Below are 72,089 nucleotides of genomic sequence, written 5' to 3'. Positions count from 1 at the left end.
GCTAGATTAAGCTACAACAACTTCAAAAACATAGAAATCACTAAAAACGAGATCAAAATCACTTACATGCAAGCAATGGTAGTTGCTGAAACTCCAAACCCTAACTATGGCTATTTTTGCTCTTGATTTTTGGTGGAAGAAACTTTGAAGAAGATGATACAATGGTTTTTACTTATTTTACTTTAACTTATTAATTAAACTACTTTAGTAACCTTACATTTTAACTTAAAAATCACTTACTTTGTGTCCATAAATGTCCACTAACTGTTTGAATGGTCTAATTATCATCTAAGCCCACTCACTTTTGAATTTCATAGCCATTTGGCCCTTTTACAAATAGAACTCCACTTTTACACCTTTGACGATTTAGTTCTTTTCAGTTAATTAATCATGTAAGCGTCAAAATTTCTTAACAAAATTTTCATACAACTTTACTACCATCCCATAGACATTAAAATAAAAAAATAATGTACTCGTCAGATTTGTGATTCCAAAACCACTTTTCTAATTTCACTAAAAACTGGTTGTTACACTAATGAACTTTGCAAATGTGCAAGAGGCCATTGGAAGGCATGCTAAACTGATACTGGTCACTAAGTCGCAACATGGAGGGTTTGATGTCACAACATAGGGAGCATAATGAAAAAAATCCCAAGATTGCCTTCGACGTCGCAACATAGTTGAAGAGTGTCACGACATACCCCTGAAGACATTTTGAAGAGGAGTATATTGACTCTTATGTTGTGACACATGTCCTATTGTGTCACAACATCGACTCTGGACAGGAATTAACACGAGCCAGGGGGCATTTTGGTCCGTACAATCAAACTTAAAGCTTAGGAACGTCAGCTAACCTAGGGTTAAGGACGACGACCACTTGAAATCTATTAATAGGCTCATTTGTCACACATGATGGACACCAATTACTTAGCTTATAAATTCTCTATTAAATTTAGTTTAGCTTTTCTCTTTTCTTAGGTTTTAGATGTACTTTTAGTTTGTTCTTTGTTTTAGCTCGAGAGATTTGATTTGTGGAGACAATCGAACTTTGTGGATTCATGTTCATTCTTAATACAAATCGGGCTTTTTCTTAAACTTTATACTTTTGATTCATTTATAATGTTTGATCTTTATAACAATGAGAAACTAATCCTTCTATGGGGGATTAGCGAGTGGATGTATGATTTATTAACTATTTTATAAGGTTACTTAATGGATTAGTTGTTTGGGAAAGGAAAAATCTGAACCCTAGGCTTGAGAACCCTAGGAATGTTAGAGTCTGCCCAAAGATCAATCATGAGATGGTTGTAATAACATACTTGATTTATCATGTTTATTAATATAAGGCGTTACCATTATTATTTAGTTTCTTTTCTATACGTATGAATAAACTGTTTTATAATAATGTCCTGAGAGTACTATGATTATTCTTAAAAGGTCATTAGTCAAGTATTATTGTTGGGTAGGACAACAATAATGCATTAAGACTAACAATAATGCATTAAGACTAACATGTAGTTGATTGATGATAAAGAGTTGTCATTGATATGGAATGTCAAAATCGATGCATGAAAATGAGTGTTAGAGAACAACATATTGGGCTGACCCATTATGAGTATATTTCTTGGATTATTACGTAATTGTCACAACATTACTCATAGTGATTAATATGTATATGATCCTCAGACTTTAGATCATCATAATCCCAACATCATGAGTTGTTTATTTTGATACAGTCAAACGTACATCGTAACTGGTTATTCTATAAAGGTTGATTTTGGATATACAACGATCTATGTAGAGGGATATGGTTGATTGATATATGAGAAGTCCCTCCTACACAATGGAGGTATTATCATAGGCCACTTGATTGAGTGAGACTAGAAATGCATGGCAATGCTCAAATAAGCTGATATGAGATGTTATACTTATTTGTATGTCACAGTCTACTTAAGATATCAAGGAACATGGAATGGACTATGCAAGTGTGACTATTCCATGACTTGTGTCCAATCCAGAGATAAAGGACTTAAGGATTATTTCATGAAAGGTTAATCATAAAAAAGGTTATATTGAATCATGATTCTTGTGACTTAGGTAGCAATGATGCATTGCTAGGTGACACTCATTGTTTGTAACATTGGAATCATTCTAGTATTACTGCTAACGTCACAAGAACCTATAGGGTCACACCCTATAGTTGAAATGCACGGTTTAAAACATATTTATATTTATTTAATTTCTAGAAACCCTAAAAATAGATATAAAAATCTTGTTTTTTCTTTGCTTGGGGTCTAGCAGCTGTCAAAGCAAAGTTTTTTTTTTCCAAAACAATTTTGGGGATTCCTTCCGTTCATTGTCAACTGGGTGGATTACGTAGAGGCCGGAGTCACAATAGATTGCAGCTTGATTCGATAGTAGATCAGATTACTCATTGCTGAGGCATTGCTGTCTACTCAAAATAAAGATTCGGTAATTTCGAAACCTTTATTTCACCCCGATTCATTCCTCACACATGGATCCATGGTTAGGATCGCCGAATGTTTAATTTTCCGCTGCGCCGTAGGGGTGCCGACGGTCCAATAAGGATGTCATCAAGGTGGGAATTAACCCAAAATTGGTATGGCCTTTTCATGAATGCCTTAACTCCAAGCCAGTCTGGATTGTGAGGTCGAAAGGTAAGTAGTCCTTCTTAACTTATTATTTTAGTGGAAGATTTGAAGATCCTACTGGTACAATGACTAGTTGATTGACGAGGAACCTGAAGCAATAGTTGATGAAGATTACCAATGTGAGCTAATCATCCATAACCATAGTTGATTAATTCTAGTTTTTCAATCTCTTGATATCTATTTCTTTACTATATTATATTTTATTATTATAAAAAATTTAAAAGATCCTTTTATTTATATTTTTGTACTATAACTTACTTCAAGTATTAATTAGATCTTTTGGTGTTTAGATTCAAATTGATCTAGCACTAGCCTCCCTTGGGTACGATTCTTGGAGTACTTACCTACTCCGTTGTAACTTTAGTACGATTTGACATGTATACTAGTGGATACCGCCTCAGATATATATATCTTTTACTGCAGTATTCACACTCCAGATGTTAGCACGTCCGAAGGCGGTCACCTAAACCCGACCTGATTCACCAGGTTTGGATCTCGAGTGTTATGACACAATACTTAAAAAAGTTATCGAAATAATTAACGTAAAATTATTACTGAAAACATTTTTCTTATTATTTAATCGACATACTTAATATCTAAGAACAAGGGAAAGTATTACAAAATAAATCATTACATCAAACTTTTTACAAGATATACAATATAAAAGTTTATTATAGACATATTATTAGGGTGTAACCACCCTAGCTATGCTGCTTTTTCACTGTATGCATAATAACCCACTTCGCTGATGCTTTGGCACACTCCTTGCATCGTCCCTCTTGGCGCAATCTCTTCCCATACACCTGAAACCAACAACAAGCATTATAAGTTCAAGAGGACTTAGTGAGCTTTATCCCAAAAATACCTTGGCAGATACTTTATCTTATTTGAAGAACATTTGTACACCAGCTACCCTTCTGAACCAATTACTTTTATTTTGGGCGGCTACTATTATAGTTTTGTCATACACTTACACACCAACTTTCACACTCTTAATTTACCAATGTACTATTCAAAAGAATATATCTTCAGAGCCCACTTTAGACAGACCAACTTTTCACACATACATTCATTCCAGAATAGTTGCTCAGAGATGCTTATCGCTGGTGGATAAATACACATTTGGTAGATACTCATTCATATTTGAATTCCATCAAATAACTAGTCGAATCATACTTTGGTTTGATGTCATAAAAACTCACACTGGTAATGTACTATACGTATCATTCAGATGAACTCCACATCACTCTCTTTCGGAACCCCAAATACTCAGAAAATACGATGATTTGGTTTCCATAAGATTTGAAAAGAAGACATGATACTGTTCAAATATGGTGTATACCAAATACTCAGAAAAACTCAAATTTTAGCACTATACAACACTAACGAATTCAAATAAACAATTTATTATGTTTATCAATTACAAGTACGCCCAAATTCAACATTAACAGATTATCATGATGGATACCCTCCTTAACATTCAGATACACACTTCTCTTCAAAAACTTTCTTAAAAACTTATCCAATTACTTTACAGATCTAATTCCATCAAAATAACCTCAGACATATCATAACCTTATCTTAGCAATACTTATTATAGAACAATTAAGATTTACCTAGACTTTCCATAAGGGTAGATAAGTACATTTTACCAAACTGATTTATCAGAGTACGCCACAAGGGCCAAACAAAATAGACTACAAGGGCATCCTACAAAATCAGGTGTTTACTGTCATAGTAGACTTTCACAAAAGGTGTTATGGTTTTGTTCCTCATGGACTTACACATAAGTTCATGTATCGTGATCTGTGCATTCAATTTATATATCACCGGAGGCTACACCATGAAAATTCATGCAAACATATCTTGCCATGGGTTTTAACCACAGTCTTATACACATTCATGTATTGTGATCTGCCAATCCAATCTTCCACTTACTAGATGCTACAGCATGAGTGTTTCCAAATCCTATCAAGATGCCATGGGTATCAACCTCGTGGTCTTACACTTGCTTTCATATCGTGATCTGCCAATTTCATTAGCAATATAACTGCCCTACCAGAGGCTTCACAAAGGGACATTTCTTATCATTTAGTTATTCAAATTTATTTGCATTCCAGAATAACTCATACTTTTCATATCTTAAAATTTACCTGCATACTTATCAATCAACATTTCTCTCGGCAGAACTGATAACATATCATCATAGCACTTATCTCATCTTTACTATACTCGTACACTTACCAATTATTATAGATATAACCCTATTCTATATATATATTATTTTCATCTACTTGAAAAGTTTACTTAAGAGAGAGAAAGTCAGGGTAGAGATTCACCTGACCCTCACCAACTATAGTTTTAAGCTCCAGACTTAGATATCTTTCTCGAACCAACAACAACAACTACATACAGAACATAAAAACTCATTAAAAACCCATTTTCATACAATTTACTATCATCTTAAAGTTTGAGAACCCCAATGCAAAGCCTTATACCTACCACATACAAACTCACTATTACCAAAACATCTAACATGCAAAATTGTAATACTTACCCAGAGATGTAATGATCACTAATTAAACGAAAAATCCTTAACTTATAGCTTAATGAGGAAAATATACCATTAGATTTAAGAAAAAGAATTAGAAAGTACTCTCCAAGGAAGAAGAACTTCTCTCAAAACCTTTCTCACCCATATAAATATGACCCATCCTACTTAGTGAACTTAACAAGTGTAGCACATTTTAGAATTTGCCTTCTCAATGGTCTACAGTTTTCGAGAGAGATATAAATGAGAATCCCGCATTATAAATATCAGACTAATCTAACCAATTGGTTTTTAACCAAGTTACTTTACAACCTAACTAGCACGATACTTTAGAAATATAAGGCGTACTAACCTTTGGAAATAATTCAAACCATACTTACCCCTTTTCACTTAAGACTATATTTTCCTTTAAATAACAAAATATCTTGAAAGAAAATCTTCACTTACTTACGTGACAGAATTGTTATTTTGAAAATTGTATTTAATTCTTAAAGAATAAAAGTCTTTATTTTTGGGTAGAATAACAATACCTTAAAGTTGTGTTAACCCTATCGATACCATCTATTTATAGAGACTGAAGATAGAATACTTGTTGAATTGTAGAAGTTTAATTCAACTAGAGAAACGAGCTACTAGTTTAACTAGATGCAAATGTGGCAACAACCCTAGTCAATATTACTAAGGTTTGTTGTCCACCCCTTTAACATGATTGACTTTTGAGAAGCTACCATATTGGGTCCAATTACAAGTACTTCCTGAGCTTGTAACCCAATACTTTCTAATTCGATCAAACCTGATATTTGTTTTTCTATTTCCCAAAATAAATGTAACTGCCCATTTTTAGTAAAATCAGAACAGTGGTTTTGAGACCACAAATCTGATGTGAGAATAATTATTTCATTATTTTTTTAATGTCTACATAATGTTAGTATTACCGTATAAAAATTTTGTTAAGAAATTTAATCTTTGCATGCTTAATTTGATAAAAATGACTAAACTGAAAAAGGTGCAAAATTTAAGTTCTATAAGCTAAAGGAATTTAATAGTTATGAAATTAAGTGGTTGGAGGGTTTATATTGTAAATAAACCATTAATATCATGAGTGGACTATTATGGATATTTTATATGTGTTTTAAATGGTTAATTATAAGGTTAAACTTTTAATTTAATAAAAAACTTAAAATAAAATATAGTAAAAGATGGCATCATCTTTTAATTTGGTTTCTTCCACCGAAATATTGAAGAAAAACACCATTTTGGTGCTTTGAAGGTTAGACAGGGTTACCTTGTGCATGTAAGTGTGTTTTCATCCCGTTTTTAATGATTCTATGTTTTTAGAGTCATTGTAGCTTAATCTAGCTAGCCCAAGGACTAATTTGCAAAATTTTTAAAAGATTAGGGTTCTTCCATTAATATATACATGTTATTTGTGGTGTTTGATGGAAGAAAATGCACATTTTTTGTTAGATAAACAACTTTTGTAAAGTGATTTTTGATGAATTTGTCAACTAGGGATTTAATTGAAAAATATGAAATATTCTTGGTGAAAATTGTGAAATAATGAAATGTATGAGTTGCTGTGGATGCATATGAAATTCAGCTAGCTTGGGTAAGGATGAAATTGCATGAATTTTAATTTACGAGCTTAAGGACTAAATTAAAATGAAATCAAAACATTAGGGGCAAAAGTGTAATTTTGCAAAAATGTGAATTTGGATTCAATTGAATAGAATAATTATTAAATAGGTTTAATTTATCCCTTTCAACATTTTATCGTCGAGGTAAGTTCGTACGTTTAAATAACGTTTTAAATTATTGTTTTAAATGCTATCATGTTACATTATCATATCATGTCTCGATGAAAAATCCAGTGACATATCTATGCCCATCGAATATGAAAAGGGATGGTGACAACCATCAAATATTGAAAGGGATGGTGATGACCATCGAATATGAAAAGGGATAGTTTCGACCATCGAATATGAAAAGGGATGGTTTCGACCATCAAATATGAAAAGGGATGGTTTTGACCATCGAATACGAAAAGGGATGGTGACAACCATCGAATATGAAAAGGGATGGTGACAAACACCGAATATGAAAAGGGATGGTGATGACCATCGAATATGAAAAGGGATAATTTAGACCATCGAACATGAAAAGGGATGGTTTCGACCATCGAATATGAAAAAAGATGGTGACGACCATCAAATATGGAAAGGGATGGTGACGACCATCGAATATGAGAAGGGATGGTGATAACCATCGAATATGAAAAGGGATAGTGACCACCATCGAATATGAAAAGGGATGGTTTTGACCATCGTTTAGTACACTTTGTGTAAGCTTCGATAAGGGTTCGATGAAATTTGCTTTGAGATTATGAAAAGGTGTGAAGTATGTATATTCATAATTATGGAAAGTATGAGTTCATGTAAATTATGTTTATGAAATCTATCTTATCATGTGATGATATTGTTAAGTTATGTGATTAAGCACTAATTTGTGTTGTTGGTGATGCTGAGGCTTATGCCAAGCTTGTGTTGGATTGATTCATATTTATTTTTAAGCTTATGCATTAAAATGGTACGCATTTTTTATGATTTACGAACTTACTAAGCATTATATTCTTACTTTGTGTTCCTTTTCTGTGTTTTATAGTTAATCAGAAGCTCGTTCAAGTTGGAAGATCATCGGATACCTATCACAGTATCCATCGGCTATATCGGTAGATTTTGATGTTTTTAAGTCATGGTTATATTGTCATGTATAGGTGTTTTGTACTTTACCAAATAGCCAATATGTTTAGTTTGTTAATAAGGTACTTTGGTTGATGACATTTTGGCATTTTGGTGCTTGTTGGCTAATGCTGAAATGGTTAGTGATGGTATGTTTTGAATGGCTCTTTTGGTATGCTTGAATGTGATCTTGGTATGTGGCCATTATGGTAGGATTTGGTATGGAATTAGGTTGCAAATGTTGAGTTGATAAATGGATAAGTTATGCTTATGTTTAAGTATATTTAATGTTATGTGAATTGAGGTGCCTTTTGGCATATTGGTTATATGAATAGGTACCATATTGTTGTAGTTTGATTATGCATGTTTTAGGTGCATCCTGAATGCTTGAAATGGGTGCAAATGGCTTGTATGTTTGTGCATGATTTGGGTGAAGGAAATGGCTTGAAAATGGCCTATTTCTTGTCAACACGGCATAAGACACGGGCGTGTGTCTCAACCGTGTCTGAAACACAGCCATGCGACATGGCCATGTGTCCCCTGTTGGTTTCAAAGGGTTGCAAGTCAGGAAGTTACAGGGCCTAGCACACGGCCTGACATACGGGCGTGTGGCTTGGCCATGTGACCCAAGTCAGAGAGTTAGACGGGCATAGACACAGGCTGGGACACGGCCATGTGTCCTTACTTTGAATTTCCATACGGCCTGAGACACGGGCATTTGTCTCAGCCATGTGAGTCACACAGCCTGGCCACACGACCATGTGACCTTCTGCAGTGTGAAATTTCAACTTCTTCCATAATATTCTATATGATTCTGATTTAGTCCCGAATCGTTTCTATTGTGTTTCTAAGGCCTCAAAGGATCGAAGGACGTTATGAATGTGATTGATTGTTAATTTCCATGATTTATGAAATGTTTTGAATTGAATGTTTTAAGTTATGAATTTTTGGTAATGCTCTAAAACCCTATCCCAGCGATGAATACGAGTTAGGAGTGTTACAATAAACTTCAATATTTTTCCAACTAAATAATCTTTTCAACCTAATCCTAATTTCGTTAAAATCATAAAAACTTTGCTGTTAAAGAATCTATGAGAAAATATATTTAATATCTCTTCATTCAATGGCTCACTATGACCAAATGATTTATTTCCATTTTTGAACTTCATTGAAATCGAAAAATTTAAATTCATTTTTAGGTCATTTTCGTTTTCATTTTCATTTTAGAGAAAACCACATTCATTTCCAACTTATTTCATTTGTCCATTTTCATTTTGGAGAAAACCATATTATTTTCCAAATGTTTCCCATTTCTCCATTTTTACCATTTCTTTCCAATTTTGTTCATTTGATTCAGAGTCATTTCATTTTTTGTTTCAATGAGCTAGCGAAGGGACTAATCGGACATATGCGATTAGGGCTCAAATGATTTATAATTAAGTTCCAGCTTTTTACCTATTAACTATAAACTCATTCAGTCAAAGTCATTCCACTATAGTATCGTGACTGAGCTCTCCCAAGCGACATACCATTACGAAAGCAACTCGATCAATGGTGGTCCAATGACCTTTTCATAAGTGTGTTCCCTCATAGGGTATCCTTAATCTCTTTGGGATAAATTCATTCTACCAATATGATCCAATTTTATCTCATGGTAAGTGTTATATGTTTCTTCATGAAAAGTCAATTACTATCAAATAGTAATCAAGTCATTCATCTCAAAGACAAATGACTCGTGGCCATGTTAACTTTTCATCAACTATGTAATGCTAATATGAGGATATCATTTACCCATATCTTGGGCTATGAATTCTGCTATTCTGAATGGCGATCCATACTGCAAAATTCATATAACCAATGAACCAACTTTCGATTCCTTATTTATTTGAACTCAAGCTTTTGCTTACGTCAAAGTATATGTGTCACGCCCCATATTTTTATTTTTAATTTCTATAGTTCATGAACAAGTAACCAATCTAGCCTAGTGGTTGAAAGCCTAACTAATTCCCCCTAGGTCTTATGTTCAATTCCCCACATCCTCAAATATTTATTTAAAATTTTGGCTTATAAAACCTTGGTCAACACCTCTTATGTCGTCACCTATAGTTTATATATAGGAAAAGATTTCTTTCCTCCTTTAGTGAGTCAACCTTTCATCCTTAGCCCCATTTTCACTCCACATGTTCCCATTGATCCTCCTTTCATGCCTTTGTCCCCCAAAACATCCATTTCCTCCCATTTTCCTAGCTTGAACCGTCCCCCCAACCACTCTCATTTTCTTTCATTTTGTTTTCTCCCTTTCCCCTCTTGGTCGTTCCTCCTCCTTGCTCATCTTTTTCTCATTTTTTTCTTTCATTTTTAGCCTCTAAACCACCTCTTTTGCTCCACATTTCTTCCACCTTCCACCACCAATAGTTGACCGCACCACCTCACCACCATCGTAGTGGATCGAACCTCTACCACCGTTGCCACCATTGTGCCGACACACCACCGCTGCCGTTATTCACCATTCTTTTCTATTTTCCATTTTCACTTCAACTCTTTAGTCATAATAAAAGTTCTACTCCTTTTCTCCCCTTTTCCTCTTAAATCATTACTAAATCCCAAACTAATTCTTTTATTTTTACTGATGATTTTCACAGTTTCTACTCCTTCGAATCAAGACCCCGATGAACCATTGATCCTTTAAATCTGGTCCTATTAAAGTAATCATAAGATGATTTGGGTAGACCATCGCTTCTTTCGCATTTTTTATTAAGGGTTGAATATAGTAGTGGTATTAGATATTATTTTTCTTTGATATTAACATCTTGTGTATTATTCGTGTGTTGAAGGACAAATTACTATCAGCTTGGCCCACCTTTAACTTTTGGAAGTGAATCACTTCTCCGATTTTATTCATATAACCATAAGTGTGGGATTGAAAATTTAGATTAAACCTCTTCTTATTAAAAGTGATAACTAAAATAAAGTTTTAATGATGGATTATTATTTCGTGCTTAGATCTGTGATTGATCTAGTACCCCTTGCCAAGGATAGATGACTTGTTTGAGGTGCCACGGTATTTTCCAAGATCGACTTAAGGTCCGAATACTATCAGTTGAAGGTGAAGGAATCTGATGTACCTAAGATTACATTCAAGACTTGGTATGATCACTAAGAGTTTCTAGTGATGCCCTTTGGTCTTACGACTGCTCTGACTACTTTTATGGACCTAACGGATCAATTTTCCAACTTTAGCTTGATCAACTTGTTGTGGTCTTTATCGATGACATCTTGATTTACTCTAAGTCTAAATTTGCACACGATGAACACTTGAGAGTTGTTTTGCAGATCCTCTGCAAGAAAAAGCTTTATGCTAAGCTGAGTAAATGTGAGTTCTGACTCCGTAAAGTAATGTTTTAGGGTCATGTGGTATTAGTTAAGGGTATCCGTGTTAATCCAAGGAAGATTGAGGTTATTCTAGACTTGAAGCAGCCTAAGAATGTTAGTGAAATCTAAACTTTTCTTGGACTAGCTAGATATTATAAGAGGTTTGTAGAAGGATTTTTTTTTATTGCAGCTCTTATGACTAAGTAGTTGAGGAAGAGTGCACCTTTGAAGTGGACTAATGAGCAACAAGCTAGTTTTGAGAAGCATAAATTTATGTTGACTTAAGCACCTATTCTAATTCAGCCCTAGTCTACGAAAAATTATGTGGTTTGTAGTGATATGTCTCATATCAACTTGGTTGTGTGTTGATTCAAGATGCTAAGGTCATGACCTATGAATTGAGATAACTTAAGCCACACGAGTGTAACTACCCAACTCACGACTTGAGCTGCCAGTTGTGGTTTTCACCCTTAAGAGTTGGAGACACTATCTGTATAGTGAGAAGTGTATCATTTACACGGATCACAAAAGTCTTAAGTATCTTCTCACCCAAAACGAGTTAAACTTAAGGCAAAAAAGATTGATAGAGCTGCTCAAGGACTATGATTGTACCATTGAATTACACCTGGGAAAAGCAAATTTCATGGCTGATGCATTGAGTAGGAGGTTGATGATTGATTTGGGAGTGATGTTCGGTCAGTTGAGTTTGTCTGGAGGTAGAGGCTTACTTGTTGAGCTACGAGTAAGGCCTACCTTAGTGGATGATATGAAGTTGAAACAATGATCTACCGTAATTCAGTGTAGCAGATTAAACTAGTTTTCACACTCTAGGAGCTTGAACATAAGCATATTAGTTGTGTTTTAATTATATTTCAACAAGTTTAGTTAAGTGTAATAAAATGTATAATTTGAGTCTTTTATTAAGGGTTGAATGATGCCTAATGGTGACCTAATATACTTTATAAGTGTACAGGAGACCATTAAAAGGTGTATTAACTCAATACTTGTCCAGCATAAACAAGATATATACATATGGTATAGTTTCATACCACCAATATGCCCTTAGGCACCTCAAATGACAACATGTAAGTATGTTCAATCATGCACTCTATTTGTCTAAAATACCCAACTAAATTATAGGCATATTAGCATTAATCCATGACATCTGGTTATCTTACCAAAGCATACCAAATGGTACCAAATAACCATTCAATTACTAGCCTTAACATACATATATGTCTTCTATAGTAAAATACCAATTCACAACAAGTTATAAGACATATATAATATGCACATTCAACTACCATTTCTCCTTTCATCAATCAAACACATTAAGCAAATTATCAACCATATTAAGACTAATATTTACATGCCCAAAACTAAGCTCATAACATCATCAAGTGCCAAATCACAAGCCAAGCCACATGGCCATATTCACAACCAAACATATAGGTCAACATTGGCCAAAATACCTGTACATGACATTGTAACCGAAATTAAACATCCAAAAGTACCAAAAGAGCCAATGGATAGTGTGATATAGCTCCGACAAGCTTCCAACCCGAACAAGCTTTGACTCACTGTAAAACACGAAAAATAACACAGTGTAAGCATTTAAGCTTATTAAGTTCGTATAACACAGAATATAACTTACCATTTAGTCACATATTAGGTAAGTAAACAAAGCATATCCCAACACAGTTTGGCCAAATGCCTAACTACATATTCACCAACCATGTTAGCCATGTAAACACATATATATATATAAGTCAATAACCATGGATGAACACAACAATTTATCAAGTTCAATATACATGTATCATCCATTTCATATATCTATATATCATGTAACATCATTTCTATGTATTTCATGTGTATACCTGTAATAGTTCTTATTGACCTCATATCGTTCTGTAATAGAACATTGCCCATTGAACCGTTTAGAATGCCGTTGGATAGCCGAGATAGCTCACACATAATGTGCTAGCTCATATAAATGTAATCTATCAATTCATGTACATGTATGCTCATACGAGTTGTGAATTGGTATGCTCATTTGAGCTGAAGATCAGTATGCTCTCACGAGCTATAAATCGATAACCCTAATGACATGTCATTTGTATCCTACGAATTCCTCGGGAATCGTCGTACGTCTTGGATCTGCACTCGGTAATTATATATGAAAGATCATAACATTTATATAATTCAATTAAAAACATATAAACACAATTTAATTACACGAACTTACCTCGATGAGTATACGTAGACACGAAGACGATTAATCTGAGACTTTCTCTTTTCCCCGATCTTACTCCGTACGAGGTCTAAATAGATCTATATGAATAAATTTAACTCAATTCAATTTAATCCAAAACATTTTTTTGGAAAAATTATCATTTTGCCCTTATACTTTTAATTTCTTTATGATTTAGTTCGTAGCTCATAAAATGGAAATTCATAAAATTCCACCACAACCCATTATGACCAAATATCTATTAGGTCCTTAGCATGCCCTATAATTCATTTATTTCACAATTTCACCATGTAAAATTTATATTTTTCAATTTAATCCCTATTTGATAATTTCATCAAAAATCTCTTTACAAAAGTTGTTTATCTATCAACAACTAATCATTTTCTTCTAGTAACCAACAAAAGAAACCAATATTCATTCATGGAAAAACTCAAATCCTTTAACAGTTTTACAAATTAGTCCCCGGGCTAGCTAGATTAAGCTACAATGATCTCGGAAATGTAGAAATCATTAAAAATGGGACCAAAATACAAACCAATGCAAGGGAAATAAGATTGCCGAAACTTCAAGTTCCCATGGAAACTCTTCTCTCTTAATTTCTGCTGGAGAAGATGACTAAAATAATATGTTTTTTATTTTATTTTATTTTATTTATCATTTATTTACCTTTTCACTAATTTAACTTTTAAAAATAATCAAATTTACACAAATTTCAAACCATGCTCATCCACTAACAACTCTAATGGTCTAATTACCATGTAAGAACTTCAACTTTAAAGTTCTATAGCTATTTAATATCTTTAGCTACTATAACTCAACTTTTGTACTTTACGGGATTTAGTTTTTTTTTATCAAATTGAGCATGTAAACGGTAAAATTTCTTAATGAAATTTTTATATAGTATTTCTATCATGCTACAGGAAATAAAATAATAATAAAATAAAATTTCTAACTTCAAATTTGTGGTTCTTAAACCACTGTTCTGATTTCACTAAAAACAGGTCGTTACATCTCTAATCGGCAGTAATCTAGGTAATTCCTCTAGAAACACCTCAGGATACTCGCAAACCATTAGTATTGATTCAAGCTTCGATTCAAACACTTTAGTATCCAACACATATGCAAGGTAAGCATTGCAACATTTTCTCACATATTTCTACACTAACATAGCTGATATAACAATGGGCAACGAACTCAGACTATTTGATTCAATACGAAGTGTCTCCCCGTTCTAACATTTCAATACTAAGCTTTCGTTTATAGCTTACAACAGCCTTGCGTAGAGTTAGCTAATCCATGTCCAAAATCACATCAAATTCATCAAACAATAATAGCATTAAATCAGTTGAAAAATTATAACCCTGAGTCATCAAAGGGTAATTCTTGCACACTTTATCAACTAGCACATATTGACTTAGGGGGTTCGATACTTTAACCAGAAATTCAGTGGATTCAACAGGTAAATTCTTACTAGATACTAAATTCGTGCACACATATGAGTGAGTAGATCTCGGATCAATCAAAGCAGTAATATCAGTATCAAAAATAGAGAAAGTATTGGTAATAACATTTGGCACAAAAGCATCCTTTTATGCGCGAATAGCATAAGCCCTAGCTGGTGCTCGTGCCTAGAATCTCACAGCAAAATATTTTGTAACACCATGGCTACCACTCACATTTTTGAGATTACGAGGTGGTTTACCTCTCGTAACAGTATTACTTGGCCTCATGGTCTGAGCTTTCTCTGGGTAATCTCTAAGATAGTGGTCAAGGAACCACACCTGAAGCACACACCATTCCTTAATCGAAACTCACCATAATGCGGTCTTTTACAATGCTTGCACTGGGGCCAAACATTTCTGACACTACCCACACTTGCTATGGATGTAGCCTGAGGTTTTGGACTGGAGCATCGGGTACCTCTGTCTCTACTAGAATATCCCGCAGAAGTTGTAGAACGGTAGTGATGTTCTTTATATCTCTTTGATGCTGACTGATATGATTTCCCAGTCGATCTTTTTCTCGAGTCTCTAGCTTCAAATTCAGCATGTCTTTTCTCTTTACTTAGTTCCTCAGCCTTATGTGCTCGGTCAGCCAATACAACTAATTCTTTCAACTCAAGAATTCCAACTAGAAGCTTTATGTCTTTGCTCAGCCCTTCTTCAAACCTCTTACACATAGTAGTCTTGGTCAGAATACATTCCTCGTCATATTTGCTCACTCTAACAAATCCCTGCTCTTAATCTGATACAGGCGTACGACCCTATTTGAGCTCGAGAAATTCTTTACGTTTCTAATCTAGAAACCTAATACTAATATATTTCTTTCAAAACTCAGTTTGGAAAAATTCTCAAGTGATCTACTCTTTCAGCACAATAGAAATCAAGGTGTTCCACCACTAGTAAACTGAATCTTTTAATAATGATACCGCAAACTTAACACATTCAGTTGGTGAAGAAGAAAGTTCGTCGAAAAACCTGATCGTATTATCTACCCAAAATTCTGCTCTTTCGGGATCATCTTCAGTAGTAGTTCAGAATTCTTTAGCCCCGTATTTACGAATTTTATCAACAGGTGGCTTACTAACTCATATTGATTCCATACCTTGAGGAATAACAGGAACAGGTTGGGGAGCAGAAAGGGGTGGAGGTTGTTGAGCAGTCGGGTTCGTTCGTACAAACTCGGTGAACCATTCACTCATCATCTGTACGATGGCTTCTTTAGCCTCTCCTCCCTGGCCCTCAGATATGGGCCTTGTGCCGCTCGATGCTACTCTATGAATAGAGGCTTGAGCATTACATTCTACTTCATTCGAGTCAGCTCGGTCGGATGTCATTGCTATATGAAAACAGGTTTTAAAACGGTCAGGAGATATCACACAATCATAGATTATATAATGGCATGTATAGCTAGACTCGTACACACTACGTTTAGTCCAAGAGTCAACTAAACCGTAGCTCTGATACTAATAAATATAACACCCTTAACCCGTATTTGTCGTTGAAATAAGGTTTCAAAGCATTACCAGAGTTTACAAATCAAATAGACAAAAATTTCAAACATTTCATATCATATCAATATTCATACTTAAACCAATCAAAACCGTATATATTTTCCCTTATACAAACCCTCGAGCCCTAAATATGCATTAGAAACAAGTCGAGACTAAATCAGAAACTCAAAGTATTTTTTGAAAAACATTGAAAATTTTCAACACTACAGGGGTCACACGGCCATGTGGCCAGGCTGTGTGGGCAATCAAAGTGGGGACACACAGCCGTGTCCCAGCCTGTGTCCGTGCCACACACTCACTAACTTGGGCCACACTACCAAGCCACATGCCCGTGTGCCAGGCCGTGTGCTAGGCTGTGTAATAGTCTGACTTGTAACCCTTTGAAAGCTATAGGGGACACACGACCGTGTCACCTGGCCATTTGTCACACACGGCTGGGACACACCCTCATGTGGATGAAAATAGGCGAATTTGCAAGCTATTTTTCTCAACCAATTAGGCATGTATCTACGATCAACATTGCATATATTTACAAGTAATAACAAGGCATCCAAATCAAGCATAAACAAGCCATAAACATATGGTATAACATCATACAACCAATATGCCCTTAGGCACCTCAAATGACAATATAAAACCATGTCTAGCCATGTATTCAATGTGACCCAAAAATAAACTATCTTGTATACATATTTTCATCAATACATACCATGTAATTTACTTACCAAAATACAACCATTTGGCACCAAAATTTCCATTTTATAACTAGCATCAAATAACCAATGAGATCATGGATATCAAAGTACCAATTCACAACAAGTTGTAAGACTTATACAATATGTGCATGCAACTATCATTTCATCTTCCATCATTCAACCATATCAAGCATGTCATCCACCATGTTAGTGCTACTTATATACATCCCAAAATATGTCAAAACACAAGCCAAATCAAATGGCCATATTCACAACAAACACATAGACCAACATTAACCAAAATACCTATACATGCCATTATAACCAAAATTAAACAACCAAATGTACCAAAAGAGCCGATGGATAGTGTGATTACATATATAAGCCAATGGATAGTGTGATTACATATACAAGCATATCCCAATAAAATTTGGCTAAATGCCTAAACACATATACACTAACCATGTTAGCCATGTAATTACATATATAAGCCAATGGATAGTGTGATATAGCTCCGACAAGCTTCCAACCTGATTGAGCTTCTAATTCACTATAAAACACGAAAAATAACACAGAATAAGCATTTAAGCTTAGTCCGTATAACATAGAATTTAACTTACCAATTCTTACCATTTAGTCATATAATCGGTAAGTAAACAAGCATATCCCAATAAAATTTGGCCAAATGCCTAAACACATATACACTAACCATGTTAGCCATGTAATTACATATATAAGCCAATACACATGGATGAATACAACAATTGATCTAGTCCTAAATACATGTATCAACCAATTCAAGTTTCCATATACCATGTAACAACATTTCTATATAATTCATGTGTATACCTGTAATATTTCGTATCGAACTCTTATCATTTTGTATCGGAACATTGCTTGTTGAACTGTTTAGAATACCGTTGGATACTTGGTATAGCTCACACATAGTGTGCTAGCACATATAACTGTAATCTGTCAATTCATGTACATGTATGCTTATACAAGCTATGAATTGGTATGCTCACTCGAGCTAAAGATTGGTATGCTCTCACGAGCTATAAATCGGTATACTCATACGGGTTGTGGGTCGGGATGTAACTACACGATACTGATCACACCAACTGTGGAGTATCCGCAACACATGCAGGACTTCAGCCATCGATAAGACGTTCAAGACTAGTACTCAAATCATGTAACCCTAATGACATGTCATTTCTACCATACGGATTCCTAAGGTTCAAACAGGACCCAGTATTTGTCGAACTTCATTGGATATGCAACCATGAATATTTATAACAATTCATAACATATATGTTTATTTCAATTAAAGACATATCAACACGATTTAATTACATGAACTTACCTCGATGAGCATACGTAGATACAGAGGTGACTAATCCGAAATTTTCCCTTTCCCTCGATCTAACTCCGTACGACGTCTGCCTTGATCTATACAGATAAATTTAACTCAATTCAATATTTTTTCATTAAATTTAACCCAAGTCATATTTTTCTAAAATTACCATTTTGCCCCTATACTTTTGACTTCTTTGAAAACTAGTCCTAAGGCTCGGAACATGAAATTTATACAATTTTACCCCTACCCAAACCTAGCCAAACATCTTATACACTTATAGTAGCCCACAAATTTCACTAATTCACCAATTATACCAAGTAATATTTTCTATTTTTCAATTTAGTCCCTATTTGACAATTTCACCAAAAATCCCTTTACAAAAGTTTTTTTTTATCTAACAACAACCATTCATTTTCTCTCATCAAACTTCAAAAGCCATGTACATGCATCAATAGAAAACCCTAATAGTTTAACAGTTTCACAAATTAGTCCCCGGGTTAGCTAGATTAAACTGCAACGATCTCGATAACATAAAAATTAATAAAAACGGGATGAAAAATCTTACCACACAAGCAAGAGAAGTGACCGAAAGATAAAGCTCTCCAATGGCTTTTTCTTAACCCTAAATTCGATTGAAGATGATGATAAAAAAGATGATACTTGGTTTTGTTTCATTTATTTAATCTTTATTAATTAATTTACTTTTATAACCTTTTAAAATATTACAAATTTCAATATTATCAAGCATCATATTTCACTATCAACATTAGCGATCTTATTACCATATAAGGACTATTACTTTAAGGTTCTATAGTTATTTAATACCTTGAGCTACTACAACTCTACTTTTGCACTTTACGTGATTTAGTCCTTTGTACCAAATTGAGCATGTAAACGGTAAAATTTCTTTAGGAAAATTTAATACGGTATTACTATCATGTTGTAGGCAATAAAATAATAATAAAATAAATTTTTATAACCTTTTAAAATATTACAAATTTCAATATTACCAAGCCGTCATATTCCACTATCACCATTAGTGTTCTAATTACCACAGAAGGACTCTTACTTTAAGGATCTATAATTATTTAATATCTTTAGCTACTAGAACTCAACTTTTGCACTTTACGTGATATAGTCTTTTTTATCAAATTGAGCATGTAAACGGTAAAATTTCTTAACGAAAATTTTATACGATATTACTATCATGTTGTAGGTAATAAAATAACAATAAAATAATTTTTTATAACCTTTTAAAATATTCAATTTTCAATATTACCAAGCCATCATATTCCACTATCACAATTAGTGGTCTAATTACCACATAAGGACTCTTACTTTAAGGTTCTATAGTTATTTAATACCTTTAGCTACTAGAACTCAACTTTTGCACTTACGTGATTTAGTCCTTTTTAGTAAATTGAACATGTAAACGGTAAAATTTTTAACAAAAATTTTATATGGTATGACTATCATGTTGTTGGCAATAACGTAGTGATAAAATAAATTTTTTGACCTTAGATTTGTGGTCCCAAAACTACTGTTTCGATTTCACTGAAAATGGGTTGTTACATACAAGGTCCGAAAGAAACATAATTGAGTATCCTACATAATTGATATTTAACTAGTCAATCTAGTTGAACCCGAACAAGATCTTATTAAAAACCCAACTAATGCAATAGTTAGACAATTTGGGTGCACCATGTGATACGACCACGCCCTGGGCACATTTTTGGACCAGTTCCTTAAGCATTGCTTGCAAATCCATGCGAGCTAAATTAGTTCAATTCCATCTCGTTTAGCTCTGTTTAGCTCGTTTCCAGCTCCATGAGCTCGAATAAGGTCAAACTCAGCTTGGTTTAATTTAGGCATTTATTAGTTGCTGGACTAAATTAAATAAAATAGTTTAATTAGTTAATTCAACTCAAAATAATTGTTAGTATTTAATTGGTTTAAAATCTGGACATTTTAATTAAGTGCGTTAAATATGATCTATGTTAATGCATGTTTTTAATATGTCTTAGTTAGTACATAATTTAAAAGTGTTAAGCTCATTACATCCATTTGATGTGTCTTGCTACCAATTTAATATGTCCTAGTTCAGCCGAATTAATGTACAGGTTTAAAATGTCTTAAGCTTACTACTGATTTTAATGTGTGTGTTTTAATGTGTCTTAAGCTAATTAAATTGTTGAATTTATTAGGTGCAGCTACATATATGAACGACATGAATGCAAGGTGAGCTACTGATTGAAATGCCCAAGCAACTCTTCGTGCACATCAAGGCACAAGTGAGCTGCTGGTTTCTCTTCCCCAATCTTCCTCATCGTGTACTCCAATAGCCCCAAACGTGTTCACACTTGCTCGAGGTTCCATTCACACTCATGACCATTCGGTCACTTGCTTTCACACACAAAGGCTTCTAAATTTCATTGGTTCACACTCCATGGCTAATGAAATTCCATAAGTTGCTATTTAAAGTCCAAGACTAATCAGTTCTTCAAGGCAACTCATTCAATCACTTTGACCGAACCTAATTAAAGCCATTCAGCTCATTTTAGCTCCTTATTAATTAACAACAATTTCAGCTGAATAAAGACCCTCTAGAAGCTGCCCATTGACATTCTCCATGCTTAAGGAACCTTCAAGGGACGTTCTAGGAAGTGCGAAGAAGTTTCAGCTCATTAAGTTGCTGCTTGTTGTCCATTTAGTTTTCCTAAGTGTCTATTCGGCTGTAACATTTGAAGCCTATAAATAGCTATTTTGTAAACCATTTGAAGGTTACTTAGTTACTTCACTTGATAAACTTTGATATTTTATGATTTATAAACTTTTTGAGTTTTATTCAACTCTCATTGTTCTTGGTGATTCGATCTAACTTATCTAGCATCGCTAGTGACATCATCCAATCTCCGTTCTTGAACTTATCACATTCGAGTGTGGCGTTCATCCATACCGTAGGTTCCTATCCCCTAGATAGCGGGTCTCGGTTCTATCCAGCTATTCCGCCTCCACCTTAAGACTTATAAGAATTTGGGTCCTAACTTTTGTTACGGGTTCATTCTTATTTTTAAGTTCCTTATCCATCTTTCCATCATTATATTTTACTTAATTTCCGTTGTTTAAACTATTTTCTTTGAAATATAAACCTCTTGTTAAACAAAAAACGAGAACTACTTAATTTAAAGATCGGGCAATTTCTACGACTCAAATCAACATCGAGCCGGGTTGTATCATTTAGTATCAGAGCTTTTCAAATTAGGTACTTTTTTTTATCATTTTTATACTCTCAGCATTTAAAAAATCAAAAAAATTTGAAAAACAATTGAAAAAAAGTGATTGTGATTGCAAAGTTGAAAAAAATATATATATACAAAAAGAGAGTTGTGATTTGTGTTTAAAAGCCAAAAAAAAATTGTTAAAAAAAAGGGTGCTGTACGTATAAGTTGCAAATTTGCAAAAAGTGACTGTTCGATTGCAATCAAAAGAAAAGCTAGTATTCAAAAAGTGTTTTAATTCCTGATCTTTGTGTTTGTTCTTGAAAGCAACCGTTTTGCAGCCACACTCTTTTTTTTTTCTTTCAGCCTTCCTAATCACCTTAACATCAATCTTTTGTTCTTAGCCATTTGAAGCCGACCCACAAGTGTGCTAATAAGTCTAAAGAAATTGTTAAGAACTTCGAGAGGTGGATTCGAGAGGTAAAAGGCACGAGTGAAAATACATTAAAGATAAAAGCCATTATACGAGTGAAACACGAGTGGAGTGTCCATTACTTTACTTTTCTTTGTGAGAGATTGGTGAGGATTTTGAATTGGTGAAATTCATTTACTATTTATTCTATCTTTTGGTTTTCTAACATTTTGTTGAAGCATGTCCGAAGAATTTTCTGAATTTGAATTCCAAATGTGGAAGCAAGAAATGCAAAGGATAATGCGGTCTAAATTTCGACAATTCAACAAAGATAAAGAAGATTTGACACCTGCTATCGTTGACATCAAAATGAGTTCAAGTCTTCAACGATTGGAGAACGAACCGCAATGTGAGAATCTGTTTCACACTCGATGCCGCGTCCACGATAAAGTTTGTTGCATCATTGTTAATGGTGAAAGTAATTCAAATGTGGCCAGCACTAGAATGGTGGTTTACCCATTACCAAGCATCCCCAACCTTATAAGCTACGGTGGTTTAACGACAAAGGCGAATTTGAAGTTACTCAACAAGTGCGTGTTGCCTTTTCCATCGGTAGATACCAAGACGAAGTTGTTTGCGATGTGGTGCCTATTCAAGCCTGCCATTTGTTGCTAAGAGAACCATAGCAATCAGATCGTAAGGTCACTCACGATGATCGTACCAATAGGTATTCCTTCAAGCATCAAGGAAGGAAAATCACCTTAGCACCGCTCACACCGAAACAAGTCCATGAGGACCAAATCAAATTAAAAAAATTGGTTGTAAAATAATGTGAGCGAGAAAAGAACATTGAAAAAGAAATTGAAAGAAATGAAAAAGGAAAAGATGAAAATGAGATGTCAAAAAGAAAAGAGAGTGAAAAGCAAAAAGAGATTGAAAAAGAAATTGAAAGAGAAGAAACAGAAAAAGTGGAAAAAGAAATTGAAAAGGAGTTTGCAAAAGAAACGAGTGAAGAAAGCAAACAAGAAAAAGTAAGGAATATTTTTGCTAACCCCCGTTTGAGTTTGCCTTTTGATTCTTCTTTGTTTCAGGTTTGCAAAATTCCACCCATAGACTGGTTCCAACTTCATTATCTTTCCGACACACGACATTTTCAATTAATTGAAAAAGGTAAGCTGGATGATGTGACTACCTTTCAAAAATTCGAAGGTAAGTCAGGTAAGAAACCTTGTGATATTCAATCTGAGTGTGGTTTGATTCCTTTTGACAAATTCGTCCATTTTGTTTGTCTCAAAGAAAGTTCTTTCAATCAATCGTTCTGTTGTTTAACCTTGAAGCGAATTAATGAATCTGTTCTGAAAGGTGTTTTGCAATGCTCTAACCATCATTTATTTCCTATTGATTCGCATCATGTCCAATTGCAAGATATCATCCTTCCAACTCTTCAAGGTAAGCAAGGTAATGTATCTTTTGAGATTCAATCAAATTGGAACTTCTTGAATTCTGTTGATAAGTGTGCCTATGAACTTCACAAAAGCCCTTATCATTCTTTGCATAGCTGCTATAGGTTGAATCGGTTAGCTGATTTTGATCTAATTAGCATCTTGGAATGTCCTTCTCATCATTGGTTCCATGTTAATTCAAATCACCTCAAATTGCATGTTGTGGGCGATGATGACATGACTCCAACTTTTAGTCAGCAAAACATGATCATTGAGTATGATAAAAATTATTCATGTAACATGATTAATTTGATTGGATTTGATTGCTACATGAATTCTCTCAATCAACGCAATAAAGTTTTGTGTATACCTCTGTTTGTTCGAATAATTCTTATGAGGTCTGATTGCTTGAATCTATCCATGTTTAAATCTTATTCGTTTAACAATGGTGAACTGTTGCTGATTAAAAAGTTTTCATTGTATTCGCAAACAAGTGACTCGAATCGTCTGTTTAACCCTGGAGCATATTTTTCTAAATTGCTATTGAAAGAAGGTGAGTACCATCATCTTAGTTTGTATAGATATGTTGGCTCTTTCTATTTGCTTCATGTTCTATCATTAGTATCGGAAACAAAGTATGTGAACTTTGCTGGTGTACAAAAACAAAATCCATTCTTTGTTTGTGGAAATCATTGCTCTATACTGTGGCCATCAACATTTAGGCTTCTTTTACGTATTTATAATTTTTGAACATTTCAAATGACTTCTTTGTTACCAGCTATGCACTCCTCATGTCACATTGAAACAGTAAGAGAAAGCTTTGTTTTTGACCTTGGAGATTATTGTTTTATGTTTCTATTCAAGGGATTTAATCAAAGAAATTTCCTTTCCCAAGAGCTTAATTGTCGAATGCTTTGTGAGTTTGGTTTGTTACCATCGGTAAAGCTTTTGTTTCATTCTAAATGGGTAAAACCTACTCATCGTCTTTATCTTGACATTGGCTCATGCGATTCATTTTTGAGTATGATGCCAATGATTTTTTTTATGCCCACAACTTACAATGTCACTAAATTGTTTCACTTTTGTGTAGGTGGCAAATCGAAATGGCTTTCATCTAAAGAGGGAGGGAGTGTAAATATTTTTCTTTCTTTACAAATCCTCTATGGTTCTAACGTATTGGGAAATTTCTTTTCCAGGTTCATAAATAAAAGGCTTCTTGATATTGAATGATTTTTCGCAAGCAAATGGCACGAGTTGGGGACAAATCGCTTTAAAGAGGGAGGGGATGATACAACCACGCCCCAGGCACATTTTTGGACCAGCTCCCTAAGCATTGCTTGCAAATCTATGCAAGCTAAATTAGTTCAATTCCATCTCGTTTAGCTCCGTTTAGCTCATTTCTAGCTCCATGAGCTCGAATAAGCTCAAACTCAACTTGGTTTAATTTATGCATTTATTAGTTGTTGGATTAAATTAAATAAAATAGTTTAATTAGTTAATTCAACTCAAAATATTTGTTAGTATTTAATTGGTTTAAAATCTGGACATTTTAATTAAGTGTGTTAAATATGTTCTATGTTAATGCATGTTTTTAATATGTCTTAGTTAGTACATAATTTAAAAGTGTTCAGCTCATTACATCCATTTAATGTGTCTTGCTGCCAATTTAATATGTCTTAGTTCAGCCGAATTAATGTACAGGTTTAAAATGTCTTAAGCTTACTGCTGATTTTAATGTGTATGTTTTAATGTGTCTTAAGCTAATTAAATTATTGAATTTGTTAGGTCCAGCTACATACATGAACGGCATGAATGCAAGGTGAGCTGCTGATTGAAATGCCCAAGCAACTCTTCATGCACATCAAGGGACAAGTGAGCTGCTAGTTTCTCTTCCCCAAGCTGCCTCATCGTGTACTCCAATAGCCCCAAATGTGTTCACACTTGCTGGAGGTTCCATTCACACTCATGACCATTCGGTCACTTGCTTTCACACACAAAGGCTTCTAAATTTCATTGGTTCACACTCCATGGCTATTGAAGTGCCCTAAGCTGCTATTTAAAGTCCAAGACTAATCAATTCTTCAAGGCAGCTCATTCAATCACTTTGACTGAACCTAATTAAGGCCATTCAGCTCATTTTAGCTCCTTATTAAATGAGAACAATTTCAGCTGAATAAAGACCCTCTAGAAGCTGCCCATTGACATTCTCCATGCTCAAGGAACCTTCAAGGGACATTCTAGGAAGGTGCCAAGAAGTTTCAGCTCATTAAGTTGCTGCATGTTGTCCATTTAGTTTTCCTAAGTGTCTATTCGGCTGGAACATGTGAAGCCTATAAATAGCTATTTTGTAAATCATTTGAAGGTTACTTAGTTACTTCACTTGATAAACTTTGATAGTTTATGATTTATAAACTTTGTGAGTTTTATTTACTCACAAATCCTATGGGATGCCAACTATATGCAATGAATCCACCATGCAATGTTGGCAATATAATCATACATACAAGGCATAAAATTTGATGCTTAAGCACTTCATTTAAGATGTAAAAATGCCATTAAAAGCATGTAGCTTAACAATTTAAACGTCAATATAATTAAGCACAACAAATGCCTTTGTCCATGAATCTTAAATAAATCATAACATCGACATCAACTGCTGAAAAATTTTGTAACTCATGCTCCAATTAAAAATCCATTCAATCTAAATTACTCATGCCAAAAGCTTAACACAAAATTTTCAAAAAGCCAATTGGAATAATTCTATTGTAAAATACAATTAATTTTTGCAAATCCAACCAAATAAGATGTGATTAAGTCATTAAAAACACTATTTAAAACTTCAATTTAACACATAACCAGGTGAATTTACCAATACCCTTTAAAATCAATCACCTCCACACTTTATTTTTTAAAGAAAAGTGTGTTCAAGTAGGTAAGTTTGAGCCTCAAATTCGATTAGCATCATCCTTATCTCGGTGTGAAGCTTTAACAGAGACAAAGTATGCATTACAAACTAAAATTAACATCAAGAAAGTCGAAATTTCATAAACTATATGGATCTAAATCGTTTCTCTAATCTAACTAACCGAAATTGCACAATTAAGTCGAAACATAAAATTCATCAACTAAACGACCTTCGGAGCACTAGAAACCACTTCTAAACTTCATTTCTAGTCCATTAACATAAAACCTAAGTATTAATTTCATCTATTAAATCATTTTAAAATTTTCTTGAAATTCAACTCATCTTCTTGATTAAAAATGAATTTATCAAAATTGATCAAAATAACGAGTTTGATCTCTTGTTTTATATTAAAAATCTCTTAATAAACATATTTTGAGCATAGAAATCCATTAGAACTTGGATTCTAAATCAAAATCATGGATTCACTATTTTTGAGTTCCATGTTCAAGAAAGAAGAAACCAAAACTTGAAAATCCATTTTAATTAATATCAATAGAAAATAATGATTGAAAATAACTTAAAAATGAATTTAAAGTTGAGAATTACCTTCAATTGATCCCAAATCATCAATTTAGAAGATTGAATCAAGAACCTTGAAGAAATTTTTGATGACTTTTGCTCAACTTTGGAAAACTTTTATGGAGATTTTGGAGAGAATTTTGAGAGAGTAAAAGTTTAGATCTATTTTCTGATATGTGGTCTATGAAAATGAGAAAAAGAAATAAGAGAAAAGCTCTTACTGCGGGTGAAAATGGTGTGCAAAGTGAAGTAGTTTTAGTGTTTTTAAAACTGAAAACCCCCATCTGATTTTCAAAAATTGGGGAAATTGCCATCAGGTCAATCATTTCCCTTGTTTTACAAAAATACTCATTTCCCTCCAAAATTCTGAAAATAAGGATAATTTGCTATAAAATGACTCTTACATTTCCCTTGTTTTGCAAAATGGTCTTATTTAGTTAATATTTTGAATTCTCTCAATTAAACCCCCATTTTAATTTATTTTTCAATTCTAATTAGACCCAAAATATTTATTTTACCTAAAAATTATTTAAAAACCATAAATTTAATTTTTCTAAACATATTTTTACTTTTTGGAATATTATGTATCGATTTTTAAATAAAATTAAGCTAACTAAATTTAAAAAATCACTAATAAAGATTAACTCCTAATTTTCACTCGAAACCCGATAAACTTACCTAAAAGTACTAGACCTATTTTCAGGACTTTACAATGCATGCGACTAAGAAGGGGGCATGTACTTGATTTGGTGTAAGTTATTTTAGTTAGAAACGTATTCCAATATTGTGTACAAGATTTAAGCCCTAATGGTTGACGGCTACATGATTCCATAATTTGGTTGGACGATTTCAACGTGACTTCAGCTTTTGTGGCTTGGCCTTACAATGCAGATAGTGAATTGGCACACGAATTAGTGAGGAATATAAAAAAACCTCCTTTCTACTTTTATAGCATTTATGGTCTTTACCCATTAAACTTGAACATTTATGGTCTATGCCAATCTAGTGAGGAAACTTTCAGAAAATATCAAGAAAACACAAAAAAGAACATTAATGAGGCTTTACCAAAATTGAGGTCCAACTTGGTTTTACATACCCAAGTGGCTACAGGTCCTCTTGATCCCAATCGAGTAAACTTCAACTGCTTTAGGAACCATGAGGGTGAAGACTGGGAAACCTTTCAACGAGAGTGGAAACAGTTAGCTGACTTTTTCATTCGAACCTCGCCCAAAGCTAAAGACAATGAAGAGGACGCAATAGATTGGGGAAAACCCTAAAGATCATCTTCAAACAGGAGAGGTCCCAACTGAATCCATCGACCAACACACTGAAGAAAGAGAATAAAAAATTCCTTTTACTTTAATCTTATGCTTTGTCTTTCCATCATTTCTATAATACTCTACAGATCTTATGAATCAATCATTTTTTCCTCCACTGCCTTCTTATCATCATAATTATCTTTCAATATCATAAACATCTATTTACACAAACAAAAATTTGAACATACCTAAGGGGCTAAGCCAGGTTCGACGTACTATGCATATAAGGTTTACTCAAACATCTACCATAGGATTGACTAAACTGATAACACTTAGCAAAATTTCAAAATACTTAACGGTTACTCCTTATTTAAAATGATTTTCTTACTAATTTATTTAATGGCTCAATATCAAAGAAATAAAGAAGTTATTTAAAAATAAAATAATAATACATCAACTAGTTACAACTTATTACAACACCAAAAGTTTGCTAAGGATAGACTCTCATAGCGTAATCCTATAATAGACCACTATCCAAAGAAGTCCATTGTAGGCATAATAACTCTTTCACCACTTTCTTAGTGCATTCCTTGCGTCGTCCCTCCTTGCGTACCCACTCTTACAATTATACCTTAAACATAAATATAAAATTTGTAAGTTACACTAACTTAGTAAGTTTAAATATGAAATACCTTTAAACCATTCTTGTTGAATTCATCACCCTGAATATTTGAATTACCCATTTCTGCCTTTGGCGGATACCCTTCTCATCGTTGGATAACAATACATACCTATACGCCACTTACCATTCTTTACTTATTAATTTTCACTTACTACACGACTGATTCCCACATGTACTACCTCTTCTCTTCTCTTCTTTTCAAACAACCTTCAACATTTATTCTAGTAAAGTTGACCACAAGTACTATTCTTGGCAAATACTACTTACGGATCTTACATTTGGCGGGTTCTCTTATTGAATTTGCTAAACCAGATCTTGTACAATTCTTACCTTGATTTTACCCAGTACATACTAATACTGATGAGGAACCTTCCAAGTCATACAGAAGAAATCCAAACATCTATATTTCTCAACATAAGAATATAGATTTACTGAAAACTTAGATTCCAACTACCCCTAATAAGACATGATACTACTCACTGGTGACAGATATCAGATAAATCAAATCTCAATCTTGATATCAGATAAATCAGATCTCAATCTTTCACAGCATAATCCAAATTCGTATTAACAAACATTCATACCTTTTGTAATTTGAGCATGCTCAGTTTTTAATCTGATAGACTATTATGACGAATTCCCTTTAAAAATATAGACAAATTTCTCATTTAGAATATACCTCGTACAACTTATGAATCTTTAGTACCAGATCGAATAACCTAATTTATATTAAACTCGTTATATACTCACCATAAAACTAAATGTTAAAGAGATCCCAAAACTTACATAGATTTTAACACAAGGGCAAATAACCACATTCTACCTGATACGACCACGCCCCGAAAACATCCTTGGTTTAGCTCATCAGGCGTCATTCGTAAACTCTCGCAAGCTGATCTAGCTTGTTCCATCTCAATGGAGCTCAATTCGAGCTGATTCTAGCTCATTGAGTTTGAACTTCAATTTATTTTAGTTTATGCTTTTACATCGTTGCTGGAATAAATTAAGTGCGTTAGTTTAATTAGTTAAATTCAACTCAATAATTGTTAGTGTTTAATTTTCTTAATTCTGGACAAATTTATTTATTTATAATAATTGTGTTTCATGCTTGCTTTTAATTTGTTCTAGTTATTACATAGTTTAAATGTGTCTATTTTATTACACCTAATTAATGTGTCATATTGTTGAGTTAATATGTCTAAATTCAGCCAAATTATGAGCTATTCAAGTTGTCTAAGCTGCGGACTTATTTAAGATGTCCCTATTCCAGCCGAATTTATGATGTCTTAAACTAATTAATTGTTCAATTTAATTTGTATAGGTACATGTATGGAACTGCATGGATTTTGGCAGCCTTGCATGCATTTACCGATTCACTGAAGAATGGCTGCTGTATATGCATGAATTTACACATTCATTGAACTCCTTTAATGAGCAGCATGTATTCGGTCATACATGAACCTTAGAGCTAGACTTCTTATTTTTCTAGTTGACCATTCAACTCTTTTAGGCAGCATTTTAAGTTGCTCACATTGTTTGAGGTTCTTTTCACATGGGGTGGTTGATCGGTTCTTTGCATTCACACTTTGAGACCCTCCAATTTTCGACATTCACACTTGTAGGACCATTGGAGTGCCCAAGCTGATCATTTAAAATGCCTAACCATTTAGCTCTACAAAGCAGCCCAATTATTGAGCATTTAGTCTTCTTAGCAGAACCAAGGCACCTACATTCAACTCACCTTTTTTCCATTCATGCCCAGCTAAATGGCCTCTATCTAGAAGTTGACTATTGAGCCTTCCAAGTTAAGAAACTTCCCAAAGACGTTCTAGGAAGCTTCATGGAATTTTCCAGCTTATTTAGCTTTAATTTTGCTGACCATTTAGCATCTTTGCTTATCCATTCAGCTAGCTAATGTTATGGCTATAAATAGTTGATTATCTTCATTGTAAAAGGACTTTTTCCAAATTATTGAATGAACTTTTTTCAAAGAGTGAGTTTTCTCTTCTCTAAATTCGTATGAGTTTCGATCCAACTTATCTAGTGTGCTAGTGGCGTCTATCTTTCTCTTCTTGAACTTATCACCTTATTTTTTGCTGTGGCATTCAACTCTTCTACAATTCTACAAATCTAGCTTAACCAAATAGAAACCGAGGTGACACTCCTTAGTGTTGAATCGTTTATGGTGTTAAGCTCACTTGTCCATTTCCACCGATTATCCTATATTTTACCTATCTATAATATCTTTTACAAAACCGAGCCTTCGTTTATTCAACTTTTTTTCCTTATTTTTATTCCTAAATCGAACCTACAAACTTACCATCACCTTAGCCAACCTTTAAACCATTTGAAAGCTTCCTCATCTTTAGCCTCATTTCATCCTATTTCTGACAACTCAACTACTCCTCGTCGACGATCGGGTGAACTACGTGAAACGACTCGATTAACCAGGGTTGGTTTGTATCATTTGGTATCAGAGCTAGAAAATGAAGAGCTTCGACGATCATTGCAATCCCGAAAGTAGGTTCGTACTAAAAAAAATATTCAAAAAATTTCAAGTTGTGATTTACTTTCTTTTGTATTTAGCTTATCATTGTATTGAAGTAAAAAAATTCAAAATTATAAAAAAAATTCAGAAAAAAAAGTGAAGTGTCGAAAGTTTGGCAAGTTCTTGATTAATTTGCATTTCTCTTCTACTAATCCCGATCACCGAGATCATTCTACCATTTTGTCTACCCCAAAATGCCACACTTAAACTAGTTTAATTCTTTATTTCAGCCTACCTTATACACCTAACGATCTCCTTTGCACCCATTTGAAGCCGACCCTCTAAGCTACAATAAGTCTGCCTGAAACGGAATACGAATTCACGAGAGTGAGATGAGTGGAAAAAGGAACGAGTGGTGAGTACATTAGAGCAAGCAAAAGCCTAAAAAATAGTTCAAACACGAGAGTGAGTGAATTATTCTTTGTAACCGATCTTGTGAGCTTTTGTAGTGAAGTTTCAAACTTGACATGTCCCGTAGTCCCGAAAGAAATATGGCGGATAGACAACCTGTTCGGAATGTGTCCGATTTGAACATGCAAGCCATATTGCGCGAGGTTGAACACTTGTTTGACTTGAAGTTGGAGCCAATTCAAGAAAGGCTTGATCTCGTGGGAGGAAGAGCCCAATGAAGAAGAACTCCCCTAATCCCTCCGAGGAATCGAGGATGGCAACCCGAACAAGACGACGAATCTTTCAAGCTGAGTGATCACGAAAGTGAACAAGGGTCAATTGCGAGTGTCCTAAGGATAGGCCCACGCAACTGAGGCCAACGAGATCGAGAAAGGTTCGATGATGACTTGAAAAGCATTAAGTTTTCAATCCCTTCATTCCAAGGTCAATCGGATCCTAAATCTTATCTCGAGTGGGAGAAAAAGATCGAGGTCATATTTGAATGTCATAACTATTCTGAGGCCAAGAAAGTTAAGTTGGCCGCTATCTAGTTCTCCGACTATGCAATGATTTGGTGGAACCAACTTACGACTAGCCGAAGACAAAATGATGAGCATCCTATCCAAACATGAGCCGAGATGAAGGCTGTAATGCGACGACGATTCATCCCTTCGTACTGCCACAGGGAGTTGTACCAAAAACTCCAAAATCTTACACAAGGGACGAGAAGTGTGGAGGACTATTTTAAAGAGATGGAGATTGCTATGATACGTACAAATGTAGAGGAAGATCAAGAGGTGACTATGGCGCAATTTTTGGCAAGACTTAACTAAGAAATAGCCAACATCGTCGAGTTGCAACACTATGTAGAGATTGTCGACATGGTGCACATGGCAATCAAAGTCGAGAAGCAACTGAAAAGAAAAGGTGCGGTTCGTGGCTATTCAACTTCTAGTGCACCCAAGTGGAACCAAGGTTCAAGCAAGAATGCCTTCGAAAATTAAACGAAAGAACCCGCGGTGCTTGTGAAATCAACCAAGTCTTTCGCTGAATCTAGTAAAGGTAAGGCCATTGAAAATATTCAAACTCGATCCTGCAATATTAAGTGTTTTAAGTGCCAAGGGAGAGGGTGCATAGAGAGCCAATACCTGAATCATAACACGATGATCGTGCTTCCCAATGGTGAAATTGAATCGGAGGATGAAGTGGACAAAAATGAAGATGAAGTCGAACATCCATCAGAAAATGAAGACGAAGTAGAGTTTGCTGTTGAGGGCAAGATGCTCATTGTCAAACAAAGCCTCAATGCGCAAAATTCAGTAAGTGAGCCTCAACAAGAAAATCTATTTCATACTCGTTGTTATGTCTTAGGAAAATTTTGTAGCATTGTAATTGATGGCGGGTGTTGCACAAATGTGGCAAGCACACTTATGATCGAGAAGTTGTCTTTGCCAACTCTCAAGCACCCGAGCCCCTACAAGTTGCAATTGCTCAATGACAGAGTCAAACTAAAAGTGACCAAACAAGCATTGATTCCATTTTCGATTAGAAATTACCATGATGAGGTCTTGTGCGATGTTGTGCCTATGCCCATTTACCGTTTGGAAGGTCGTGGCAGTTCGATCGACGAGTCAAACACGATGGATTCACCAACCAATATTCATTCAAGCACAAAGGCAAAAAATCACTTTGGCCCCTTTGTCTCCACAACAAGTGCTGAAAGATCAACAAAGAATGAAACAATCCATAGAAAGTTTTAAAACAAAGAATAAAGAGTCAAATGAGAGAAAAGAGGAAAACTTGAGTGAAAAGAATTTGAGAGGTGTAGAAAATGAGAGTGGAGGAAAAGAGAAAGAAAAAAAAGTGAAAGAAGATCGAGTGAGAAAAAGAAAAGAGTTTTATTTAACCAATGCTTTCATGACTTTTCTTTTCAGGTTAATTCCACCAAGCAGCTTCAATATCTTCCAGGGAAAAGAAGATTCACATTGGTTGAAAGAGGTACTGCCCAAACTGATCCTCGATCACTTATCTCTAGAGGTAAGCAAGGTGAGATTCAATTATTCCTTGAACAATTCTGTTCAACTCGACTTGATGGTTTTGTTCAAAGCCTGAATTTTAAAGAGGTACTAAATTTTGTTGTCGATAGTTGCCATTCCTTAATTGATGATTATAAATCTGTTTCGAATATTGGCAAGAAGATTTTCATTTTTGAAAAATGTAATATTGATAAATCAATTGATGAACCCATAAGAAATCGTCCAATACAAGGTTTAAGTGAGCAAGAACATGAATCCAATAGATCTTTTCATTTACCTGATTGTGTTGAAAATGTGTGGTCGTTGAATTGTTTTGAAAAATTAATTTGTTTTAAAATATCTGTGAATACATTTCCTTTGATTCGTTTGTTTGGTGACACTTTGTTTGCTGATGATATATCAAATCAATTTGGTTGTAAGAATCCTGTACGTTTGAATCAATTTAATAGAGTGAGATGAGGAGTAAGTGCTTATTTGATTAATTTCCTCATGGTTTTTAAATTGACTCCTAAGCATTCATTGTTGCTGAACAAGGAGATTCTATCTAAAAAGGTAAGGTTTGTTTATTACTTTGAATTCGGTAATTGTTCATTTGCTCAAGCATGCAACAAACGGCTGAAATGGGTTTTTATATTCCTAGCTCATCATTTTGTTAGACCTTTTTCCTATGACAATGATAACATCTCTCCTTGTCAAGTGGAGACTTCTTTCCAGGATTTTGTGATTTTGTGAGCCTATTCATTCCATGCTACCGTAAAGGGCTATATAAGAACAAACCTTTTGTGAGAGACAAGAGGCTCGACTTGAGGACAAGTCCCTTCGAAGAAGGGGGATGATACGACCACGCCCCGAAAACGTCCTTGGTTTAGCTCATCAGGCGTCATTCGCAAACTCTCGCAAGCTGATCTAGCTTGTTGCAGCTCAGTGGACCTCAATTGAGTTTGAACTTCAATTTATTTTAGTTTATGCTTTACATCATTGTTGGAATAAATTAAGTGCGCTTTTAATTAGTTAAATTCAGCTCAATAATTGTTAGTGTTTAATTTGCTTAATTCTAGAGAAATTTATTTATTTATAATAATTGTGTTTCATGCATGCTTTTAATTTGTTCTAGTTATTACATAGTTTAAATGTGTCTATTTTATTATTCCTAATTATTGTGTCATATTGTTGAGTTAATATGTCTAAATTTAGCCGAATTATGAGCTATTCAAGTTGTCTTAGCTGCAGCCTTATTTAAGCTGTCCTTGTTCCAGGTGAATTTATGATGTCTTAAACTAATTAATTGTTCAATTTAATTTGTATAGGTACATGTATGGAATGGCATGGATTTTTGCAGCCTTGCATGCATTTGCCAATTCATTGAAGCATGGATACTATACATGCGTGAATTTACACATTCATTGAACTTCTTTAATGAGAAGCATGTATTTGATCATACATGAACCTTGGAGCTGGACTTCTCATTTTTCTAGTTGACCATTCAGCTCTTTTAGGCAGCATTTTAAGTTGTTCACATTGCTGGAGGTTCTTTTCACATAGGGTGGCTGATCGGTTCTTTGTATTCACACTTTGAGACCCTCGAATTTTTGGAATTTACACTTGTAGGACCATTGGAGTGCCCAAGCTGATCATTTAAAATGCCTGACCATTTAGCTCCACAAAGCAGCCCAATTATTGAGCATTTAGTCTTCTTAGCAGTACCAAGACACCTCCATTCATCTCACCTTCCTTCCATTGATGCCCAGCTAAATGAACTCCATCTAGAAGCTGACTATTGAGCCTTCCAAGCTAAGAAACTTCCCAAAGATGTTCTAGGAAGCTTCATGGAATTTTCCAACTTATTTAGCTTTAATTTTGCTGACCATTCAGCATTTTTGCTTGTCCATTCAGCTAGTCAATGTTATGGCTATAAATAGTTTATTATCTTCATTGTAAAAGGACTTTTTTCCAAATTGTTGAATGAACTATGTTCAAAGAGTGAGTTTTCTCCTCTCTAAATTCGTACGAGTTTTGATCTGACTTATCTAGCGTGCTAGTGGTGCCTATCGTTCTCTCCTTGAACTTATCACCTTATTTTTTGGTGTGGCGTTCAACCCTTCTACAATTCCATAAATCCACCTTAACCAAATAGAAACTGAGGTGACACTCCTTAGTGTTGAATCGTTTCTGGTGTTAAGCTCACTTCTCCATTTCCACTGAATATCCTATATTTTACCCATCTATAATATCTTTTACAAAACCGAGCCTTTATTTATTCAACTTCTTTTTTTCCTTATTTTTATTCTTAAATCGAACCTACAAACTTACCATCACCTTAGCCAACCTTTAAAACCATTTGAAAGCTTCCGCATCTTTAGCCTCATTTCATCCTATTTTCGACAACTCAACTACTCCTCGTCGATGATCGGGTGAACTACGTAAAACGACTCGATTAACCCGGGCCAGTTCGCATCACTACCATACAAGTATTATCAAATAGGCCAATGGAGTGATACAGAACTTACCACATATGCCATACAAAATATACCACCAAGACTTAGCAGATCACGCCATATAGAAAAATATATAGAATCACGTGTTTACTGTCTCGATGGAATTTCATAGAAGGTTCCATGGGTTTCTCCATCATGGACTTATACATAAATTCATGTCGTGATCTGTAGGTTCCATTACATATTATCGAAGGCTTCACCATGAATATTCATATCATCATATATTATTATGCCATGGGTCTTAGCCAATGGACTTACACACTTTCGTGTTGTGATATGCCAGTCTAGTCTTCATCTTATTAGAGGCTAAACCATGAGTGTTTTCATATCATATATTGTCATGGGTCTAAACCACATGGTCTTACACTTATTTTTGTATTGTGATCTGTCAGTCTGGTTAGCATTATAACTGTTGTACTTGAGGCTTCACAAAGGGACATTACTTAGAATTCACTTACCATATTGTTCACACACCTGTTTGATTCATACTTTTCCTTATATCAAACTTTATCTGCATACTTTCCAAACAACATTCTTTTCAACAGGACTTTATACATATCATCATAGCACACATATCGTATTTACTTTTTTTTCATATACTTATCAATTATTAGATATGCCATTATCATAATGTATATATTTACTTTTACTTGAATAGTTTTCATACAAGAGTCAAGATGGAGACTCACTTAATACCCACTAAAGATCAAAGCTCCAGACTCAGACATCTTTCTCGAACCAGTTGCAACAACCAGAGATGGAATGACCACTAATTAAATCAAGAACCTTAGCTTCCAGCTTAAAGAGAAAAATATATCATTTATATTTAAGAATAGGAAGTAGAGAGTAGTACTGAAGGAAGAAGAAAACTCACCTACAAACCCTTCTCACCCACATATATATTAACCCACTTCTCTTATTGGAGCTTAACAAGTGCCTTTTGTATCCAAAATTTGTCCTTTTTAATGACTTACAGGTTCAGAAAGAAACATAAATGAGTATCCTGTATAATTGATATTTAACTAGTCAACCCAGTTGCCCTCTAACCAAATCTTATTACAAAACCTAACTAACAATATACTTAGACAAACTAGGTACACCGTGCATATGGCAGTAACTTAATCGACTTATACTTTTCTTAATATACCCTTCTATTAGATAACAGAGTAAGAGTAACATAAAAACTTTATTCACCTTTATGACAGTTACTATGCGTGATACTCCTATTTGCTAGAAGATTGTAACATGGCATATTACACTATGCCAAACGGATAACTTAATAGTTATACGTCTTAAACTTGGATCCACCAAACTCAGGGTGTGAATGATTTGAAACAGTCTATCCTTCAGGAATTGCATAGGAGCCCTTACGTTATGCATCTAGGAGGGAATAAGATGAGCTATGATTTGAGAGAACTTTATTGGCGGTCAAGTCTGAAGCCTAAGATAATCAATTATGTGGCAAAATGTTTGACGTGTTAGAAAGTGAGGTTGAGCACCAATTCCCTTATGGCTTGTTACAGCCTATTAAGATCCCTGAGTGGAAATGGGAGCGAGTGACTATAGATTTTGTTAGTGGGTTGCCCTTGACTCCTACTAAGAAATATTTAGTTTGGGTTATTGTGGATAGACTGACTAGGTCAGTTCACTTATTATCGGGACCCTCATTTTACATCTTGATTTTGGAAAAAGCTGTATGAGGCTCTTGGTACTTGACTAGACTTTAGTACAACTTTTCATCAACAGTCAGATAGGCAGTCTAAGCGGGTTATTTAGATCCTTGAGGACATGATAAAGGGTTGTGTAATAGATTTTTGAGGTAGTTGGGAGGAGCATTTGCCACTGGCAGAATTTGCATATAACAACTTTCAATCGAGCATTCAGATAGTGCCTTACGAGGCACTGTAGGGTCAAAGGTGTAGGAAACCTTTGTGTTGGACTGAGTTAGCTAAGAAGAAAATGTTGGGTCTAGATTTAGTTCAGGAGACTAAGGATATTATTAAGTTGATTGATGATAGATTGAGAGCAGCATGGGATCGAAAATAATCCTATGCAGAATTGAAAAGGAAAGATATAGAGTTCATTGTTGGGGATCGGGTATTTCTTAAAGTGTCACCATGGAATAAGGTTCTAAGATTTGGTCGAAAGGGCAATGTGAGCTCAAGGTTTATTAGACCCTATAGGATCTTTAAGAGGATTGAACCCGTGTCTTATCAATTAGAGTTACCTCCGGAGCTAGATCGTATCTATGACGTGTTCCATGTCTCTATGTTGAGGCGATATCAATTTGACCCATCTCATATGGTTTCAATTGGGGAGATTGAGGTGAGGCTAGATTTTTCGTTTAGGGTTTAAGATTCATTGGAGCCGATCCAGATCTTAAAACATGAGCTTCAAGTTCTGAGGAAAAAATTGATTCCACTAGTAAAGGTCATGACACTGAAGAGGCTACTTAGGAGTCGGAGGACTCGATATAACCCCATCTATTATGATAAAGTAAATTTTAATGACAGAATTTATTTTTAAAGAGGGCAGAGTTGTTACGTCCCACTTAAATTTAGTTGTCATTAATTCATGAACAAGAGTGAGTTTTAGCTTAGTTGTTAAGAGCAAGTTAAATTTCCCTTGTGACTTAAGTTAGATTCTCTTCTCTTTTTCTATTATTTATAATTTATGCATTATATGTTGGTCAAACCCCCCTTGCCACCCATATTTGTTAACATACAAGGGAGATTCACTCCCCCTTTCCACTACCCTTGTTCCCATATTTTTCTTCTCCTTCCTTTCTTCTCCCCTTTCAACTCCCCTTGTTCCCCCTCATTTCATTTTCTTTCCCATGTTTCACTCATTGCCCCTTTTTCCTCCCATGTATCTAGACAAGCAAAATGTTGGGTTTGTCCTCCCTTTCACTCTATTTTCTCATCTTTTTTTCTCCACTTCCAATACCCACCACTTTTTCATGTTTTAGCCACTTTATCACCACCTTCAATAACTTTTGCAACACCAAATCACCACCACTACACCACCGTCCCTCACCTTTCATCCTTTTCTTGACACCATCAGACCTTCACAGTCATCGTCACGACGCCACACTACTGACAAGCTGCGGTGCCACCACTATCGTCTCCCATAATTTTTCTTCAGTTTTCCTCCTCTATTCATCTCTTTGGTAATAATTATATCCTATTCATTCTTTCATTTATCTTTTTATTTTGAAATATCATTGTTCATTCTCTCACTCACTTTATTTTTATTTCAATAGCCACTATTCTCCCACTCTAATCAAGTTCTCCTTCGAATCGTAGATCTTCGAGTATTGTTAGAATAATGGAAGTGATGTTTAGTTCATCTAATCTTAATCCTCTCTTTTTCTTTATAAAGAACAGAATATAATGTTCACATGTATATTACATTTTTGTGAAGGTTTTAATCTGAATCACTCAGATTTGCATTCTTGATATAAAAAGATTAAATCTCAGTTTGGAAGATAAATTGGGTAAGTATTTCTCATTAGATTTTAATAAGAGAATTATATGGCACTAAATAGTCGATCTAACATATGAGTGTGTTTTGGTGTTGACTTTGGAATCAAAATGATTCAAGGTCCAGATCTACATCGTTGGAGTGTGGGGATCGGAGTCAATGTGAGTGAAATTGCTACCCAAGGTGTGGGTTCTAACTGATTTAAAGATTAAGGATGACTTGTTCATAAATAATACAAAAGAATATTTAATAATATTATTTGCATAATTATTGCTATACTTATGATCAATCAATAACATGAGTAATTGTGGCGGAAATGAAATGCTTTATTAAGGATAGGCTACAAGTAAGTACCTTGATATGAAAATTTTGTACTTCCAAATATGTGTATGTTATTGTATGACTCGATGTTTTTTCATATGTAATGTGATACTAAAACATGCCATTGATTTGATATTTATATTGAAATTATGATAAATCACGTTCCTTTTAATTGATAAAATGATTACATGTTAAAATCATGATTTCTGATACCGAAAAACTAAATACATGATAACTCATTCTTATTGTTACTGTTACTGATAGAATGTTAAAATCATGCATATCGTATTATATTGTCTTTGATATTGATTAAACTTGTCATATTGCATTGGAGTGCGACAATTTTGTAAAGAGGAAGTACTTGCAACTTGTCTTCAATTTTGGTGGCTTGTCCATAATACTGGTAGCTTGTCTACATTACTGGTGGCCTGTCCACATTATTGTTAGCTCGTCTACAATACTAGTGGCTTGTCCACATTTCTGGAAATTTATCTGTATTACTTGTGGCTTGTCCACAAACTAGTGAGTTATTGGCTTGAAAAATACTGGGAAACTCTTATTATAGTATGTAACAAAGTTGGGTAGGACTTTTTTTTTTGAAAACATTGCATTAACATGTTCATGTACTACATAAACAATGTAATTCTGTACTATTCTTATATTTTGTATATTTACTAGCTTGAATGTTATATTTACCATTTATTACTGTTTATTGGAGTTAAGACTCACATTGACCTTAATAACTCACTACCTAGTTTTTTAACATCCCGCCCGACAAAGCCCTGATGTTCGAATACTGTTCATGAGAAATAGGACATTAAGAGGAAAGTTTTGAGGGTGTGTAGTGCTAAAAATTTACCTAGAATGAGAATTCTTTGAGCACAGTTATGACACCTCGGCATTGGCAGGCACAAGATTTGGTGCATAGTCTTAGAGAAGTATGATTGGCAGAGTAGTATTCTCCCAAATGCATTTTAGCGTATAGTGTGGTGGACTCCAAAATAAATACAGGAAATGAAGGTCCCATGTCAAATTACTAAGGTTAGAAGACTGAGAATTTTGGCTAAGTAACATGATTTCTAGGATATGAGTTACTCTGGTAGAATGGTACCCCCCATAACTATGGTCACATACCAATTAAGTTACAAAGTAAGTCAGTTAAGAACTAACTAGACGTGAACTAGGATAGTTAAAAGAGAAAGAGAAACACTTAATAGGGTTTCTCGGTAGTTGTAGACTTTGATAAGACAATTCAATAATGATATTATATTTTTCAAGTTCCAATGAAAACTTATATTATATTAATAATAAGTATTCAAGTGTGAATAGAGAGAGTTCTCTTCTTCTCTCTTCAAAATATTGAAATCTAAGGCTGGAGGAAAAAACAGTATTTCTTTAAGCTGGATTTGAGACCCTAAAATTTTATTAGTGATTTCTCTATGCCAAGGTAATTTTTATTACTTTGCAAAAGTAGATTTGTAGGAGTGCGAGAAGAAATAAGGCTCTGTTTGAGAATTTTCTGGGTTGGATGATTGTAAATTTTATTGGGATGGGTGTTAATGGAAAATCTTTTGTTTTTACAAAGCAGTGGTCGTGTAGTTCTAAGAAGACTTAAGGCCTGGAGCCCAAGCTGCTAAACATCTTTATCAAGTGAGCCCCTAAATCTTTATCAATTGACAGGAAGTGCATGTCTATCTGGTAAGCATAAAAATGTCTAACATGAGTGAGTCAATGCATGATGAGTTTGTGTCTATCGTTGGAGTCGTCTAAATGGGTCCGTCGGGACGAAAAACACGAATCTCTGAAAGGACAAGTCCATGGCCATGGCACTGAAGGACTACATCATGTAAGATGGTAACTGGTGGGTAATGACATCATTGAAAAAGAAGACCATATCTTGTTAGACCATAACTGGTGGGTTATGGCATCATTTGGGGAAAATTAAGGAAGGTTATTTACCTAATGTGGTTCTCTATGTGTCCTAGGATGAAAAGGGAAAAACCTCACTAGGTGTGAGCCTAGGAAAATTTTTATCGCCTAAATCACTAGGAAAGGAAAGGCCTTTATGGCTATTTCTGTCAAAGGAAAGTCTTTGTGGCACAACTCTAAAAAGGAAAGCCTTTGTAACAAGTATTGGATATACAGGATGCCTTTATGGCAAAAATCTGGAAGGGTAAGCCTTCGTGGTGAACCTTTTAAGGGACACATTTATGGTAAGGCTCTGAAAGGAAAGCCTTTGTGGCGAGTACTTAATGAAAAGGATAAATTTGTGGAAATCTCTAGATTAGGAATCCCTTGTAGCTATCTCTAAAAAGAATGCCTCTATGGCGGACTCTGAACCTATGGCAACCTCTAATAAGCGACGTACGAAATCTTCTGAAGGAGCGATAAGTATGGTGACCTCTATAAGAAAGGCTCTTTAATAAGTGTGAAGACGAACCTAGTACAGTAACATGGTAAGAAGAATGAGACTAGAATGCACTAGTGCAAGTGGCGAACCAAAGAACGAAACTTTACACCAATAGTAAAATGAATAGAATCCAAGGAGCATTTGCCAGAGTCAAGCTAAAGAATAAGAGCAAGGAGATAGATATTCTCGAATATAATTCAGGTCAATTCGGGTTTACTCGCTAAGTTTTATCGAACTTACCTCTGTGTCTTCTTATCACAGATCAGCGGATTAAGGGATATGCCAAGAGAGATGACACCAAGGCTACACCAAAGGAGTGGCGAGATGGGTTGTTATGCATACAGAGCAAGGGTAGCAGCATGTTCAAGTTTGATGGAAATATTGTGGATAAGTCATGACAATTGTTTATAAGCCTATGGTATGTATAGAATGTGTTAGTAATATAAATGCTGACAGTAATATTATTTATAGGTAGAATAAGTGGGTTATATGTACTTTTAAGGACTCACTGAGTGAAAAACTGACATAAAATATAACACATTGCCTTTTACTCCCAAAAATACAAATAGTCAAAACAACACTTACAAAAAGAAACTAAAGCATTGGCTTGGATCACCCCTTGAGAGAACACCGCTCACACCGGCACTACTTATCTACAATGGTTGAAAAGGAATGGTTGAACTTAACAAGCTTAGTGAATGCTCAGAACAACCACTACGCAAACAAGTCATTGTGCATCATCAAAGCAGACATGCAACATAATCATAACATCTTCTACTCCTATGTCATGTTTTACACATTTAATCATATTTCATGAATATTTACACATTAATCACATGAATATTTAAGCATGTATTACAGCACATATTAATAACATATAATCACTTTCGGTCACATTTTATAAAATAGTTTGGCTATTGAGGATATAAAACATAAAGTGGACTCTATCACCACTCATCGGATACAAGGATCTCTAACACACCAAAATGACTCATAGAGTCGAAAATGTCTCATAATTAAACCATATATCTAACACTCTCCAACACACCAAGCACACATATCTCGGTGAATGGAGCTTAGCTCACATTCCTTTATCTCTTTGAAAATTGTCCCTGGGCCTCAACACCCTAAAATCATATCACAAGGGTGAGTACTCACAATCCTATGGCATGCCAACTATATCCAACGGTCTCATAATAACACAAGGCCAAAATATCAACATTATTACCAGATATTTACTTACTAATTTTTCACACATATTCACCTCATTAGCACATTATAAACACTTTCACAAGGCATGAATAACATACCCACATATTTACTATCACATGGCATGAACAACACACCCTCATATTTACTTTCAAATCAGTCATCATAAGATTATAACATATGTCATAGCATCTCATATATGTTAATAATTTCACAACTTCATAATTTCATAAGCATACATATATCACATTTAATCATAGGCGTGACAACACTTACTCTCAAAATTTAGAGTAGGATTTTAAGCTACCGCTAAAAATTCCCAATACACAATAAATCATCTACAAGTAGTGATTCCAAAACACTCACTAGAAATACACTTTCGCCAAAATTTAAAGTAGCACATTATAAACACTTTCACAAGGCATAAATAACATACCCACATATTTACTATCACATGGCATGGACAACACACCCTCATATTCACTTTCAAATCAGTCATCATTAGCTTATAACATATGTCATAGCATCTCATATATGTTCACAATTTCATAATTTCATAATTTCACAAGCATACATATATCACATTTAATCATAGGCGTGACAACACTTACTCTCGAAATTTAGAGTAGGAGTTTAAGCTGCCTCTAAAAATTCCCAATACACAATGAATCATCTACAAGTAGTGATTCCAAAACACTCACCAAAAATACACTTTCGCCAAAATTTAGAGTAGCACATTATAAACACTTTCACAAGGCATGAATAACATACCAACATATTTACTATCACATGGCATGGACAACACACCCTCATATTCACTTTCAAATCAGTCATCATAAGGTTATAAAATATGTCATAGCATCTCATATATGTTCATAATTTCACAATTTCATAATTTCACAAGCATACATATATCACATTTAATCATAGGGGTGACAACACTTACTCTCAAAATTTAGAGTAGGAGTTTAAGCTTCCTCTAAAAATTCCCAATACACAATGAATCATGTACAAGTAATGATTCCAAAACACTCACCAGAAATACACTTTCGCCTAAATTTAGAGTAGCACATTATAAACACTTCCACAAGGCATGAATAACATACCCACATATTTACTATCACATGGCATGGGAAACACACCCTCATATTCACTTTCAAACCAGTCATTATAAGCTTATAACATATGTCATAGCATCTCATATATGTTCATAATTTCACAATTTCATAATTTCACAAGCATACATATATCACACTTAATCATAGGCGTGACAACACTTACTCTCAAAATTTAGAGTAGGAGTTTAAGCTACCTCTAAAAATTCCCAATACACAATGAATCATCTACAAGTAGTGATTCCAAAACACTCACCAGAAATACAGTTTCGCCTAAATTTAGAGTAGCACATTATAAACACTTTCACAAGGCATGAATAACATACCCACATATTTACTATCACATGGCATGGGAAACACACCCTCATATTCACTTTCAAACCAGTCATTATAAGCTTATAACATATGTCATAGCATCTCATATATGTTCATAATTTCACTATTTCATAATTTCACAAGCATACATATATCACACTTAATCATAGGCGTGACAACACTTACTCTCAAAATTTAGAGTAGGAGTTTAAGCTGCCTCTAAAAATTCCCAATACACAATGAATCATCTACATGTAGTGATTCCAAAACACGCACTAGAAATACACTTTCGCCAAAATTTAGAGTAGCACATTATAAACACTTTCACAAGGCATGAATAACATACCCACATATTTACTATCACATGGCATGGACAACACACCCTCATATTCACTTTCAAATCAGTCATCATCAGCTTATAACATATGTCATAGCATCTCATATATGTTCACAATTTCATAATTTCATAATTTCGCAAGCATACATATATTACATTTAATCATAGGCGTGACAACACTTACTCTTGAAATTTAGAGTAGGAGTTTAAGCTGCCTCTAAAAATTCCCAATACACAATGAATCATCTACAAGTAGTGATTCCAAAACACTCACCAGAAATACACTTTTGCCAAAAATCTGAAAGCTTAAACAAGCTTTTCTTCGCCTTTGTCTCTACTCGTTGAAGGTCCTAATTACTCCAAAAGTTCAAAAAGACAAACCACGCAAACACACAATCAACAATCAGTCATCAGCTCACTTTAAACAATAAAAAAATAGCTTAAGCTACATTCTCTTTTCACCGAAACCATCATAGAAAAATTTAAAATTGAATATCTCAACCTACACTTAATCTTTTCACACAAAACGAATTTCGTTCATCTTCACATTCATCTACGACTAATTCCCAACCTTTAAAGTACACAAAACTATAGGTTTTAAGGTATCGGCATTTTTCAACAAGTTTTGGCCATTACGACAAAAATTCATTAAAACTCAAGAAATTCTTAGCGAAAATTAAATGTAACTTTAGAAACCTTCTAATCATGTTAAAAAAAGTTGAAAAACACTTTGAAACCATATTTTAATCCAGAGTTTCGAAATTCACCATTAACAACCAACTTTTCAGGTTTTATTTAAAATATGTGATTTAATGACTAAAAAATTGGTTTTCAAGACTGAATAACTTTTCAAAGTAATAGAAAGATGAATGGTTACCTTAGTTGGAAGAAAAATGGACTTTTGTCAAAAACTCGAAAAATCCACACATAAAGATGATGATGGAATCGATGGAGTTTTTGAGTGTTTTCTTGAAGATTTATGAAGGTAATTGACATGGGGAATGATAGAAATCAAAAGATTAAATATTTAACAAAGAAAATCACATAAGGCATTTGGGAGAGCAAAGGGACGACAACACACACAATAAAGACAAAATTAATGTGAAAATAAACTGAGAATGGGGTTTATTAGGTTGAATTTTAAAATCTGATAAGTCCTATTTTCAAAATTAAAGGTATTTAAAACTCATTTTCAGATATTGATTTAATTTTCTAAAAATCATATTCAAAAACATGATCGATCCATCATGTCGTAAATTTCGAACACTCTAAGGCTAAAATTCTTAAAATACCCTCGAAACTTCTAGGCCCAATTTGGGGTTTACAATTGACCTTCTCCTTGTACTCCTCACTATCAGATTGGGCATATCTAAGTTTACCCTTCAGAGTAACGTTTCGGGTATAGTGAACTGAAAAATATATAAGATTTTTCCTATATAATTCATCACCTTTTGACTTAAATTTGTTCTTAAAACCAAGTAACTATTTAATAAATTAATGAAATATGTAAAAATATGAAATTAGGACACAAAAATTATTAAAACGTAATTTTACACTTTATTATATAGTTTCATGCATGAAATGACTTATTTTATATTAATTTGAGCATATTCTATTTTTAAGCTATAAAGTGGGCCATGCATGATTAAATTAAGTAATAAAATATAAATTTATATTTAATAAATAATTTTTAATAATTCATTAATAAATTAGTTTTTAATTAATTAATTAAATTGATTAATTAAAGTGGGTAAATTATATTATTTGGTCCTCTAAACTATCTACTATTTTTGGACAGGACTGAAAGTTTTCTTCTAATTGCAAAACCGTCCAAATTGGGGACCAAGTCAAACCAATTTTCGGCTGCACATGGATGGCATAAACCATTTTTTGGTTTAATTATACAAAGTCCTTGAAGATTTAAAGAAATCGGAGATTTTCCTGTAAATTTGCTGATGACCGAGTCTTAGTCCTGAGTTGTTGTGGCACTCAAATTGACAAAAAATCAAGGAAAAATCAGCCACCTTTCCTCAATTCATGGCCGGCCACTCTTGGAGGAAGTTTCAAAGGATGGACACTCCTATCTTTAGCAAACTAGCTCCCATACCTCACCTATAAATAAGAGTTCATTTCTCACTTTTTCAATCATCCCTCATCCCATCATCTCTCACTCATTCATCATTCTCTCAACTCTTTTAGCTATCTTTCCCCTTCATCATCCTTTCATAAGGATTTTAGCAATTAAGCCTCTTAAAGAACCCTTGGTCGGCCACCTTGGAGAGCCGTCAGCAAAGGAGCAACGCAAAGAAGCGAATGAGTCTCGTCAGTCAGAGTCTTAGGGGACAACCACTCTGAATTGGGTTTAATCTTTCTTTTCTTTAACTTAATTTAAAGATATTTGCTATGTGTTCTTTGTTCTTGTTTACAACAATGTTAGCTTAATTTTATTTAAGATAGGATGATTATTTTGATTAAATAATATTTATTTGATTCATGCTTATAATGTTTGTGCCTCAATCGATCATGTTTTCAATTAAAATCAAGTTTGTATTTCATTCATACGTGATTGAAATGGACCTGAATTAGTTGAGAGATCCTAACCAAACAACGGCTAATGGACGCATAATTAAAATGTGCATGCTCAATTTAGATTCTGACCCGATTGAATTGTAGGTTGCATAACAACTCTAACCATGCTCTGTTATCTACAAAGTTTTTAGATTTGTGTGATTAAATTGTTTCAAACCTAACACGTTCCTGTTACCTCAGATGAATGTTAAGAAACCCTTAGTAAATAAGGAGCAACTTATGTTATAATTGTTGCAAATTGTGTTTAATTTTACTAAAATCTATTTCATTCATATAGTTTGCATACTTAGGATAATTTGCGTTAGGGATCATTGTATTTAGTTTAATATATTTTAATCACCACTTCTCAACTATATTGTGTTTTTATTTACCAAATTGTTAATATAATTTTACAAATTAAGTGACTTAGCAAAAATACAATCCCTGTAGAGACGATAACTCAATACTTACTTCTCACTTGATAACAACTGTGTACACTTGCACAAACCCCAGCGTTACAAGTTTTTTACGCTGTTGTCGGGGATTGTAAACTATTGCCATACTCTCTTTTTTCGTGAAATTATTTATTTTTAATTTGATTTATTTCTAACATTAGTAACTTATTCTTTTTAATTTTTGTGATTTTCTTTTTAGGTATTTATGAGCATAGATCGAATTATCGATTTACTCCCTATAGACCCTGAAGTTGAGCGAGCTTTCAGACAAAGAAGACGTATACGAATAGCTCAAAGACAAGTCGAGATGGAACTTGGAAATCAGAATCAAAACCAAGGTAATGAAGCCGATCATGTACAAAATCCTATCCTCATTGCTGATGATAGGGATCGGTGCATTAGACAATATGGTGTGCCACTTTTCAGTGAGTTAAACCCAGGAATTAAAAGGCCAGATATTGGGGCAACCCAGTTTGAATTGAAACTAGTGATGTTTCAAATGCTACAAACGGTGGGCCAATTTAGTGGTACACCCACGGAAGATCCACATCTCCACCTTCGATTGTTTATGGAGGTGAGTGATTCATTCAAGATAGCTGGTGTGACTGAAGACGCATTGAGGTTAAAGTTATTTCCGTACTCTTTGTGAGATCGAGCACAAGCATGGCTCAATTCATTGCCACCAAGCTCCATATCTACAGGGCAAGAATTAGCAAAAAGATTTTTGGTTAAGTATTCCCACCTAGCAAAAACGCTAAGTTAAGGAACGAGATCACAACTTTCCAACAATTAGATAACGAGTCCTTGTATGAGGCTTGGGAGCGATTCAAGGAGTTGCTTCGTAAGTTTCCTCATCATGGGATTCGTCATTGTATCCAGTTGGAGACACTCTATAATGTTCTCAATGCATATACAAGATTGATGATAGATGCTTCCGCGAATGGTGCAATTTTTTCTAAGTCTTATAATAAGGTTTATGAGATCATCGAAAGGATTGTGACTAATAACTATCAATGGCCAACAAATCGAATAGCTTCAGAAAGACATGTAGTCGGAGTTCATGAAGTTGACTCTCTCACTTCGTTATCAACTCAAGTATTGTCTATTTCCTCCATGTTAAAATAGTTAACCGCTAATAGTAGTAATAATTTTGTAGCTCAGCCACTAAGTCTGTTTGAAGTAGTTTCCTGTGTGTACTGTAAGGAAGGTCATTCTTTTAAGAATTATCCATCGAATCCCTAGTCAGTATACTATGTTGGGAACCACAATAAAAATAGGAGTGGACAAGGACGCCGTCCAACTTCTACAATCCTTCATGGCATAATCATCTTAACTTTTCTTAGAGCAACCAAGGAAATGGACCGAACAATAACTTATTACAGCAAAGACCCAACCAATCTCAAGGGTTTAATCAGCAAGCTCCAAAACCACCTCAAGTTGAGGCATCAAACAGTTTGGAGAACTTGTTGAAAGTGCACATGGCAAAGAATGACACTTTGATCCAAATCCAAGCAGCAACACTAAAAAATTTGGAAAACCAAATGGGTCAGCTGGCTACGGAGCTTCGTAATAGGCCGCAAGGAACTTTGCCGAGCAATACTGAGAATCCAAGGAATTTGGGTAAAGAACATATCAAGGTAGTGGCATTGCAAAGTGGTAAGACTTTGGGACCCCAATTGATTAATGTCGAAGATAAGCATGTTGAAAAGGAGGAAAGTCAATCAGCTGTTGAAGTTTCTACACCAAAGGAATCAAAAACTACAAAGTTCGACAAGGTAAACCCTGACTTAGTGAATTCAAATATTTTAACATTTTTTTTGGATGCAGATTTACCTACTCAGAAAAGTTGTCTGGTTTAATCAAATTTCCATCACCTCCATATCCGTGAAGATTGCAGCAAAACAAGTAGAAACAGAAGGTGCAATTCAAGAAGTTTTTGGATGTTCTGAAGCAGTTACACATGTAAAATTATGTGAAGTTTATGAAGGATATACTATCCAAGAAGAAACGACTGAGTGAGTATGAAACTGTTGCCTTGACAAATGAGTGCAGTGCGTTCCTGCAGAATCAACTGCCACTGAAATTGAAAAACCCAGGAAGCTTTACTATACCCTGTAACATTAGTGACTCCTACTGTCGTAAAGCTTTGTGTGACTTAGGAGCGAGTATCAACTTGATGCCTAAGTCTATCTTCAAGATGTTAGGGATAGGTGAAGTAAGACCTACAACTGTGACGCTTCAGCTAGCGGATCAATCTTTAGCATATCCCGAAGGAAAGATCGAGAATGTTTTGGTAAGAATCGATAAATTTATTTTCCCTGTTGATTTCATTGTCTTAGATTTTGAAGTAGACAAGAAAGTACTAATAATCCTTGGGAGACCTTTCTTAACCACACGAAGAACGTTAATTGATGTGCAGAAAGAAGAACTCACAATGCGAGTTCAAAACGATCAGGTAACCTTTAACATTCTTAAAACAATGAAATTTTGAAGAGATAGAAACTTTGGTTTCTATGGAAAGCAATTTTGAAGAAGATCCATTGGAGAAAGCCCTAGATTTTGACCTTTTGCAGGATGAAGAAGGTGAAGAAAACATGGCTTTGATGGAAGTCAGTCCGGGAAATTTTATTCAATCCACAAGGTTTGAACTATTGGAGTTAGAAGTCAGAGAATTTGTGCCAAGCTGTCAATTGCAGAACCACCTAAACTCGAACTAAAGGTACTTCCTTCCCATTTGAAATATGTTTATTTAGGTGAATGTTCTACTTTGCCTATGTGATAGAGGGTTGTGCGTGGACCAAGATCGAGTTGTAAAGTCACGGGAAAACTCCTACGAGGCTCTAACGAATAGATCTGAAAACAAAACAGCAAAACTTAATTAGAATCAATTAGATCTGGAAACTAAAAATCCACAAATCAATAAAGAACAGCCAAGAATCAAAACACTTATGAATGAGGTATTTTCGGAATCCAAGAACACGAATTCGAACTCCAAGATTGATTTCCAGTCAACCGAATCTGTCAAGAACACCAAAACAGCAAACAAAATTAAAACAATCAGATTTTAATAGAACTTAGGGTTTGGTGCGACAAGAAGAAAAGAAAGAAATTGATGGACTAAAACGGTTCTTGAAACTCAAGGAGATGTCGATTTGCCCAAATTGAAACAGCAACTCAATTTCCCTTAAAATTCCAGCAACCAAATTCAATCAGATTTGACAAGAAGAATTCAGCAAGATCAATTGGGAAAAAATGGATTTAATCGAATTTGGCTGCCAAGAAAGAGTGCCGATCAGTCTTCTTGAATATTAAAGAGGCTGAAAATTCAACAAGAAGATTAAATAAGTTAGATAAAAGAATCAGCACAAGCAGAATCTAAGAAAAGATATTGAACAGTAAGAAACTAAATTAAAGTCCTAAGAAGCCTTGAAATCCCGAAAGACTTCACAACTCCCTTGAAACGGCTCTAATCTCCCCTCCAAAGAATATCAATGGCAAGAAGAAGGTTGAAGATGGCTCCCACAATCAAAAGATTGTTAAAACAACTTCTAAAGAAAACTCAAGAGAGAATTCTTGGAGAAAAACCTCAAAGAAAATTTTGCACTTAAAAAATCTAAAATTTCAATAAAATTCTAAGTAGTATGTACAAGGGTGGCCAGCCATGCCTTTAAATAGGCCTTAGACTAATCCTAATCTTATTAGAAAACTTAAAAATTAAACTTAATTAATAAAAATAATAGGTAAATTCGGCCATGCACTTAAATGGACTGTTTTGGGCCGAATTTTAACATGTAACCTTCCTAAAGCCTAAAATTTAAATTGACAATTAAAATGTTTACAAATTCGACCCTTTGACAATTTAGCCTAATTTTCAACTAAATATGGGTAGATTTCTTGCTTGGGCTTGGAAAATTCTTATTAGGCCTTGCCTTCAAGAACTTGGGCTTGAGATCCATCTTTTATCGAAATTGAGTTGTTGATGCTCGTGACAGAGATCCAATGCGCTTTGGCTGCAAGATTCGGTTTCTTGGACCAAGATTTCCAAGATTTGAAATCTTGATTTTCTTGATTCTTGAAATCACTCCAAACAGCAAAATTGGGCCAAGATTCGATTTCTTGATTTTCTCGTTCTTTTGTGTATGCATCTAAGGCCTTGCTAACGAACTCTTGAATGGTCCCATTTAGTTTGGAACGTATTTTTCGAGCCTTTGATCTCGTTATTGGGGCTTGTGGTAATTTGAGCCCATCACGTTCTTGAACTTGGGTTGGGCCTTTGTGACTCGTATCATTCCCCCCTTCCTCAAAAAGATTCATCCTCGAATCTGAAAAATCAAATGGGGACAAGTCAGCCACATTAAAAGTAGAACTTACATTGTACTCACCAGGTAGATCAATTTTATAGGCATTATCGTTGATCCGCTCAAGTACTTGGAAAGGCCCATCGCCTCTTGGGTCCAACTTGGTCTTTCTTTTAGTAGGAAATCATTCTTTCCTCAAATGGACCCAAACCCAATCTCCGGGTTCTAGGACAACCCATTTGCGCCCCTTGTTTGCTTTGTTGGTGTTGGCATCATTTGTTTTGGCTATTCGTTGCCTCGCCTTCTCATGTAAGGATTTCACCAACTCAGCTTTCTGTTCGCCATCTAAATTAATAATGTGTTCAAGAGGTAATGGCGCAAGATCAAGTACTGTTAGTGGGTTAAAACCATAAACAAGTTCAAATGGAGAATAACCAGTTGTAGAATGAATAGATCTATTATATGTAAATTCAACAAATGGTAGGCATTCTTCCCAATTTCTAATGTTCGTTCCCACAACAGATCGTAATAAAGTCCCTAAGATCCGATTAACTACTTCAGTTTGGCCATCAGTTTGGGGTGACATGTAGTAGAATAAAGTAATTTAGTACCAAGCTTACCCCACAATACCTTCCAAAAGTGGCTAAGGAATTTGACATCTCTATCAGAAACAATTGTTTTAGGGATGCCATGAAGTCTTACTACCTCTTTAAAGAATAAGTCTGCCACATGTGTAGCATCATCTATTTTGTGACAAGAAATAAAATGTGCCATCTTTGAAAACCTGTCAACAACAACAAATATACTATCTCTTCCTTTCTTAGTTCGAGGCAAACCTAGAATAAAATCCATGGATAAATCTACCCAAGGTGAAGTAGGAATCAGTAAAGGAGTGTAAAGGCCATGAGGCATTACCTTAGATTTTGCTTGTTTGCATGTAATGCACTTGGAACATACCTTTTCGACATCCTTTTTCATATGTGGCCAATGGAAGTGTTCTTGCAAGATATCTAGTGTTTTGGCCACTCCAAAATGTCCCATTAAACCTCCACTATGGGCTTTATGAATCAATAAGTCTCTCATGGAACACTTTGGTATGCATAACCTGTTTATTCGAAAAAGAAAGCCATCTACAAGATAAAACTTTTCAAAAGCAGTATGTCCACAATTCTTATAGATATGGCCGAAATCAGCATCATCATCATATAACTCCTTAATATGTTCAAACCCTAAGACTTTAGCATTCAATGTAGTTATTAAAGCATATCTACAAAGCATCCGCAACTACATTATCTTTACCTATTTTATATTTTATCACATAAGGGAATGTTTCAATGAATTCTACCCATCGGGCATGTCGTTACTCGACTTACCTTGTCCTTTAACCATTTAAGGGATTCATGATCTGTATGTATGACAAATTCATTAGGCAGCAAGTAATGTTGCCATACTTGAAGTGCATGAACCAATGCCAATAGTTCTTTGTCATAAGTCGAGTAGTTTAATTGTGCACCATTCAATTTCTCACTAAAATAAGCAATAGGTTGCTTATCTTGCATTAAAACAACGCCAATTCCAATTCCTCAAGCATCACACTCAAGTTCAAAAGTATTAGAAAAATCAGGTAATTTAAGAAGAGGAGCAAAACATAACTTAGCTTTTAGGGTTTGAAAAGCCTTTTCTTGGGTTTCACCCCATTTGAAACCCACTGATTTCTTTATAACCTTTGTTAATGGGCAGCAATAGTAGAGAAATCTTTCACAAATCGTCTATAAAAACTAGCTAAACCATGGAAAGATCTCACCTCAGTTACCGATTTAGGAGTCGGTCACTCCTTAATTGCCTTGACTTTGTCCTCATCGACATGAATACCTTGTACACTAACTATGAAACCTAAGAATATTAGTTTATCACAACAGAATGTACATTTATCAAGGTTGGCAAATAATTTTTCAACTCACAGAATATCCAAAACGGTTCTAACATGGAAAACATGATCATCTAATGTCTTGGAGTAAATTAAAATATCATCAAAGTAAACTACTACAAATTTACCCAAGTGAAGCCTTAAAACATGATTCATTAATCTCATAAATGTACTAGGTGCATTAGTATGGCCGAAAGGCATAACTAACCATTCATACAATCCAAATTTTGTTTTAAAGGCTGTTTTCCATTCATCCCCTTCCCTCATTCGAATTTGATGATAATCACTTTTTAAATCAATTTTAGTAAATATAACTGAACCATGTAATTCATCAAGCATAGCATCAAGTCTAGGAATTGGGTGTCGATACTTTACCGTTATTTTGTTGATTGGATGGCAATCAACTCACATTCGATACGTACCATCTTTCTTTGGTACCAATAAGACAGGAACGGCACAAGGGCTTAGGCTTTCACGAATGTACCCTTTGTCTAGTAATTCCTCAACTTGCCTTTGCAATTCCTTTGTCTCCTCGGAATTGCATCTATAGGCTGGTCGATCTGGTATTGAAGCTCCGGGTATTAAGTCAATTTGATGCTCTATCCCTCTTAAACGTGGTAAACCTTTAGGGGCCTCACTAAAAACATCCTCATAATCCTGCAAAAGAGACTGAAACACACTCGGCATATTTTCGTTAATGTTAGATAAAGATAAGTAATTTTGCCTAAACCTCACAAGGATACAAGGTTGTTTATTGAGTAGGGCTCTCCTCACATCTTTTTTTTTTGCTAAAAAATTTTTCCCGCTCATTTTACCACTTGTGGATTCACTCACCTTTGGGTTTTTTAAATTTTGACTTTTTCCACTACTAGCCTATTTTCTCACCGTCTTTTGTACTTGTCCTTTCCCCCTTACCACCTCACAAAATTTCATCATCTTCAATTGATCTTTATACACATCAGTAGGATTTAAAGGAGCAAAACTGAATTTCCTACCTTTAAACAAAAGGGAGTATCGATTAAGTTTACCTTGGTGTGTAACATCGCAATCAAATTGCCAAGGCTGTCCAAGGAGCAAGTGTGCCGCATGCATTGGGACCACATCACACCATACTTCATCCTCATAATTGCCGAGCTTAAAAGTGACCAAGGACTGTTTCATAACTTTAACTTTGGAGCTTTCATTAATCCACTGAAGGTGATATGGCTTAGGATGTTTGGTACAAGGCAACTTTAAAGAATCCACCAAATAGCTACTCACTACATTCGAGCAACTTCCACTATCAATAATGAGTGAACATAAGTTACTTTTAATAAAACACCGAGAATGGAAAATATTGGTCCTTTGGTTATCACCATCTGTCATCTGGATGTTAAGGGTTCGGCGAACTATAAGGCATTGAAAATCAGCAAAGTCCCCTTCTTTTGGTGGTTCGACCAACTCTTCGCCATTATCACTGTCATCCACAAGTTCTGGCATATCTGGATCTATTTTATCAGAGTCGGGAGTATACTCACCATTATCTTTCAGAAGAAGTAATCTCGTGTTGGGGCATTCCCTACTATAATGACCACGCCCTTTGCATTTAAAGCATTCAACCTTACGAGTCCTCTTCACACTCGAATTACCTAAATTGGGCTACTTAGAAGGTGTTTGCGTTTTAACAGGAGCTCCTTTTTTCCAATCTGATTGCTTACTTTCATTACTCAAAGAAGACTTATTAGTAACAAAAGGTGATTTTGAACTCTTAAAATCAGAATTGGAATTGTTACCTCGGTAATATTGTGAAGTAGAGAAGGACCCAAACCTTTGTTCCTTTAATTGTTGCTTGATCTCAATGGCTTTGTGTACTGCTTCTTCCAAATCAATGTAAGTTTGTAGCCTCAATGTATTAGCTATCGACCTATTCAAACCATCAATAAATCAAACCATAGTTGTTTCCTCATCCTCCTCCACATTTTCTCTCTGAACGAGCATCTCCATCTCCTTAAAATATTCATCCACCGTCCTACTACCTTGAACAAGTCTTCTCAGCTTTGTTTTAATTTCTCTATAGTAGTGAGGTGGAATAAACCTTTTACGCATAATATGTTTCAACTCATCCCATGTAGAAATCTCACATTCATAATTCTGATGACGATTTACCCCAAGTTGAGTCCACCAACTTAATGCATAATCTAAAAATTCCAGCGTTGCTAATGCCACCTTTTCATCATCCGGACATTTATAGTACCGAAACATAAGTTCAATCTTAGATTCCCATTCACAATAAGCTTCTGGGTCATTCTTACCACGAAATTGGGGAATTGTGAACTTCGGTTTTGCCAAAGAGGTTGTCCACGATCATGAAAATCAACATCAGTTCTAGTGACACGTCTAGGACCGCGCCTATGAGTAGGAGACTGGTTATCCATATCTTCTTTAATTGGATCTCGATATTGAGACTCTTGATTCAATCGCACTTCATTGATGGTAGCAGTCAAAGTGAAGTGTAGTAGCCTGTTCGTCCAACTGTTGTTAGAATTTTTAAATGTGTCACCATTATTATCACCTCTGGACATTTTCAAAAACCTGCAAAAATAAACACTCAACACTAAAAAATAAAAGTTAGCAAACCTCACCGTTAATCACTCAAAAAGAAATAACAAATTCTTAATGAGGTAGAATTCAGTCTTGTGAGTTCTTTAGTAGAGTTTATATCAACCAATTAGAGAGTGTATGAACCAGACTACCAAAGAATCCTAATTTGCTCTATGATGCCAAAAACTGACGAGACACCAATTGATTCGTGTTGCACCAAGGAAGGATTGTGCACGTGTTTAAATCCTACTAACACAAGAAACAAGAATGTGTTAGATATTGTAAAGGGAAAATAAAAGCAAACAAATGAAAACCTACAGCTAAGAATCAATAAAAATTGTTGAAACCAGAAAACTTGAAAAACTGCGGAGTAACTTGACAACTTCGTTTGAGGTGTTCCTGATCTCGAAAAATGACGAAATTAAATATAGAATGTCCTTAAATATTGAATTTATTATCTGGAAAGTTTGGACACCAAATTCAACCCGCTGAATATTTTTTAAAATTTTTATTGGATTTCGTATTTTTTTATTTTTTTGACTTTTTCGACTAATTTTTTTGCGGGAATAAATTTTTTTATATTCAATCACAGTGCTACAAATATGTATGTAAAATTTGAAATCAATCAGAAAACGTTTACCCACTCAATTTTCAAAGATTTTTCTGGGTAAAACTACTGTTTGTAGTTTAAAAAACAGAGACCAGTGTAGAAATCAACCAAGAACACCCAAAACGCCCAAAATCTGATACCAAATGATAGAGGGTAGCGCGTGGACCAAGATCGAGTTGTCAAGTCATGGGAAAACTCCTACGAGGCTCTAACGAACAGATCTGAAAATAAAACAGCAAAACTTAATTAGAATCAATGAGATCTAGAAACTAAAAATCCCCAAATCAATAAAGAACAGCCAAGAATCAAAACACTTATGAATGAGGTATTTTTGGAATGCAAGAACACGAATTTGAACTCCAAGATTGATTTCCAGTCAACTAAATCTGTCAAGAACACCAAACCAGCAAACAAAATTAAAACGATCAGATTTTAATAGAACTTAGGGTTTGGTGCGACAAGAACAAAAGAAAGAAATTGATGGACTAAAATGATTCTTGAAACCCAAGGAGATGTCGATTTTCCCAAATTGAAATTGCAACTCAATTTCCCCCAAAATTCCAGCAACCGAATTCAATCAGATTTGACAAGAAGAATTCGGCAAGATCAATTGGGAAAAGATGGATTTAATCGAATTTGGCTCCAAGAAAGAGTGCCGATCAGTCTTCTTGAATATTAAAGAGGCTGGAAATTCAAAAAGAAGATTAAATAAGTTAGATAAAAGAATCGGCACAAGCAGAATCTAAGAAAAGAAATTAAACAGCAAGAAACTAAATTAAAGTCCTAAGAAGCCTTGAAATCCCGAATGACTTCACAACTCCCTTCAAACGGCTCTAATCTCTCCTCCAAAGAATGTCAATGGCAAGAAGAAAGTTGAATATGGCTCCCACAATCAAAAGATTGTTAAAATAGCTTCTAAAGAAAATTGAAGAGAGAATTCTTGGAGAAAAACCTCAAAGAAAATTCTGCACTTAACAAATCTAAAATTTCAATAAAATTCTAAGTAGTATGTACAAGGGTGGCCGGCCATGCCTTTAATTAGGCCTTAAACTAATCCTAATCTTATTAGAAAACTTAAAAATTAAACCTAATTAATAAAAATAATAGGTAAATTCGACCATGCACTTAAATGGACTGTTTTGGGCCGAATTTTAACATGTAACCTTCCTAAAGCCTAAAATTTAAATTGAAAATTAAAATGTTTACAAATTCAGACCTTTGATAATTTGGCCTGATTTTCAACTAAATATGGGTAGATTTCTTGCTTGGGCTTGGAAAATTCTTATTGGGCCTTGCCTTCAAGAACTTGGGCTTGTGATCCATCTTTTACCGAAATTGAGTCGTTGATGCTCGTGACGGAGATCCAATGCGCTTTGGCTGCAAGATTCAGTTTCTTGGACCAAGATTTCCAAGATTTGAAATCATGGTTTTCTTGATTCTTGAAATCGCTCCAAACAGCAAAATTAGGCCAAGATTCAGTTTCTTGATTTTTTTGAAAATAAGAAAGTGAATCTTGATTTTCTCGTTCTTTTGTGTATGCATCTAAGGCCTTGCTAACGAACTCTTGAATGGTCCCATTTAGTTTGGAATGCATTTTTCGAGCCTTTGATCTCGTTATTAGGCCTTGTGGTAATTTGAGCCTATCACGTTCTTGAACTTGGGTTCGGCCTTTGTGACTCGTATCACTATGATTATTTTAGCAGAACTAACGAAAGATCAAGAGGAACAACTGATTGTTGTTTTAAAGAAATTTAAGAAAGCAATTGGTTGGACCATAGCTGATATTCGAGGTATAAGCCCTTCTTTTTGTATGCACAAAATTATTTTAGAGGAAGGCGAAAGAGCTCGGATTGATGGGCAAAGGAGGCTCAATCCTATTATGTAAGAAGTTGTGAGAAAGGAAGTGATCAAATGGTTAGATGTAGGAATCATCTATCCTATTTCAGATAGTTTGTGGGTAAGTTCGGTGCAGTGTGTGTCGAAGAAAGGTGGAATCACGATTGTTGAAAATGAGCCTAACGAGTTAATTCTAACGAGAACCACTACCGGTTGCAGAATCTATATTGATTACAAAAGTTGAACAAAGCCACTCGGAATGACCATTTTCTGAATCAGATGTTAGATCTTAAGGTTGTCATCCGATTCCTACATAAGTATGTGTTTACACGATTTGGGACACCAAGAGCTATTATTAGTGATGAAGGTTCTCACTTTATGAACAAATGGCTTAAGTGGTTGCTTGACAAATATGATGTGAAGCATAAGATTCCTACTGCCTATCACCCTCAGTCCAATGGGCAAGTTGAAAGAGTGAACCATGAAATCAAAGGTATCCTTGAAAAGGTAGTACATCTTAGCAGAAAAGATTGGTCTTGAAGGCTTGATGATGCATTATGGGCCTATCAAACATCATTTAAGACTCCATTAGGAATGACTCCTTATCGGTTAGTCTTTGGAAAGGCATGCCATTTGCCATTAGAGTTGGAGAATAAAGCTCACTGGGCTTTGAAGCAGTTGAACTTTGATCTTAAGCAAGCCGGTGAGATAAAGATATTAAAACTTGATGAGTTGGAAGAGCTGAGGTTGTTTTCCTATGAGAATGCCACAATGTGTAAAGAAAGATCAAATAGATGGCATGATAGTCATATACAACTTCGCGAGTTTAAAGAAGGTCAGAAGGTGTTGTTGTTTAATTCAAGGCTGAAGTTATTTCAAGGGAAGCTGAAATCTCGATGGAAAGGACCCTATACCATATACCGAGTTTATCCTTATAGAGCTATTGAATTATATGACAATTACGGAGGTACGTTTAAAATTAATGATCAACGTCTCAAACATTACTGGGATGGTGAAGTTGAGCGAAATGAATCTTTGCTCAAATTAGCAGACCCTTAATTTTTCATGAACTCATTTTGTAAATAAATAAATTGTTACAACTTATTTTCTTAACTTATTACATTTACTTAATTCTGTCTAAGGAGATTGGAACTTAAGCGGGAATGTTGTGACCCCTCCAACCTTTCCTGAGAATTAATTTAATGTAATTTGTTAAGAGGAAATTTTCTAATTAAAATTTTTAAGTTTCATTTTGTTCAGTTTAAATTTTAAATTTTTATGTTAATAAAGGAGGTCAAATTTGGCCCAAGTACTAATCAGTTTTTTTTTAAGATACAGTCTGAGTTTGAGGCCCAAGATAGCAAAAAGGAGGAAAAAAAAGGCTTTGTCGTTACACCCATTACTTGCCGCCCAAGTAACTTTAATGTAGCTAAATTTTTGCTACATGTTGCCCTAATATTTCCCTATATAAACCCTTCTTCATTCTACTAATTTTCATATCCCTCAAAGCAATTTGCTTCCACCCTAAAAATCCCTACATCTCTTCTTTGTGCCGTCAACCTCAAATCCCGAAAGAAACCCTAGTCTTTTTCTCTTTTTTTACTGAAATCCCCTATTATTGCCGCAAAAAGATTTTTGCCGCACCATCCTTGCTATCGCAAGATTTTTGCCGTAGCAAATTATACCAACTTTGCCGATTTCTCTTTTCTCTCTTGTGTAGACACTCTGCTAAATTTTCGAGAAAATACCATGTCTCGCAAAAGAACTAGATCGTCAAAGACTACTCCTGAAAACCCAATTGTGGTTGATGAAGAAGTGAAAGAGCGATTTGATTTAATTTTCAAGCATCAACCTACGATGCCAGAAAAAGTTTTTAACTTGAAGAGCAATGATGTGATGGTTGTTCCTGTGCCAATTAAAAAGATAATCAATGCTCTCAAATCAAAACTATTTTGTGATGCTTGTTCACTTCTTGATGATGAACTAGTTCGAGAATTCTACGCTAGTTTGACTATGCAAGATGCTACTGAAGTCATCATTCGAAAGAAAAAGGTACCCCTTACTTCTAAGTTCATCGATGATTTGTTTAATTTACCTAATGTTGAAGAAGATGAGTACTACCCTACGATGAGCAATAGCAATTGGGATTTTCTTCAACAAGTGTTTGATGTTGTGACAAATCCAGGATCCCAATGGATTATAAGAAAGTATGAGAGTCATTCTTGTCGAAGAGATTACTTGAAACCAGTAGCAAAGGTATGATTTTATTTTGTTCGCTATAGTTTTATGCCTATCTCACACAATTCCACCATCTCGATAGAACGGATGCTCTTGTTAAATGCAATCTTGATAGAAAAATCCATTAATGTTGGGAACATTATCCTCAATGAGATTCATGATTATGCTAAAAAGGAAGGCAGAAAGTGCTTATTTCCCATCATTCATCACTTCACTTTGCTTAAGGGATCGTGTTAAAACATAAGCAAATCTGAAGGGGCAATATGTTCAAGGGTGTATTACAAGTCATGATCTTGAATGGTTGGTAGAAAGAGTGCATGAGTTGAACCAAGGTGAGCAAGAGGAACCAACTGAGCCAGAAATCGAAGAGTCAACAAATAAAACAGAAACTGAAGCTGATTCAATTACAGGCACTAAAGAAGACGAATCTAATAAGGAACCAAATAGTCCTCAACCAGCTGAAGGAGCTGAAAACCCTGAACCTAGGGTTGAGCCAGAAGAAGAACCAGTCAAGCTAAGTGTTGAACCTGAATATACAACTCCCATGCCGACTTCTGCAAGTTCTTCAAGGAAATCAGAGTTGTCAATTTTGATGGATATGTGCAAGTTCATACACAATCAACAACAAACTTACTGGAAATATGCAAAAATTAGAGATGATTCAATTCGAAATACTTTAAAAAATATCTCTAATACTTTTGTTCCTGAGTTCCCAGATGCTATCTTTGAGACATGGATGGAAGAGACTAATGATACAAGGGAAGATGGAGCTAAAGAAGACAAGGGGAATAAGTCAGAAAAATAAAAGGGGAGATTCTTGTCTTGTTATTTATTTAATTGTTTTTAGGTTTTTAAGAATTTATTTCTTTAGTAATTAGGATTTATTTTTTGCAAAATAAAACATAGCACGCATGAATAAATACTTCTTTAGAAAGAAAAAGATTAAGTGATGTGGCAATGGGAATGAACATGTCTAGGATTGGGTTATTAAGAAAGACTTGGTATTTAAGCAGTCTTAATGACTCACCTTTCTTTCTTTACAACCCTACCTGGTGTTCAGTTTTCATTCATTACTTTATTCTCGCAATTAGGACATTGATTCTTTTTAAAGGAGGGTAAGGCAAATTGCTTAAATTTTTAAAATTTTCAAGTATGTTTCGAATCATTCTTTCATAAGTATGTCTTAATAAATGAATGTTTAGAGAAATTCTTTTTAATAAGATAGCTTGTATGCAAGCATGAATGATGATTTTATCTGAGTGATTGAATGTTATCATGAAAAATAGAATATTTTTATGATCTTAGTCTTAGGTAATGTTTGCCATGAAAACTTAGTTTCTCTTGAGATTAGACATGCATGAAGGTTTATATCTTTAGAATTGACTTAGTAACTTTATTGAGGGGAAATCCTAGGGGACATAAAAATTTAAAATGATATAGGCACCATTTTTCTTTGGATCGTTTGAGCCTTTTCAAGCCCACCTTATGATATTAGACTGTTGAAACTATAATTTTGAGCTTAAAGGTCTGTTCATTGTAATAAACCTACATTATAAGTCAGTACCATCTTTTTAAAATTATCCTAATTTTGTGCACCTATCTTAACTAAAGTTGTCTTGGGAATCAACATTTGAGGAAATTTTCATAAAGATGTATGTGCTTATACTTAAAAAAAACAATAAAGACAAAGAAAGAGTGAAGAAAAGTTCACTCAGTCTCCAAAAAGGAAAAATTGTATGAGCTTGAGTTCAAAATAAGTTTGGGGGTGTTCCAAAGGTTCAATTAAAGAAAAAGGTTAAATTTCAAGAAATCCAAGACAAGTTAAAGGTTAAGATTTTGAAACCGAAATGTCTCATCTCTTAAAATCCCCACCTTCAACCAAGCTCCATTACAACATTATAAAAGACCTATTGATTTGGTGATTATGTCACCTACATTAATGGAGAGGAAGTACTAAGTTCAACATATGAAGATCATAAATAAGTCTTATGATTGTTTTGCTTGATTGATGAGAAATTGTGTTGAATAAAGAATATTATCTATGGTTGTGACATACATGCAAACTATGATTCATGTTGATATCTCTTGAAACTTAGAATAAAATTTTCAAAATGTTTGTATATGAGTTACTTGTTAATAAAAAAGGTCTATGAGCATGAATTTATTGATGCATGATTATGAGAAAAAGATTAATGCTACTTACACTCTTAGCAAAATTTGCCTTAGCAAGACTTTGTGTTGTGCATGAACATTACTCGGGACGAGCACTGATTTAACTTTGAGGGTGTGTAAACTAAAAAATATATAGGATTTTTCCTATATAATTCATCACCTTTTTACTTAAATTTGTTGTTAAAACCAAGTAATTGTTTAATAAATTAATGAAATATGCAAAAATATGAAATTAGGACATAGAAATTATTAAAATGTGATTTTGTACTTTAATATATAGTTTTCATGCATAAAATGGCTTATTTTATATTAATTTGAGCATATTATATTTTTAAGCTATAAAGTGGGTCATGCATTATTAAATTAAATAATAAAATATAAAGTTATATTTAATAATTCATTTTTAATATTTCATTAATAAATTGGGTTTTAATTAATTAAGTAAATTGATTAATTAAAGTGGTTAAATTATATTATTTGGTCCTCTAAACTATCTACTATTTTTGGATAGGTCTGAAAGTTTTCTTCTAATTGCAAAACCGTCCAAATTGGGGACCAAGTCAACCCAATTTTTGGCTGCACATGGATGGCATAAACCATTTTTTGGTTTAATTATACAAAGTCCTTGAAGAGTTAAAGAAATCAGAGATTTTCTCGAAGATTTACTGATGACCGAGTCTTAGTCTTGAGTTGTTGTGGCATTCAAATTGATCAAAAATAAGGAAAAATCAGCCACCTTTCCTCAATTCATGGCTGGCCACTCTTGGAGGAAGTTTCAAAGGATGGACACTCCTATTTTTAGCAAACTAGCTCCATTGCCTCACCTATAAATAAGAGCTCATTTCTCACTTTTTCAATCATCCCTCATCCCATCATCTCTCACTCATTCATCATTCTCTCAACTCTTTTAGCTATCTTTCCCCTTCATCATCCTTTCATAAGGATTTTAGCAATTAAGCCTCTTAAAGAACCATTGGTCAACCACCTTGGAGAGTCATCAGCAAAGGAGCAACACAAAGAAGCGAAGGAGTCTTGTCAGTCAGAGTCTTGGGTGACAACCACTTTGAATTGGGTTTAATATTTCTTTTCTTTAACTTAATATAAAGATGTTTGCTATGTGTTCTTTGTTCTTGTTTACAACAATGTTAGCTTAATTTTATTTAAGCTAGGATGACTATTTTGATTAAATAATATTTATTTGATTCATGCTTATAATGTTTGTGCCTCAATCGATCATGTTTTCAATTAAAATTAAGTCTGTATTTCATTCATACGTGATTGAAATGCACCTGAATTAGCTGAGCGATCCTAACTAGACGACGGCTAATGGACGCATAATTGAAATGTGCATGCTCAATTTAGTTCCTAACCCGATTGAATTGTAGGCTGCATAACAACTCTAACCAAGCTCTATTATCTGCATAGTTTTTAGATTTGTGTAATTAAATTGTTTCAAACCTAACACGTCCCTGTTACCTCACACGAATGCTAAGAAACCCTTAGTAAATAAGGATCAGTAAAATGCGTATTTACTAAGTAAAGGATTCTGAAAAGACCTAACGTGGTTTCCAAACTCATGAAAGATCGACTTGCCATGGAATGTTTTTCTAAATGTTATTAAGCATGTTGATAATAAATTGAGTTTAATTAAAGTAATTGTCCTGGTTTATTTATGTTATAATTGTTGCAAATTGTGTTTAATTTTACTAAAATCTATTTCATTCATATAGTTTGCATAGTTAGGATAATTTGCATTAGAGATCATTGCATTTAGTTTAATATATTTTAATCACCACTTCTCAACTATATTGTGTTTTTATTTACCAAATTGTTAATATAATTTTACAAATTAAGTGACTTAGCACAAATACAATCCCTATGGAGATGATAACTCGATACTTACTTATTACTTGATAACGACTGTGTACACTTGCACAAACCCCAACGTTACAGGTATCTAACCTCCCAATCAAATTAGAGGATTATTAACATTTCTGGTGCAATTCAGAAAAGGAATCTTCGTCAGTCTTTACTACTCTTTCTAGACCCACCAACTTGTTGTGATAATACTTGCCAGCTTCTCTAAAAGCCCCCACTCCAAAGGTCATGCTCAACAGACATGATCTCCAAGACTTGGGCCATAAGTGTTAGAGGATCTTCATCAGAAGTGGATGTAAGGTAATAAAATAAAGATTCTCTTAGCTAGGGAGGTATCAAACTCTATTGTTGCTGGAATGTAGAGTTGAGAGACAAATAAATGGGCACTGACTCTAAAAGAGCTTACCAAGGGAAGATACTTCCTGTTCCATCAGGGGAAGCATTTTGTATTTGAGGAGGGGAAATAGTTGATTCAATCCTTGAAATTGACTCCAATAGATTTTCTAGCAATATAAGATCAAAGGAAAGTATAGGAGAATTCGGTAAATGGGCAGACTCTTTAAGTGATGGAAGGATTTCAAGAAGGGCAGGAATTGTTGGTGTAGGGATAACTGCAGTAACAAGCTCCCTATGTGGTTTGTGCCTTAAGAGTGGAGGGAAATCGCTACTACCAGACTCCTGAGTGCTCTCTTTCGCTCTAAGTATTTTCTTAGTTTTCTTTGTTGCTGCCTTATTGGAGATCTATGTATCCGATTAGTGATGATAGAGCTCACTTTTATGTTTCATAGCTCAAGTGCCAAATTATCTTAAATTATGAATATGTGTGTATTGTGATATGTGTTTATATGATATGTGACAATATTATGTAATATATCTACAAACATGTTTTTTAGTATTGTGATATATGCTTGAATGCTAAGTGATTATATTAGTATTATGATATATGTTTGAATGTTACGTGATTATATAAGAATTGTGATATATGCTTAAATGTTATGTGATTATATGTGTAATGTGATATATATGCTTAAAAGTTAATGTGATTACCATGTAAATGAACTAGTAAATAATGCATGAGTGAGTATAATATGACACTAGAGGTTGAATTGTTGTGGTTGTGCTTTATGGTTGTTTCGTTAATGATTGATGAGTTGTTTGTATCGTAGTTTTTCTAGGTATTCACTGAGCTTGTTAAGCTCACCCACTCCTTTTAAACCCTTGTAGAGTAGTTAAGTGTCAGTGTGTGCAGTGATCCAAGCAAGTCATTTTCCATTATTTTGTAGGTGTTATTGTTATTTGTTTTCATTTTGGGAATAAGGCAATGTGGTAGACTTTTACTAATATTTGTCATGATGTTTTAGATGCCTCTATAGACTATTTGTTCCTAAGTTATGAGATTTGTTTATATTATATTGATTATTTCTCAGACTTCCTTTCAATGTTTGAGACTGTTATTACTGTCGTTTTGATGTTTGTTTGGTGACGATATGTTAGCATGATGGATTGGTGCATGTTGAAATGATTTATATGCTCAAGTATGTTGTATTTTTCTAGTTTGGAGCAGAGGAATCGATATTCGTGTTGTAAAAATGATACTTTTATGATTTTCAAATGTGTAGAAAGTCAAAATCGTAATTTGGTATCGATACCATACCATGATTATCGATACTCGGGGCAATTTTATCAATACTTTTTCAATTATATGGATACTTTCCAGGTTTTTATTTTTAAACGAGAAACAGAATACTAATTTGGTACTGATTTTGCAAACGATATCAATACCGTGCAAGGAAAATATCGATACCCTTGTCCTAGTATCAATACCTACGTGATTGTCTTGGAAATTTTGCTAAGTGGTCTTAATGCATGTTCAATTACTACTATAAGTTTATTTAAAGTATGTTTGGCATGTTCTAATGATGATTGATATATGTTTGACAGATAAAGAGGACGATTTCTTAATGATGTGACAATTTACTATGAGTATGACATGAGACGATAGTGTGACATCCTGATATTCGGGCTTGGTGACCAAGTCGGGTATAGGGTGTTACACTAATTACAAACCTAAAAATAATTAAACCTAAATACAACAGGTCTAATTCTAGGAACCATAATTTTTGGCAAAATTATAAAATAAAAAATATTATATAATATCCAAAAACATCCATTCACATACATAATTTGAAAACATGCATAAATTAAGAATGCCACTTATAAACTTAATCAATCAAATAGAGAGTGTAGATAATTCGGTAATCAAATTACATTATAAACGTAGCACAACCTGGTTTTGGTACCAAATGTTGAAAAACTCAATTTAGAAAACGTGTTTGTTTGCACAGCCGATTTTTAAAAATCTTTTAAAACTTGAGAACTTAGTGTTATTTGTAACAATAAAGTTAACAAAATTAGTACGTTTGTTTTTCGCTTGGCGAGACTAGTAGATTCCAAGCTTTTGACTAACACAAACTTTTTTTGTTATTCTTGAACCCTCATTGTGCTTAGAGAGTAAGCTCTAAATCCTGAAGTGAACACACAACAAAAAAATGTAACTTTATTGTGGGGAAAGTTAATTCTCTCCATTGGTAAGAAACCAAAATCGAGTTCTCATGAAAATAGAATTTATTTTAGAAAAATAAATATCACTATGTTTCAACAGAGTAACTACACTTAGAGTTGTTTTTCTACTTAACTCATAGTCCTTATATATTAGAGAAGAACCACAAGAGTTTTACTTAAATAAGAAGAAAAAATAATAATAATATTTTAATAGAAAACACTAACTCCCACTAGGAGTATCCATGGTGGACGGTGCACATTGAGTTCAAAACTCATTGTGCCACTCATCCCTCTTAAAATGAGCTTATTGGGCCTCTTTAATATATTTAGTACACTAATATGTGTTATCTAGTTTTTAAATCAACTCATATAATTTATTTTACTCAATAATAAGTTTTATATTTTAAAAATATTATTTATTTAATTAATTTAAATACATTTAATTAATTTTGTCAATCATGTTGTTTTTTCCACAGAATTCAACAATTATCTAAAGGTAACCACAAGTTTTCTAGCACGAAACCTACATAAAACTACATAAAACATTTTTTTAAGAAATAAGAAAAGAGAAAATAGTTTCAAAGGTGATTTCTTAGCATTTCCGATTCTTATTCTTTTCTTCTGCGTTTATTTTTATTTTTTTCATTTTTATATTTTACTTTTCTATCTCCGTCGCCGATATCGGCCTTGATAAGGCGGGTTCAAGGTTTTTTTAACTCTCGGGTTCATGTAGTTCGGCCTTCAAAAGGGTTTAAAACGGTGGCCAAAGTTAACCCCTCACGCAACTCCGACTATAGGCCATGGAGGCGGCGGCGGCTATGGCCAAAACCCTAGGCCAGGTGGAGGACCGAGAGAGAAAAGCTAAGAGCTTTCTCTGTTTTTTAACAAAAAAAAGGAAACTGAATAGGTTTTTTTTTACTATTTTTTATTCTTTATCAGGAATGAAACGGCGCCATTTGGCCCCCTGACCCGCGCGTGATATGACCCGCTCCAAGGGGGATCCGTGCGTTTTCATAAAGGGGGTTATTTGCGCGCAAGACTCCTCCCCTTTCGAGCTGTAGCGCAATTGGGTCTTTACTGTTTTTATATTTTGGCCATTGAATTTACTAATAGTTTCATTTTGGTACAAGCTGAAACACCGTGATTGGGGGTTGGGAATATTTCCCAGTTGGTCCCTCGTCCTTTGAGCGTGTTTCATTTTGGCCCCGAGCCACCTTCTTTGTTTATTTACGATTCTGACCCCTAAATTTCGGTCCGTTTTCAATTCGATCCTTAATCTACTTATTCATTTTTTTTTGTTTGATTTTATTAAGAAAGAAAACAAAATAATTTTATTTATTACTTCGTTTAATGTTATTTATTTACTTTCGTTTTTTTTCTTTTTTTTGTCAACATTACATAGGTTTTATCTTATTTATTCATCTTTTTATTTTATCCTTTTATTAATTTTTAACCGATTATTATTGCAATCTTATTCTATTAGTTATTTAATTGTTATTTTCAAGCATTTTTAATATTTAGATTTATTAGTATTGTTATTTCATTATTATTATTGTTATTACTTCCATTATTATTGTTCATATATTGGCACTAATGTTTGTTAGTTTTAATGTTATATGTATATTTTATGATGATGTATGTTATGTCATTATTACTATTGTATTTTATGATTTATTATTTACCCTTTAAATATTCTACAAATATAGTTATCTTATGTTGTTATCGTGCTACATCATATGAAATAATTGTTTGCCTTCACATGATATTTGTATAAATTAAATTTATATCTCGTTAAATATTATACTACCTTTTTACTCAAAATTCGAAAAAAGAAAAATTTTCAAAAATAAAATAACATTCTGTATTTAGAAACTCAAGAAAATCGTATCCTAACTTACGGGGTTTCGATTTTCTTGAAAATTTAAATACACAAATCATTTCAATTAAAGTTTTTAAATCTCACCAGGAATTAAGAAAAAATTTGTGTCCTAACTTACGGGACATAATCTTTTTTAATTATAACCTGGGATAATCAAACTCTTTCAAAATAAAATTTTTCGGTATTTATTCTCATATCGAGAATTTTAGATATCGTGTCCTAACTTACGGGATGTGATTCTTTATCTCGAATAACGCGAAAGTATGCTTCTCTCTTCAAATTTTCATTTTAATACAAGGATTGTATTTTTAATTCTTCCAAGTTCTCAATTTTCGACATCAAGACATTAGCTAATCAACAAGGTATCAATTTTTGGGCGTTACGAGGGTGCTAATCCTTCCTCGTATGTAACCGACTCCCGAACCTGTCTTCTGAATTTCGTGGACCAAAATTGTTGTTTTAATAAAATCAAATCGTTTATTAAAAATAACCACTTTTCAAGGTGATCCGATCACACCTCAAGAAGGCCTTTTCTGGAGGAGCTTTAATCTTGAGCGAGATGGATGGTAAAAGCCTGGCAAATCCTGTAAACTCAAATTCAGTCAAGATATATTTTACTTGAAGAAAGAGGACCAAAGTGAAAACCTGTAAAGGACACTTTAAGTTTCAAAAAAAAAAGGGAGAGGCCAAGGTGAAAACCCGTAAAGGGCGCCTTGAGACTAGAAGGGATTTGAGTTGAAAACCTGAAAAGGCGGCTCAAATTTTGATGGGACATGAGGTAAACGGAACATCTCAAATTTTGATTAAGATCAGGGGCATGTGGTGGTCTCGCTATACTTGAATCAATAAGGGGAGAAGACATCTTGGGGCATCAACAAAGTATTGTAGATTCCCTAAATACATATTAAATTCAGAATGGTCTTTAGAAAGCTTATGTAAGGAAGCTCGTGCTGTGATATCTGGGGCACCTGTTGTCATCTTATTTATTTTCAATCTTGGCAAAATTTGTTGTCTTGATTAATGTACTCCTTTCAAGCTTTGCTCCCGATAAAATTCCATCTTGTCCATTGTCTTTTTCTCATTTGCTATCTTGATTAACTTTTTCATTTCGAGATTTGTTCTCAATAACATTTTGTTTGTTCATTGTGATAATCTTTTTTTCAAACAGCTGAAATAACGATTAATGGACTGAATGTTCAAGCAAAAGGAGTTCTGCATATTACTCTAGAAATTTTTAAATAATACAGGAACCTGAAGCAGGACTGTTGTTTAGAACAC

General features: G+C 34.3%; 1 non-coding gene across 1 annotated transcript; it reads right to left on the bottom strand.

Annotated features, from left to right (window-relative positions):
- Positions 1-49,587: 49,587 nt before the first annotated feature.
- Positions 49,588-49,694, bottom strand: LOC121223846 (small nucleolar RNA R71). Its single transcript, XR_005921312.1, has one exon. It is a non-coding gene; the product is annotated as a small nucleolar RNA R71 (small nucleolar RNA).
- Between the last annotated feature and the right edge of the window lie 22,395 nt (positions 49,695-72,089).

The sequence above is a fragment of the Gossypium hirsutum genome, chromosome D11 (assembly GCF_007990345.1).
Source record: "Gossypium hirsutum isolate 1008001.06 chromosome D11, Gossypium_hirsutum_v2.1, whole genome shotgun sequence".
Lineage (NCBI taxonomy): Eukaryota > Viridiplantae > Streptophyta > Magnoliopsida > Malvales > Malvaceae > Gossypium > Gossypium hirsutum.
The sequence above is the reverse complement of the archived record's forward strand: the minus strand, read 5'-3'. Positions and strand labels throughout refer to the sequence as shown.